Source organism: Balaenoptera acutorostrata, chromosome 19, assembly GCF_949987535.1.
Source record: "Balaenoptera acutorostrata chromosome 19, mBalAcu1.1, whole genome shotgun sequence".
Taxonomy (NCBI): domain Eukaryota; kingdom Metazoa; phylum Chordata; class Mammalia; order Artiodactyla; family Balaenopteridae; genus Balaenoptera; species Balaenoptera acutorostrata.
The window spans coordinates 55,854,458-55,922,985 of NC_080082.1; the positions used below are offsets into that span (position 1 = coordinate 55,854,458).

The 68,528-nt window shown below is 40.5% G+C and overlaps 1 protein-coding gene across 5 annotated transcripts; it reads right to left on the minus strand.

Annotated features, from left to right (window-relative positions):
* Positions 1-11,393: 11,393 nt before the first annotated feature.
* ZNF235 (zinc finger protein 235) lies at positions 11,394-60,045 on the minus strand. 5 transcript variants are annotated; one of them, XM_057534588.1, is made up of 6 exons: positions 59,937-60,045; positions 59,523-59,598; positions 43,422-43,484; positions 39,744-39,870; positions 38,839-38,934; positions 11,394-15,725 (listed from the first exon to the last, which is right to left on the minus strand). In XM_057534588.1, the coding sequence occupies exons 3-6, from the start codon at positions 43,434-43,436 to the stop codon at positions 13,756-13,758; spliced, it is 2,208 nt and encodes a 735-aa protein (XP_057390571.1). In that variant the 5' UTR covers positions 43,437-43,484; positions 59,523-59,598; positions 59,937-60,045; the 3' UTR covers positions 11,394-13,755. The 5 variants fall into 5 exon arrangements, with proteins under 5 accessions (XP_057390571.1, XP_057390572.1, XP_057390570.1 ...); XM_057534589.1 differs by having other exon boundaries at positions 59,559-59,598; positions 59,937-60,027; XM_057534587.1 differs by lacking the exons at positions 59,523-59,598; positions 59,937-60,045 and adding an exon at positions 59,465-59,491.
* Positions 60,046-68,528: the final 8,483 nt, after the last annotated feature.

Genomic DNA, 68,528 nt, shown 5'->3' on the forward strand with positions numbered 1-68,528 from the left:
GCAGGGGACACGGGTTTGAGCCCTGGTCCGGGAAGATCCTACATGCCGTGGAACAACTAAGCCCATGCACCACAACTATTGAGCCTGTGGTCTAGAGCCCGTGAGCCACAGCTGCTGAGCCCACGTGCCGCAACTACTGAAGCCCGCACGCCTAGAGCCCGTGCTCCACAAACAAGAGAAGCCACCGCAATGAGAAGCCCGCGCACTGCAACAAAGAGTAGCTCCTGCTTGCCACAACTAGAGAAAGCCCGTGCGCAGCAACGAAGACCCAACACAGCCAAAAATAAATAAATAAATAAATAAATTTATTTTTAAAAAAAGATAAAGTGTTTTCTTCCTGAGACCAATATTGGAAAACTTTTTCTGAAAAGGATCAGATAGAAAACATTTTAGGCTTTGTGGGCCAAGAGGCAAAATTTAAGATATTATGTATGCACTTAAAAAACAAAATTCTTGCCCTAACACTATTTGCCTAGGTGAACTTCCCAGGGGGTGGGCACACTTTGTGTCTAGTTGTTGGAGATATTCTTAGGATATAGAGCATCTGGCCTGAGGAGGAGGGGCTGGACGGGCTGAGTCTTTTTGACATAAACAGTTTCACAGAAAATCAACATTGGACAAGGCCACTTTGTTACCATGATACATCAAGGCAAAAACAAGACCATTCTGCAATCATGTTTCAACAGGGACAATACACGATTATCCAAACAAAAATGACCAACCCTCCCCCTCTCCTGGCTGATCTGAGTGACTGCTGCTTTTTTTTTTTTTAACCAATAATACCTTTAGCCTTGGTCTTGTTTTCTCTCCTATTGGTACATAAGATTTATTAATTATACCCAAACATAGACCCACTCAAAGGACATAATTCTATGTACATAGACCCACTCAAAGGACATAATTCTATGTCCAAATTTTTTTCTACATCTAAACTTTCTTCCCTCTTCTTGAAGAGAGAACATTATTAGCCTTTTACAGTATAATTGCATAATTGTCTGAAGTTGGATCCCTTTTTTTTTTCCTGTTCCACTTCCTTTTTATCCACCCCACCCCTCGTGAAGCTTTTGAGATTTATTATAAAAAAAATAAGTTGTTTTTTTGGGGGGGCTGTGCCACACTGCATGCAGGATCTTAGTTCCCCGACCAGGAATCGAACCCGTGTCCCCTGCAGTGGGAGCACAGAATCCTAACCATTGGACCACCAGCGAAGTCCCAAAAATCATTCAGTTGTTATTCACACGCTTCAGTCAAGATAAACTGTCAAAATGATTTAAAAGAAAGAAATGTTATTAAACTGCAAGTTATTACACATTTATCAAAGGAATATGATTTGGGTCTTCTTATATGAAGTGACTAAGTTAATTCATGCCCAGATTAATATAGGTTCCTTTTCTGTCACCAAATTATTCTCTTAAACTCTCAGTTAACAGTCAACAGTATTCTGCTGTTCTTCAACAGTATTCTGCTGTTCTTGGGTGAAGGGTTCTGTAAATATCAATTAGATCAAGGTGGTTGATATTGTTAATATCTGTCTTCACTGATTTTGTGTAGTTGTACTAACAGTTTCTGGGAGAGAGGCTAAAAATCTTTACCTCTGGTGGGTTTTCCTATTTTTTTCCCTTTAGTTTTATAAGTTTTGCTTCATGTGTTTTAAAACTTTGTGATTTGTCCCATAAACATTTAAAAATGATGTTACTGGGACTTCCCTGGTGGTCCAGTGGTAAAGAGTTCACCTTCCAATGCAGGGGGTGCAGTTTCATTCCCTGGTCCGGAGCTAAAATCCACATGCCTCCTGGCCAAAAAAGCCAAAACATAAAAGAGAAGCAATATTGTAACAAATTCAATAAAGACTTTAAAAATGGTCCACATAATTTTTTTAAAGATTTTTTTTATGTTACTGATGTATTGACCTTTTTATCACTGAAAATAATTCCCTGTTTTAGCTCTGTAGGAGTCTTTGTAAAGAAATCTACTTTATCTAATATTAATATAACTGCTCCAGCCTTCTCATGCTTATGGGAAAAGTCATATGGACTCTTCCATCTGTGTACTTTCAACCCATCTGGCTCTTGATGTTTAAGGTACATTTCTCGAAGAGAGCACATAGTTACTTTTTAATCCATTCAATCCTTGCCTTTGTATAGTTAAGATTTAATGTAATTATTTATGTGGTTATATTTAGGGCTACTGTTTTACTATTTACATTTTACCCTCCTGTTTTTTGTTCCTCTGTCTTCCCCTTCCTTCTCTCTTTGGGACTAATTAAGTATCTTTTTTTTTAATTAATTAATTTATTTATTTATTTTTGGCTGCATTGGGTCTTCGTTGCTGCGTGCGGGCTTTCTCTAGTTGTGGAGAGCGGGGGCTACTCTTCGTTGTGGTGCATGGGCTTCTCATTGCAGTGGCTTCTCTTGTTGCAGAGCATAGGCTCTAGGCGTGTGGGCTTCAGTAGTTGTGGCACACGGGCTCAGTAGTTGTGGCTCACGGGCTCTAGAGCACAGGCTCAGTAGTTGTGGCACACGGGCCTAGTTGCTCTGTGGCATGTGGGATCTTCCCAGACCAGGGCTCGAACCCATGTCCCCTGCATTGGCAGGAAGATTCTTAACCACTGTGCCACCAGGGAAATCCTAATTAAGTATCTTTACGCATTCCATTTTAATTATCTATTGGCTTTTTGGCTGTACCGCTGCATCATTTAACTAACAGTTGTTTTAGTGATTACAATGTTCTTCATAATTTTTCACAGTTAATAGTGTCATTTCATGTAAAGTGAATAATGTATTTGTATATGTATTGCATCAACATACATTATATATTTTGCATCATCAGTCATATGTATATTAGTAAGTGTAGAAAAAACACAGTATATTATGTTTACATATTTACCATTTCTGTCTTTCTCCCTTACTTCCTGGAGATCCATGTTTCCAGTGTCATTTCTGATCATACTGAGAAACTCCTCGAGCATTTATTATGGTGCAGTTCTGCTGGCAGTGAATTCTCTGGTTGCCTTTATTTGAAGATATCTTTACTTTGCCTTTATTTTGAAAGACGTTTTCTTTGAAAATAGGATTGGTTTGATTTTTTTTTTTTCTTGCAACACTTTAAAGACATTGCTCCTCTTTTTTCTGCCCTAGATTTTTTTCTGGTGCAGCATTTTTTCTTTTTCAAATATCAGCTGTCATTTGAATCATTGTTTCCCTCTGCAATATCATTTTTCTTTAGCTGCTTTCATGATTTGACTTTTATCCTTGATTTTCATCAGTTTGACTATAGTTGTATATAGGTCTGTTTTTCCTATTTGGAGTACACTGAGCTTTTTTTAAAATTTATTTTATTGAAGTATAGTTGATTTACAATGTTGTGTTAATTTCTGCTTTACAGCAAAGTGATTCAGTTATACATATATATACATTCTTTTTCATATTCTTTTCCATTATGGTTTATCATAGGATATTGAATATACTTCCCTGTGCTATACAGTTAAGACCTTGTTGTTTATCCATTCTATATATGAGTTTGTATCTGCTAATCCCAAACTCCCAATCCATCCCTTCCCCCAACCTTTGGTAACCACAAGTCTGTCCTCTCTCTGTTTCTGTTTTGTAGATAAGTTTATTTTACACTGAGCTTCTTGAATCTGTAAAGTTATGTCTTTCACCAAATTGGGCAAATTTTTGGTCTTTATTTTTTCAAATTCTTTTCTGCCTCACTCCCCTCACCCCTCCTTCTGGGACTCTAAATACACACACATTATACCTTTTTATTATCCTTCAGATTTCAGAGGTTCTCTCCAATTTTTTTGTGATTTTTTTCTCTGTGTTCTTCAGATTTGATAATTACTATTAATGTATCTTCAAGGCCACTGGCAATTTTGTTTTTTTCCATTCTGCTATTTTAGTAATCTAGTGAACTTCAGTTATTGTATTTTTTTTAATTAACTTATACAACCATAGATTGTATATCCATTCGCTTGTTGAAGGAACATCTTAGTTGCTTCCAGTTTTTGGCAATTACGATGAAAGTTGCTATAAATATTTGTGCAGGTTTTGAGTATATGTAAGTTTTCCACCCAGTTGGGTAGGATCCTAGAAGCATGATTGCAGGACATATGGAAAGACTCTGTCTAGCTTCATAAGAAACTGCCAAACTGTCTTTCCACATGGCTGTACCATTTTGCTTTCCCCCCAGAAATGAAAAAATCGTCCCTGTTGCCAACATGTTCTTAACAGCATTTGGTGTTGTCGGGGTTTTTTTTGTTTTTTAAATTTAATTAATTAATTTATTTTTGGCTGTGTTGGGTCTTCGTTGCTGTGTGTGGGCTTCCTCTAGTTGTGGTGAGCGGGGGCTACTCTGCTCTGCGGTGCACAGGCTTCTTATTGCTGTGGAGCACGGGCTCTAGGCACGCAGGATTCAGTAGCTGTGGCTCCTGGGCTCTAGAGTGCAGGCTCAGTAGTTGTGGTGCACGGGCTTAGTTGTTCTGCGGCATGTGGGATCTTCCCGGACCAGGGCTTGAACCTGTGTCCCCTGCCTTGGCAGGCGGATTCTTAACCACTGCGCCACCACGAAAGTCCCGTGTTGTCAGATTTTTGATAGCCATTCTGATAGGTAGTATGTCATTTTAATTTGCAATTCCCTGATGACATGATGTAGAACGTATATTTATATGCTTATTTTCCATCTGTATATCTTCTTTGGTGAGGTGTCTATTGAGATCCTTTGCCCATTTTTAAGTTGGTTTGTTTGTTCTTGTTGACTTTTAAGAGTTCTTTGTATATTTTGGATACATCCTTTATTAGATGTTTTGTAAGAATTTTCTTAGTCTGTGGTTTGTCTTTTTTTCAATAGTGTCTTATGCAGAATGTAAGTTTTTAATTTTATAGAAGTCTAACATTAACTTTTTTCTTTCATGGACATATGGTAAGTGCTCTATCTATCTAGAACTTATTGCCAACCCCAAGGTCATCTAGATTTTCTCTTACGTTATCTTCTAGAAGTCTTACAGTTTTGCATTTTATGTTGAAGTTCGTGATCTGTGAAGTGTGTAAAGCCTGTTTCTAGATTCCTTTTTTAATTTGTTTTTTCATGTGGATGTCCAGTTGTTCCGTGTCATTTGTTGAAAAGACTCTGCTCCTTCGTCAAAGATCAGTTGACTAGTATTTGTGTGGGGGGGGTCTATTTCTGGGCTCTCTATTCTGTTCCACTGATCTACTTGTATATTCTTTTGCCAGTACCACACCATCTTGATTACATCTTTATAGTAAGTCTATACCTTTATATACAGTCAGGTCTTTTGACTTTTTGTTGGCTATTCTGGATCTTTTGCCTCTTCATATACAGTTTAGAATCCATTTGTCAATATTAACAAAATAACATGCTGGGATTTTGGCTGGGACTGCATTAAGTCTATAGATCAAATTAGGAGAACTGACATCTTGACAGTATTGAGTCTTCCTGTCCATAAACATGGAATATCTCTCCATTTATTTAGATATTTCTTTCATCAAGGTTTTAGTTTCCCTCATACGGATCATTTGCATATTTTGTTAGATTTGTACCTAAATATTTCTCATTTTTGGAGCTAATGTCAATGGTATTTTGTTTTTTATTCAAATTCCAGTTGTTCATTGCTGGTATATAGGGAAGCAGTTGAATTTTGTATATTGTATTCTATACCTAGCTATAATCACTTTGACTTGCAGGAGTTATTATTTTCTCATCAATGCTTTGGGATTTTCTACATAGACTATTACATCATCTGTGAACAAAGTTCCATTTCTTTCTTCCCAAGCTTTCCTTATTTTATTACATTAGCTAGGACTTCCAGTACAATGTTGACTAGGAATGGTGTGAGTGAACATTCTTGCCTTGTCTTTGATCTTTGGGGAAAAGCATCCAGTTTCCCACCATTAAGTATTATGTTGCTGCAGGTTTTTTGGTAGATGTTCTTTATCAAGTTTGGAAAGTTCTATTCCTAGTTTACTGAGTTTTTGTTACAAATGTGAGTTAGGTTTTGTCAAATGCTTTTTCTGCATCTATTGATATGATCACGTGATTTTTAAATTTAGCCTATTGGTGTGATGGATTACTTTAATATTCAAATATTAAACCAGCCTTGTATACCTGAAATAAATCCCACTTGATTGTGGTATAAATTCTTTTCATACATTGTTGGATTTGATTTGCTAATATTTTGTTGAGGATTTTTACACCTTTGTCCATGAGAGATATTTGTCTGTAGTTTTCTTGCTTCTAATATCTTTATCTGTTTTTCATTATTAGGGTAATACTGGCCTCATAGAATATTCCTTCTGCTTCTGTTTTCTGGAAGAAATAATACCAATTTTCTACAATTTCTTCCTTAAATGTTTGGGAATTTCACCAATGAAACTCTCTGGGCCTGGTGTATTCTTTTTTGTAATTACTCACTGGTTCAATTTCCTTAATAGATATAGGCCTATTCAGATTATCTATTTTTTTCTTGATTGTGTCTTTTGAAGAATAGGTCCATTTCATCTAAGTTATTTTAAAGTTCACTGAAACACTTTTCTCTGTCATTTTCACTTTTGTTACAGTGATCTAGTAAATTTGTTAACTTAGGATATATTTTAGTTCTAGAATTCTTTTTAAACTTATTTATTTTTGGCTGCATTGGGTCTTCATTGCTGCGCGTGGGGTTACTCTTTGCAGTGCACAGGCTTCTCATTGGGTGTCTTCTCTTGTTGTGGAGCACAGGCTCCAGGCGTGTCGGTTTCAGTAGTTGTGGCACACGGACTCAGTAGTTGTGGCTCACAGGCTTAGTTGCTCTGCAGCATGTGGGATCTTCCTGGACCAGGGCTCGAACCTGTGACCCTGCACTGGCAGGTGGATTCTTAACCACTGCATCACCAGGGAAGCCCCTAGAATTTTTATTTTGTTCTTTTTTGAGTTCCACTTTCTCAGCGGAGAATTCTTATCTTTTCCTTCACAGTGAGTATACATTCCTTTACATTTTAAGCATAGTTATAATAGCTTTTTTAAAAAATAGAATGGTTCTTTTTAAATTTTATTTATTTTTTGGCTGTGTTGGGTCTTCGTTGTGGCATGTGGGCTTTCTCTAGTTGCAGCAAGTGGGGGCTACTCTTTGTTGTGGTGTGAGGGCTTCTCATTGTGGTGGCTTCTCTTGTGGAGCACAGGCTCTAGGCGCATGGGTTTCAGTAGTTGTGGTGCACAGGCTCAGTAGTTGTGGCACATGGGCTTAGTTGCTCCATAGCATGTGGGATCTTCCCAGACCAGGGATCAAACCTGTGTACCCTGCATTGGCAGGAGGATTCTTAAATACTGTGCCATCAGGTAAGTCCTTATAATAGCTTTTAAAAATCATTATTGGGCTTCCCTGGTGGCGCAGTGGTTAAGCATCTGTCTGCCAATGCAGGGGACACAGGTTCGAGCCCTGGCCCGGGAAGATCCCACATGCCACGGAGCAACTAAGCCTGTGCGCCACAACTACTGAGCCTGCACTCTAGAGTCTGTGCACCACAACTACTGAAGCCCGTGTGCCTAGAGCCCGTGCTCCGCAACAAGAGAAGCCACTGCAATGAGAAACCTGCGCACCACAATGAAGAGTAGCCCCCACTCGCTGCAACCAGAGAAAGCCTGCGCACAGCAATGAAGACCCAACACAGCCAAAAATTTTAAAAAGAAAAATCATTATCTAATTGCAACATCTGAATCATCTCAGGGTTGATTTCCATTGATCTCTTGTCTCTTGAGAATGGGTCATGTTTTCCTGTTTCTTTCATCTGTCTAGTAACTTTGGATTATATCCTGGACATTGTCATTAATATACTGAGGAAACTGGATTCCATTATGTTCCTCCAAAGGGTACTTTCTTTTTTTAAAAGGTATTTTTATTAGTCACTTAATTTAGCTGGATTCAGACTGAAAATTGTTTCTTTCCTGTGGGTGACAGCTCAAATTTCAATTCAGTTCTATTGGCTTGGTAGCTTTAAGTCTCCTCTGCCTTATATAGTTAAAAGAATCAGCCAGACTTTGGGGAAATGCTTATACACAGAATTTGGGGCTTTCCCTCTCTGGCTTGCTTCTTTCCAAGGCTATCCTACACACCTCATCTTCCAGCAGCAGTTGTATAGGCCTTGAACTCTTTTGTGGTTTTCCAGATGGTACTACCCAAGATACAATCCAAAATTTTAGCTGCCCTAAACAGAGTTGACTGGGACTTGCTCTCAGGATAAAAGCCATAAAAAGCAGAAAACTGACCCTGTCATTTCCTTCTTCTAAGCGTTGACCTATCTCCAGGATCTGCCCACTTGTTCATTCACCAATGCTTTTGGATAGTGTGTTATTTTTATTTTTTAAAATTTGGCTGCACTGGGTCTTTAGCTGTGGCTCGCAGGATCTTCGTTGCGGTATACGGGATCTTCTTCTTAGTTGTGGCATGCAGGATCTTTTTAGGTGCTGCATGTGGGATCTTTACTTGCGGCATGCAGGCTCTTAGTTGCAGCATGCGGGATCTAGTTCCCTGATCAGGGATCAAACCCGGGCCCCCTGCATTGGGAGTGCGGAGTCTTAACCGCTGGATCACCAGGGAAGTCGCCGGTTTTGGATAGTTTTTAAATTAAAATTTTTTAAAAAAATATTTGGTGTAGAATTATTACTTGCTATGTGTTGGAGTTCTGGTACAGTAGGAACTTACTTGGTCAACACATTTAAAATACAGAAATGAACAGACTGGTAGGTGACTGTATGGAGAAGGAATGGTGGGTAGTTTGATGACATGAAAATTAATGCTGGGGGGGTGGGGGCTGGAATTTAGGGAGAAGAGGGAGATAATAGTTTGGAAGGGGAAATTAACAAGACACCCACCCTATGTCCAAGCCTAGTGGTACAAGGAGTGTGAGAGAGAACACAGGAGACCATTTGAAAGACAGTCCTTGAGGGGGGAAGCACCTTTCTTCATTGAAATTTCAGAGTATTTATTAAGAATGCCTCACTTACAGGCAGGAATATATAATATATAGTATGAATAACATATAAGTACATACTAACTATTAATATATACTAACATAAGTAAATATATTTATAAATATGTATATTAGTAAATTGTCCAAGTCTCAAAGCAAGCACATCAACTACAGAGCTCTGCTGTAAATTTTCTGACCCTAAATGTCTATACTCACTAGCTCTTTCTCTTTTTATTTTATATATTTAAAATTCCTGGCATATTTCAAATATAAAGAAATATATAAGAATAAAACAAAAATCCTTTTATAAGCCATCCAGCTTTTGTAAATCCACCCAGTTTCCACCATGCATTATAATCTCTCCATTCCTGTGGTCTATCTACTCAAAGGAATATAATGCAGTCATTAAAGATTAATTTCATGAAGGATGTGGAACAGTGAAAGGCACTTACTGTGTATTTCCAAGGAGGTAAGTAGAATACTTTAAATATCTAAGGAATCAATGCAAATGAAATATATCAGGGAATTCTAGTTTCACTTTAATTTAATCCACTTCCCAATTTTTGTAAATCAAAAGATGGGAGGGATGGGAACCTGAAGGAGACTATAAACATAAAAAAAGAATCTAACTTTATTTCAAATGAATCATGTAATTGGGTTGAATGGGGATAAAAAGAACTAGGTGACGTAACTTTTAAACAGAGTACTTTATCTCTACATATGATCTAAAAAGACCTGTAAAAAAAAAAATTCCTGAACACAACTAGGTGTGTGTTTTGCAGTGACATTATTTAGCAACTCTAAAGCTACTTGCTGCGTATTGGAGGACTGAACAAATGAGTAAGCAGATTGATGACTGGGAGCCTACTTCCAACTACTGAAGACCTAAATATGGAATAGGGAAAGACCAGAAAGCAATAGTTACTTGAAATGGAAGCTATCAGTATTTTACACACACACATATACATGAAGGATTGCTATCCCAGTAACAAGGAGAACATACAGCCCCTAGATCTTGGTTTTCCCAAAGGATTACGGGCTCTATAGAATCTGTGGTTGCAGCAGACTATATACAAGATAAACCCAATATCTTATTGTACCAGAAAACAAGAGTTCATACTGATGATAGAGAAAGAGACGTGGGGGAGAAGGCAAAGCTCTTCTAACAGTAGAAAGCCAATTGCTAAATATAGAAGGGATGATGGAGCAAGAAAGTCATCCTTTTGCAATCATGACAGTAATAACTGATTCACAGAAGAATATTCATGAATGCTAAGACTAGTAGGGTGAAGGTTATAATGAGGCAGTTATTACATAGTCTCCAAGATTTCCCCACGAATTAGTTATTAATTTCAAAGGCAAACAGCAATTTTACTGTGGAGAAATCTAGTAATCATCAGTGTATCCAAGTGATCAAAGCCACCATCACCAATGAAACAAATACATCTTTCCTGTTCTAATGCACTGAGAAGTATGCATCATTCATGGAACACTCATGCCACAAACAGTTAACTTGAATCTAATCATGATGAGTCAAACCTCCCATTTAGGGACACCCTACACAATAATTAGCTTGTGTTCTTCAGAATTACCAGTTTCACGGAAGACAAAGAAAGGCTGTGGAACTGATCCAGAATTTAAAGAAACATGACAATCAAATGCAGATTATGACACACCTTAAGAGTAGATCCTGATATAGGAAAAAAAATGCTACAAATATATATATTGGGACAACTGTAGAATTTGAATAAACTGTAGATTAGAAAATATCATAGCAGTGTATGACAGTCTTAAAATATGTTTGCAAATTCTGACACTCCTCTAATGAAGTAGGGTCCACGTCCCCTCCCCTTGCTCCTGGATAGGCCTTTGTGACTGTCTCAATAGACTGACTGGCAGATTGACTGTTACTTCCAAGGTTAGATTAGCAAAGGCCACAGCACTTCCGCTGGTTTTTCTTGGCAGACTTTTGAGCCACCATGTAGTGTCCAGTTAGTATGAAGTTGTCATGCTGGAGGCCACACAGATTTGTAAAGACAGGCCAAGGCTGTCTGGGTTCTCAGTTCAGGTACTAGATAAACAGGTCTGCTTGTAATCACATTAGATACCCAAAGGATATAAAGGAATTCTATTATTCTTACATCTTTTCTGAGTGTTTAGAATGAACTAAAACACTCTAATAAAAGCATTTCAAAAAATTTAAAATTTACTGTAATGGGGAATTCCCTGGTGATCCAGTGGTTAGGACTCCACACTTTTACTGCCACTGGCCCAGGTTCCATCCCTGGTCAGTGAACTAAGATCCTGCAAGCCACAAGGTGCAGCCAAAAAAAAAAAAAAAAAAAATACTATAATGCCCTTAGGTATCTGATACCTATATATCTGATATATATACATATATATATATATAATGACATACATGTATGATATTATATGTATGGCTATGATCTGGTTATTTTTAAAGGGAGGGCATCACAGTAAATTTATATACCATTTCAAAAAAAATTCTATGTCTCTGCCCACTTTCCTCAGCATATTCTGGATATCTACTAATATCGGTAACTATGAACTTATCTTTTCTCATTTGATTCTGCATAGTATTCCATGAATGGCTAGGCCACAAATTTTTTTTGTCAGATCCAACTGATGAATGCAAAGTGTGCTATCACCAATAATGCAATGGTGAACATGCTTTATGTACATCCGTAACACAAGTTTACAGGTCATGAGATAAGGCAGTTAAGATTTAGCTGTAAGGGATTTTCATTCAGTTAATTTTATTGTCCCAGTTTTACTGCTTTGGTAAAATGGATAATGGCCACTGTAAATAAGTTTTCAAAAAGGTAAAGAAAAATCATCCCAACCCTCTCTGCCAGAGTAAACCAGGTAGCATATTAATCAATATCTTTCCACCTGGGACTTCCCATCTGGCACAGTGATTGAGAATCCGCCTGCCAATGCACGGGACATGGGTTCGATCCCTGGTCCGGGAAGATCCCACATGCCGCAGAGCAACTAAGCCCGTGTGCCACAGCGACTGAGCCTGCACTCTAGAGCCTGAGAGCCACAACTACTGAACCTGTGTGCCACAACTACTGAGCCTGCGTGCCTAGAGCCCATGCTCTGCAACAACAAAAGGCACCACGATGAGAAGCCCATGCACTGCAACAAAGAGTAGCCCCCGCTCACCACAACTAGAGAAAGCCCACACACAGCAACGAAGACCCAATGCAGACAAAAAAATAAATATATATATCTTTCCACCTATTAGTGCTATGCACATAATCGCATATTCAGGTACACATCCCCTTATTACTTGAATTATACCAGGAAGGCTCTAACCTAGTTTTCTCGTGGATGACAATTTTTTTCCTGTCATTATACATCTATATCGTATTTTTTCATGGCTATATATTAGAATACATTTACGTAAATATTTTGCTGATACTCATTTCCTTTTTTAAAAATTCAGTATAAACATCTTTGTGTACAGTTTTCCTTACTGTTGCTATAATCTCCTAAGCAAAACCTCTAATGCTAGGATTTGCCAGGGCAGACTATTTTGATACATATTGACCAACAAATGTTCACTCCTACTAATAGGTGTTGAACACAGAATGCTGTGTATATGACAATTAATCTAAACTGATAACTTTAATGAAATCTCAATCAAAATCCAACAGGTTTTTTGTCTACCCCACCCCATTTTTAGAGGGGGAACAATGGGGGTGGAATGTGACAAAATTAATATCCTTGGTTTCTGCCAAAGCTCCTGCCTAAAGAGGTCTGGATGAAGGACCATGCATAGAAAAGGCAATGTGACCTGAGCCTGAATGGAAATAATGCAAAGAAACCGATTATTAACAATTCAAGTTTACTAAGAAACTTTCTGTTACTAGTAACTACTTTTAACACTGTCAGAGTTACAGTAAAACCCTACCTTAAGGAATTAATTAGGGTTCAAAATTTCCAATCCTATAAGTTGCAGTATGTTATTAGATTAATAAAAGTCTTTCAGTCTATAAAATACAAACTAATGATGCTAAATATTACACTGCACACAATGGGTGATTCTGTACATATAACTGGAGCTGGATGGAGGGTGGCAGCCATTCATAAGCCTTGTCCAAATCTGTACTATTGTGGATGGCGATATTACATGATTCTGATTTTAGGAAATATTAATTGAAGTACAATCTCATTAAGGCGACTTGCAGGATTCCTCTTGAGCATGTTATGAATTTAGGATAGGAAGCCTACCAGAAATTTCAAATATTTGTCCTAATTAGAGGGATTTTTCTCCCCTTGGTTCAGTAATTGCCAGGCACCTATTAGGAGCCAAGCACAGTTCTACACGGTAGAGATAGAATGGTGAAAAACAGCCCTCCCTATGTGGAGGGGTACACTGCAGTTGACATCAATTGTTTGTCCATCATTATACTTTTGTTCAAGCCCTGCCCATAACCTTCATGTATAAGCCTTCTCTCCTGAATAGATGCCAATGATTCTTCTCTTGTGTCACATCCTGAGAATCGGGGCATTCAGAGCTCTGGTATAACCACTGACCATATTTATAGAATACGTTTTCTCTCCTCTGTGAAACCTCTGATGTTAGTAAAGAGTTCACCTCCCAACTGGATCTTTAAAAACACAGCATTTTAGAGAACTTCTTTCCCATGAAGATTCCTTGATGTTTCCAAGTTCTGCAGGAACTTCCCACAACTACCAGCACAGACTTTCCAATAGAGATGAAGACGTGGATTATCTGGAGGCCATTCCTCACCTTCCAGTTCTACAGGTTCCCTCCAGTGTGGACCCTCTGATGGTAAACAAGATGTGACCTCTGGCTGAAGCCCTTGCAACATATATCACATATGTAAGGCCTCTCTCCAGTGTGGACCCTCTGATGGGTGTGGAAATGTGAGGCCTGGCTGAAGCCCTTGCCGCACTGCTGACACGTATAGGGTTTCTCTCCTGTGTGGACCCTCTGATGAGCACTGAGCCCGGCACTCCAGCTGAATTCTTTCCCACATTCCTCGCATTTGAATGGTTTCTCTCCAGTGTGAATTATCTGATGGACTTGGAGATTCGACCTCTGGCTGAAGGCCTTACCACACGTATCACATTTATATGGTTTCTCTCCCGTGTGGACTCTCTGATGGGCTTGAAGATGGGAGGCCTGACTGAATCGCTTTTGACACGCATCACATTTGAAGGGCTTTTCCCCCGTGTGGACGCTCTGATGAGCTTGAAGATTCGAGGCCTGACTGAAACCCTTCCCGCACTCCTCGCATTTATAGGGTTTCTCTCCCGTGTGGACCCTCTGATGGTTGTGAAGATTCAGGCTCCAATTGAAGCGCTTCCCACACACCTCACACTTGTAGGGTTTTTCTCCAGTGTGGACTCTCTGATGGGCTTGGAAATAGGAACTCTGGCTGAAGCCCTTCCCACACACACTGCATCGAAATGGCTTCTCTCCTGTGTGAACCCTCTGGTGGCTCTGGAAGCTTGAGGCCGAACTAAAACCCTTCCCACACTCTTCACATTTGTAGGGTTTCTCTCCCGTGTGGACGCGCTGGTGACTGTGAAGGTTGAAGCTCAGGCTGAAGCACTTGCCGCACTCCTCACATCTGTAGGGTTTCTCCTCAGTGTGGACACGCTGGTGCGTGTGAAGATTTGAGCTACAGCTGAAGCGTTTCCCACAATCTGCACACTTGTATGGTTTCTCTCCAGTGTGGATTCTTTCGTGGGCCTGAAGGTGGGACCTCTGGGTGAAGCCTTTCCCGCACACCTCACACTTATACGGTTTCTCTCCCGTGTGGACTCTGCAGTGGATGTTGAGGTCTGTGCTACGACTGAAGCCCTTCCCACAGCTCTCACATCTGTAGGGCTTCTCTCCAGTGTGAATGGGCAGGTGGGCGTACAGGTGTGAGGTCTGATTAAAGCTCTTCCCACACTCATGGCATGAATAGGGCTTCTCCCCCGTGTGGACTCTCTGGTGAGTTTGCAGGTTTGAGCTCTGACTGAAGCCCTTCCCGCACTCGTGACACCAATAGCGTTTCTTCCCTGGGAGGACACCCTGTTGAATGGGACTAGCAGAGCTATAACCGTTGTCCTTCTCATGTGTCCTGTATGTAGGGGACTTCCTGCCCAAGTGTACCTGCTGATGAAGTTCAAGGCTGGTGTGGTCACTGAATCCTTTCTCACGTTCGTTACACTGGTAGGTTTTCGGTCCAGTTTGAATGATACTGCACGGGGCCAGAGGTGATGCCTTTAAGAGATCTTTACCACACTCTCTGTTGCCGTGAGCTTTCTCTCTTTTGTGCACCGTGTCATCATCGAGGTGGGGGGAGATACAACTGAAAATATCAGCACATGGAACAAACATACAGAACTTGTTTTTCACTGGAGTCAGCTTACAACTTCTCTGATAATTCTGAGTCCCATTCAGATAGAGTTTATTCCAGGAATTCTGAGCTCTCCCAGTTGAAAATTCTTGATTTTCAATAACATTAGAATGATCCTCTAGAAGTGTCATTAAACAGCTGTCTTCCACAGAAGCCTGAATAGACACTCCTGCAGGGGAATTATGTTGTTTGGTGGACTGAGAATTCTTTCCGTGAATATTTATCACAGAGTCCTGTCTTTTGGTTAATTTGCTCACAATGTGTCTCTTGATGTGCCAGCACGAAAGCTCGCCCAATGAAAGGAATCTTACTCCTGTTTCATGAAGAGTCTCCATCTCATTGTGATTCCTGGCTCCTGAAAGGGAAACAGTAAGGAATTAAGGGCGGAGAGAGTGACAGCACCAAGATGTTGGACTAGGAAGCTCCAAGCCTTTACTCCTGCCACGAAAACATTAAATAAACAACTAGAGAGTAGTGAAAATGACTTCATAGGAATTCTGAAAAACAAAGGTCTACAGCAACCAAGAGAATGTCCAATCAAGAAAAAGCCAAATTTGAAAAGGTGGGATATTCGGGATCAGTCCAGAGTGAGGTTGCCCATATCCCTGGCAGATCTCTTAAGGATACAGACACGGGAAAGACCAAGGGCCTGGACTGAAAAGTAGCAGCTAAAAGCCAGCAGAGGCATGGAAGTGTAATACCAAAACATATATGATCTACCCAAAAGAACGCAGAAAAGGACAGAGATGAACAAAATAGATGAGACCTCCCCCAACAAAAGTAACTGCAAATATACCCATTTCAATAAGTATATATGTGGAAGTGGACTCCCCTAAAATCAAAAGGCAGATATTGGCAGAGAATATAAAAAGCAAGATTCAACTACATGCTGTCAACAAGGGATGTATTTTAAATACAAGTAAGTAAAAGAAAAAGGGTAGGAAAAGACGTATCATACAAATATATCGTGCAAAGCCTAAGAAAGCTGGAATGGCTAAACGAATATCAGACAAAAAGACTTTACAAAATAGAACACTATTAGATACAAAGGCATTTTATGACAAAAGGATTAGCAGATGTAACAATTACAAATGTGTATGTATCTGATAAAGGCTCCAAAATACATGAAACAAAAAGAGGGAACTAAAATGAGAAATGGACAAATCTACAGACTTGAAGATTTTTTACACACTTATTAGACCATTAAAAATAAATCAGCAAAGCCATACAAGATCTGAACCACTATGACCAAAACGAAACTTATAGGTCACTGCACCTAACTGCAGTACATACATTTTTTTTTCCAAGTACATATGCAACATCCATCAAGATAAACCATACCCAGGGCTATAAAACAAATTTCGAAAGACTGCAAAAGATTGGAAAATTAAAGACCACAGTAGAATTAAATTAAAAATCCCAGAATTAAATTCAACACCCAGAAAACTCCTATAAGAAATCACAAGGGAAATTAGAAAATATTTTGAAATAATAATGAAAGAAAATACTATCAAAATTTCTGGCATGCAGTTAAACAACTATCAATTTCTGGCATGCAGTTAAACAGCACTCAGATTATTTATAACTTTAGGCCTTTCTTGCTTTCTAATATAAATAGTTAAAGTCAATAACCTAAAGTTCCATTTTAAGAAGCCATAAAAAGAAGAGGAAATTAAGAAGGAAGGAAATAGTGAAAAGCAATTAAACAAACAAGGGGGGAAAAATCAAGGAAAACAAAAACTGAATCAAGGAAAAAAATAGAAAAGACAAAACACACCACTGCAAAGCAATTATACTCCAATAAAGATGTTAAAAAAAAGACAAAAACTACCAACATCAGGCATAAAAGATGGGATATTACTAAAGATCGTAAGAGGCATTAGAATAAGGGGATATGTTCAACAACTTAGATAAAATATACCAATTCCCTGAAACATACAAATCTGTTACAAGAAAAGCAAAAAATGTAAGTAGTTCATGAACTGAAATCATAAATAAAAACATTCTCACAAAAGGACCAGACAACTTCACTGGTGAATTCCATTTAGCACATAGGAAAGGAATAATACCAGTCTTACACAAACCCTTGCAGAAGGCCGAAGAGGAGGGTATACTTTCTGAGGTATTGTGTATAATAAGGCCAGTATTACCTTGATATCAAAATAGACAAAGACATTAAATACAAAGAAAATTACAGATCAAAATCCCTACTTAATGTAGGTGCAAAAATCCTAAACAAAGAGAAAATCTTGTTTTTTATAGTACACAATAAAAGGGTACTACGTAATAAATAAGTGGGGTTAATCCCAGGAATGCGAGGTAGTTTTAACATGTGAAATCATCAGTCCTTCATGCTCCTTTAATAGCATAAAGGAGAAGGAGGACAAGACGGCAGAGCAGAAGGACTTGAGCTCACCTCCTCTCATGAAAACACCAAAAATCAATTACTTCTCAACAACCATTAACAAAAAAGACTGGGACCTATCAAAAAAAGATATTCTACATCCAGAGACAAAGAAGAAGCCACAACGAGATGGTAGGAGGGGCGATTTTGTGATATAACCAAATCCATACCTGCCAGTTGGGTGACCCACAAACTGGAAACTAATTATATCACAGAGGTTCTCCCACAGGAGTGAGTTCTGATCCCCATGGCAGGCTCCTCAGCCTGGGGGTCGGGCATCAAGAGGAAGAGCCCCCAGAGCATTTGGCTTTGAAGGCCAGTGGGGCTTGATTTCAGGAGCTCCACAGGACTGGGGGAAACAGAGACTCCACTCTTGGTTGCATGTGCACTGGGACCCAGGGCAAAACAGTGACTCCGTAGGAGCCTGGGCAAGACCTACCTGTGGGTCTTGGAGGGTCTCCTGGGGAGGCAGGGGTCAGCTGTGATCTACTGCAGGGGCAAGGACACTGGTGGGGGAGCCCCCAGGGAATATTCCTCAGCATGAGCTCTCCTGGAGGTCATCATTTTGGCACCAAGACCTGGCCCCACCCAACAGCCTTCAGGCTCCAGTGCTGGGATGCCTCAGGCTAAACAACCAACAGGGTGGGAACACAGCCCCACCCATCGACAGACAGGCTGCCTGAAGTCATCCAGAGCCCACAGTCACCTTTTGACATGTCCCTGCCCACCAGAAAGCCTGCACAAGCCCCTGCACCAACCCCACCCACCAGGGGGCAGAAACCAGATGCAAGAAGAACTACAATCTGCAGCCTGTGGAATGGAGACCACAAACACAGAAAGTTAGACAAAATGAGATGGAAGAGAAATATGTTGCAGATGAAGGAACAAGATAAAACTCCAGAAGAACAACTTAAGTGAAGTGGAGATAGACAATCTGCCTGAAAAAGAATTCAGAATAATGATAGTAAAGATGATCCAAGATCTTGGAAAAAGAATGGAGGCACAGACCAAGAAGATACAAGAAATTTTAAAGAACAAACAGATGAACAATAACTGAAATGAAAAATATACTATCAGGAATCAACAGCAGAATAATAGAGGCAGAAGAACCAATAAGTGAGCTGGAAGACAGAATGCTGGAAATCACTGCTGTGGAACAGAATAAAGAAAAAAGAATGAAAAGAAATGAGGACAGTCTGAGACCTCTGGGACAACATTAAATGCACCAACATTTGCATTATAGGAGTCCCAGAAGTAGAAGACAGAGAGCAAGGGCCTGAGAAAATATTTGAAGAGATAAGAGACTTCTCTGGAGGCGCAGTGGTTAAGAATCCGCCTGCCAATGCAGGGGACACAGGTTTGAGCCCTGGTCCGGGAAGATCCCACATGCTGTGGAGCAACTAAGCCCATGCACAACTACTGAGCCCACATGCCACAACTACTGAAGCCCACATGCCTAGAGCCCATGCTCTGCAACAAGAGAAGCCACTGTGATGAGAAGCCCGTGCACCGCGACGAAGAGTAGCCCTCGCTTGCCACAACTAGAGAAAGCCCAGGCTCAGCAACGAAGACCCAATGCAGCCAAAAATAAATTAAATAAATTAAAAAAAAAGAGAGAATAGCCAAAAACTTCCCTAAAATGGGAAAGGAAACACTCAAGCCCAGGAAGTGCAGAGAGTGTCCCATACTGGATAAACACAAGGAGGAACAAGCCGAGACACATATTAATCAAACTGACAAAAATTAAAGACAAAGACAAAATATTAAAAGCAACAAGAGAAAAGCAACAAATAACATACAAGGGAATTCCCATAAGGTTATCAGTTCATTTTTCAGCAGAAACTCTGCAGGCCAGAAGGGAGTGCCAGGGTATATTTAAAGTGATGAAAGGAAAAAACTTACAACCAAGAATACTCTACCTGGCAAGGCTCTTGTTCATTCGATGGAGAAATCAAAAGCTTTACAGACAAGCAAAAGCTGAGATAATTCAGCACCACCAAACCAGCTTTACAACAAATGTTAAAGGAACTTGTCTAGGTGAAAAAGAAAAGCCCACAACTAGAAACAAGAAAACTACGAATGGAAAAGCTCACTGGTAAAGGCAAACATACAGTAAAGGTAGGATATCATCCACACACAAATATGATATCAAAACCAGCAATTGTGAAAAGACGAGAGTACAAATGGAGAATATTGGAAAAGCATTTGAAATTAATAGACCAGCGACTTATAGCAGTCTGTGTATATATACAAGATTGTTTTATCAAAGCCTCATGGTAACCGCAAACCAAAAGTCTACAATAGATACACAAAAAAAAGAAAAAGAAATCCAAAAACAACACTAAAGATAGTCATCAAATCACGAGAAAAGAGAACAAAAGAGGAAGGGAAGCAAAAAGAACATTTTTACATTTTGCATTTTAACAAAATGGCAATAAGAACATACATATCAGTAATTACCTTAAACCTAAATGGATTGAATACTCCAACCAAAAGACACAGACTGGCTGAATGGATACAAAAACAAGACCTGGATATCAATGTATGTTGTCTCCAAGAGACCCAATTCACATCTAGGGACACATAAAGACTGAAAGTGAGGGGATGGAAAAAGATACTCCATGCAAATGGAGATCAAAAGAAAGCTGGAGCAGCAATACTCATATCAGACAAAATAGACTTTAAAATAAAGACTGTTACAAGAGGTAAGGAAGGACACTACATAATGATTCAAGGGATCAATCCAAGAAGAAGATATAACAATTGTAAATATATATGTGCACCCAACATAGAAGCACCTCAATATATAAGGCAAATGCTAACAGCCATAAAAGGAGAAATTAACAGTAACATAATAATAGTGAGGGACTTTAACACCCCACTTACATCAATGGACAGATCATTCAGCCAGAAAATCAATAAGGAAACACAGGCCTTAAATGACACATTAGACCAGATGGACTTAACTGATATTTTTAGGGCATTCCATCCCAAAGCAACAGAATACATATTCTTCTCAAGTGCACATGAAACATTCTCTGGGATAGATCACATGCTGGGCCACAAAGCAAGTCTCAGTAAATTTAAGAAAATTGAAATCTTATCAAGTATCTTTTCTGACAACAATGCTATGAGATTAGAAATCAACTACAAGAAAAAAAACTATAAAAAACACAAACACATAGAGGCTAAACAGTACGTTACTAAACAACCAATGGATCACTGAACAAATCAAAGAAGAAATTTTTAAAAAACCCTTAGAGACAAATGAAAGTGAAAGCACAATGATCCAAAACCTATGGGACACAGCAAAAGCAGTTCTACGAGGAAGTTTATAGCAATACAATCTTACCTCAGGAAACAAGAAGAATCTCAAACAACCCAACTTTGCACCTAAAGCAACTACAGAAAGAACAAACAAAACCCAAAGTTTGTAAAAGGAAAGAAATCATGAAGATCAGAGCAGAAATAAATGAAAAAGAGACGAAGAAAACAAAAGATCAATTAAACTAAAATCTGGTTCTTTGAAAAGATAAACAAAATTGATAAGCCTTTAGCCCGACTCATCAAGAAAAAAAGAGGGCTCAAATCAATAAAAATATTTACACAGAAAAAAAACAGCACAAAGGAGAAACTCTTACGATTGTCTGAAAAAATGAGACTAAGCATTTGACAAATTACCATACCCATTCATGATCAAAATGTGCATTAAATTAGGAAGAGAAAGGAACTCAGTCCATTAAGGACACTAAAAAATCACCTCCAGTTAACACCATGCTCAGTGAGGAAAGACTGAATGCTGTCTACCTGCATTCAGGCAGAAGGAAACAAGAGGCATACAGATTGGGAAGGAAAGTAAAATAATGTACTTGCAGAAGTTATGAATCTATATACAGAAAAATCTTTAGGAATGTACAAAAACGCTTCTAGAACAAGTGAACATACTTGAAGATTGCAGGCTACAAGACTGATGTACAAAAATCAACTGTATTCCGACACAGAAGCAAATTACTGAAAAACAAAATTAATTCCATTTATATAGCATCAAAAAAATAAAACACTTCTGAAAAATTAGAGATACAATTCCTATAGGCTACATGCTATAAAAGGTGACATTGTGATTTATAATAAATGTTTTGTCTTCTTCCATGGTTCCTGGCTCACAGCTCCCAAAACCCTTGGAATTTCCTGAGATAAGAGAAATCGGAGCATCTTTTGTTCTAATATTTAGTCTTTTATCCTCTGTTCCTGAAACGGCTTCAGAGCCCTAAGGGTGAAATGGGTGTCTTCTTATTCATGATGAGCCCCGGGATGCTGAACCTATGAATAAGGCCAACCAGATCTTCAAATTTACTCAGTTGAATTTTGTTTTTTTTATCAGATTGGTGGCAGTGACAAGATCTCAAGTGGAACTTCTGAGCGCATTCAGAAGAAATACAGGCACGGCGCCCTGGAGAACCATTCTGAGTTCAGTCTTTCTTGCTGTTTCTGAGGGCTGCTGGTACGTGTTATAAGTGTTTCAGAAATTGTGTGATATCTCCTGGCATAAAATGTTGTCTGTCACCAAAATTGAGGCTCATACCAAAAGGACTGAACCCTAGCATCAGGGAACTGCCCTCGCTCTCAGGCAAAGGCAGTGGCAGTAGAATCTACAGATTGTGGGGCATGTGGATGAAGTCCATTCTGCTTCTGCAAAGAAAGACCCCTCAATGCCAAACTTTTGCCACACCGATGTCCTTGTTACCTGGCAACAGTCTGCTCCTGTATCAGATAAACTGAGACGGGTAAACAATGGCTGTAAATGCAACGAACAGTCGGGGCTCTGGGAAAACCAAGATATATGGCCACTTGGTTTCTCCCAGCTCCCCGGCAAACCCCATTTTTTGGTGTTTGCATTCCTTCACCCACCACAGTGCATTTAAGAAAAACTTCTTTTTATTTTTAAAGTCAAAACTCTCTGTACAGCATGGGAACTATAGTTAATAATACTGTATTGCATATTTGAAAACTGCTAAGAGTAGCTATTAAAAGTTCTCATTACGAGAAAAGAAATTATAACTATGTGTGGCGACGGATGTTAACGACTCATCGTGGTGATCGTTTTGTGACATACACAAATGTTGATTCATTATGTTGGACATCTGAAATTAACGTTATATGTTAATTATATCTCAATTTTAAAAATTAAAAGAAAAAAAGAAAAAAACTATCTTTGTCCCTGGAGGCGTCCTCTTTCTGGACCCTTTGAACACTTTGCAGCTGGACTTCATTCAAGTGCCACTCACTATGGGTCATCAGTCTGGATGTTTTCCAGATGATAAAGCCTTTCCCTGCTGCAAGACCAATGCCCTCATGGTGGCAAAGAAGCTATTAAAGAAGGTGTTTCCTGCTTGGGGTACACCTTGCACAATCTCCAGTGATCGAGGTACCTGCTTCACCGGGTATATCACACGGAAACCTTGTAAACTTCTGGGAATGATCACTGCCCTATTGGCTTCAATCATCAGGCAAGGTCGAGAGAACTAATGGAAAAAAACAGATTCAAGCAAAATGAGTGTTAATTATGTGGGACAATATGAACTGGAGAGGATGCTCTGATATTTTCATTTTCCAGTTTTAAGGAGACCTTTTCTCTTAAGTTATATATGACTTACAGAAATCTGGTAAAATATACCTTTGTGAGCAAAGATGAAACATCTACTTTTTCTCCCTACCACCTGATCCTTCCAGAATTCAGAAAGTCTCAGTGAGTACCCTTATTTTCCTGACAGTATATTTGTTCACATAAGTTCAGTAAGAATCTGCTCTCCTTGCGACAGGACACAATTAGAAACACTGGCTGTATTACCAAGGCTTTGACTGAAATCTCATATTTGAGATATGCGTAGACTCATATATGACCACACAGCTTCAAGGAACTGCTTGGAAAAATCGAACTGGTACCCTGCTTACACGGTTCCAGGAAACCAATCTTAAAAAAGAGTTTAAATAATCAGGCCAACTTTAATACAAACCTTTGTTTTAAAAAAAAAAAAAAAGGAGGTGGAGTAATTGTAGAGAAAAAAAATTATGTTTCCACCTTTGTAGATATTAGATTCTAGTCCTGCTAATTGTCTTGGAGGTTCTGTTATCTGTAAACTGGACTGGATCCTGAATTTTTTCTAGTTTCCTCAAATATCTGGCTCTGACTCACCAAACTAACACTTCCAATTTTCTCCTACCCTTCTGATTTGGAATCAGGAAGAAGGCAGGCAGCCCTCGAGCTCCATCAGAAGGGACCTCACCAAGTGCTCCTGCCCAGACACTGCAGGGAAACTAGAAGGTACTGAACCCTGGATGTATGTCCCACAGCTAAAAAGACACCCCACCTGACACCTGGTCCTATACAGACACTGGGGACCTCCAAATCAAGGTGACAGGGGTGAGAAGTAGCTGACACGAAGGTAGACTGCTTCTGCCCAAGAAGCCAGATCCAGACTTTACCTAAACGTGAAACCCTTTCTTTCCTTTACTCTGGCATGGGCCTGGAGAGATTATGCCCTCATCTGCATCCCCCAGGCCACTGCTAAGGGGATTAACCTCTGGAATTTAGAATAGATTTTCTCCCAGCCTGAAATATAAGTTGACTGACCCCTGGCTTGAATAGGCACAGGCAACAATTCTTACAAATGAATCCATTAACAGTGCCACCTTCATGGAAGTAGTTTGTGCCCTGACAAGACTTATCTTTGTCTGTGGTGGTTATGTTTCTCCTTGGGCCTATGGATGCCTAGATGGCTGGTGCACAGCTGGGCAATGCCTCTTGGTTATCTAACTGTGCCCCTACCCGTTCTAGAAAGGACCTACCAGGAGGCTTTTCCTGATTCAGGGTTCGCTTCCTTTGGTAGGGCCCTACTTCCCCGATTAGGAGTAGATATAAACGAGACTGTCATCAGAAACCGCTCCTTAACTCTTGAAGAGACTGCAGATTCCATTGCTAAGACATTAGCTGCCCAGCAGAAATATGTGGACCCTCTGGCCAAGGCCATTCCTGATAACAGGACAGCCCCTGATTATCTTTTAGCTGAAGGAGGAGGTGCCTGTGCTGTGGCCAACACCACCTGTTGTACCTGGGTTAACACTTCTGGGGAAGCTGAAACTCAGGTACAGAAGTTCATTGAGGAGGCCGCTTGGCTTAAGAAGATGACTCTTTTGATACTATACACAGAAAACCCTAAAGATGCTACCAGAAAACTACTAGAGTGCATCAATGAATTCGGTAAAGTTGCAGGATACAAAATTAATACACAGAAATCTCTTGCATTCCTATACACAAACAACGAAAGATCAGAAAGAGAAATTAAGGAAATAATCCAATTTACCATCACATCAAAAAGAATAAAATACCAAGGAATAAACCTACCTAAGGAGGCAAAGACCTGTACTCTGAAAACTATATTTCAGGCACTAATGAAAGAAATCGAAGATGACACACACAGGTGGAAAGATATACCATGTTCTTGGATTGGAAGAATCAATATTGTCAAAATGACTGTACTACCCAAGGCAAGCCACAGATTCAATGCAATCCCTATCAAATTACCAATGGCATTTTTCACAGAACTAGAACAAAAAAATTTTTAATTTGTATGGAAACACAAAAGACCCTGAATAGCCAAAGCAATCCTGACAAAGAAAAATGGAGGACTTCCCTGGTGTACAGTGGTTAAGAATCTGCCTGCCAATGCAGGGGACACAGGTTTGAGCCCTGGTCCAGGAAGATCCCACATGCTGCAGAGCAGCTAAGCCTGTGCACCACAACTACTGAGCCTGCGCTCTAGAGCCTGTGAGCCACAACTACTGAGCCCGTGTGCCACAACTACTGAAGCCCGTGCTCCACAACAAGAGAAGCCACTGCAATGAGAAGCCCGCACACCGCAACGAAGAGTAGCCCCCGCTCGCCACAACTAGAGAAAGCCTGAGCACAGCAATGAAGACCCAATGCAGCCTAAAATAAATAAATAAAATAAATTAAAATCCAACAAACCTATGGTTACCAAAGGGGAAACGTGGTGGGTAAGAGGGATAAAGTAGGAGCTTGGGATTAACATACACATACTACTATATATAAAATAGATAACCAACAAGGACCTACTGTATAGCACAGGGAACTCTACTCAGTATTCTGTAATAACCTATATGGGTAAAGAATCTGAAAAAGAATGAATATATGTATATGTATAACTGAATCACTTTGCTGTACACCTGAAGCTAACAACATTGTAAATCAACAATACTCCAATAAAATTTTTTTAAAAGGGGGGGGAGCTTCAAGATGGTGGAGGAGTAAGACGTGGAGATCACCTTCCTCCCCACAAATACATCAGAAATACATCTACATGTGGAACAACTCCTACAGAACACCTACTGAACGCTGCCAGGAGACCTCAGACTTCCCAAAAGGGTCTTGGTGCTCCGGCCAGGTGTCAGGCCTGTGCCTCTGAGGTGGGAGAGCTGAGTTCAGGACATTGGTCCAACAGAGACCTCCCGGCTCCACATAATATCAAACGGCAAAAGCTCTCCCAGAGATCTCCATCTCAACACTAAGACCCAGCTCCACTCAACAACCAGCAAGCTACAGTGCTGGACACGCTATGCCAAACAACTAGCAAGACAGAAACACAACCCCACCCATTAGCAGAGAGGCTGCCTAAAATCATAATAAGTTCACAGACACCCCAAAACACACCACTGGATGCAGTCCTGCCCACCAGAAAGACAAGATTCAGCCTCATCCACCAGAACACAGGAACTAGTCCTCTCCACCAGGAAGACTACACAACCCACTGAACCAACCTTACCCACTGGGGGCAGACACCAAAAACAACCAAAACTACGAATCTGCAGCCTACAAAAAGGAGACCCCAAACACAGTAAGTTAAGCAAAATGAGAAGACAGAGAAACACAGCAGATGAAGGAGAAAGGTAAAAACCCCCTAGACCAAACAAATGAAGAGGAAATAGGCAGTCTACCTGAAAAAGAATTCAGAGTAATGACAGTAAAGATGATCCAAAATCTTGGAAATAGAATGGAGAAAATACAAGAAATGTTTAACAAGGACCTAGAAGAACTAAAGAGCAAACAATGATGAACAACACAATAAATGAAATTAAAAATTCTCTAGAAGGAATCAATAGCAGAATAACTGAGGCAGAAGAACAGATAAGTGACCTGGAAGATAAAATAGTGGAAATAACTACTGCAGAGCAGAATAAAGAAAAAAGAATGAAAAGAATTGAGGACAGTCTTAGAGACCTCTGGGGCAACATTAAATGCACCAACATTCGAATTACAGAGGTCCCAGAAGAAGAAGAGAAAAAGAAAGGGACTGAGAAAATATTTGAAGAGATTATAGTTGAAAACTTCCCTAATATGGGAAAGGAAATAGTCAATCAAGTCCAGGAAGTGCAGAGTCCCATACAGGATAAATCCAAGGAGAACCTCACTAAGACACATATTAATCAAACTATCAAAAATTAAATACAAAGAAATAATATTAAAAGCAGCAAGGGAAAAACAACAAATAACATACAAGGGAATCCCCATAAGGTTAACAGCTGATCTTTCAGCAGAAACTCTGCAAGCCAGAAGGAAGTGGCAAGACGTATTTAAAGTGATGAAAGGGAAAAACCTACGGCCAAGATTACGCTACCCAGCAAGGATCTCATTCAGATTCGACAGAGAAATTAAAACCTTTACAGACAAGCAAAAGCTAAGAGAATTCAGCACCACCAAACCAACTTTACAACGAATGCTAAAGGAACTTCTCTAGGCAGGAAACACAAGAGAAGGAAAAGACCTACAATAATAAACCCAACTCAATTAAGAAAATGGTAATAGGAACATACATATCAATAATTACCTTAAATGTAAATGGATTAAATGCTCCCACCAAAAGACATAGACTGGCTGAATGGATACAAAAACAAGACCCATATATATGCTGTCTACAAGAAACCCACTTCAGACCTAGGGACACATACAGACTGAAAGAGGAGATGGAAAAAGATATTCCATGCAAATGGAAATCAAAAGAAAGGCGGAGTACCAATTCTCATATCAGACAAAACAGACTTTAAAGACTATTACAAGAGACAAAGAAGGACACTATGAAATGATCAAGGGATCAATCCAAGAAGATATAACAATTGTAAATATTTATGCACCCAACATAGGAGCACCTCAATACATAAGGCAAATGCTAACAGCCATAAAAGGGGAAATCGACAGTATCACAATCATAGTAGGGGACTTTAACACCCAACTTTCACCAATGGACAGATCATCCAAAATGAAAATAAATAAGGAAACACAAGCTTTAAATGATACATTAAACAAGATGCACTTAATTGATATTTATAGGACATTCGATCCAAAAACAACAGAATACACTTTCTTCTCAAGTGCTCATGGAATATTCTCCAGGATGGATCATATCTTGGGTCATAAATCAAGCCTTGGTAAATTTAAGAAACTTGAAATCATATCAAGTATCTTTTCCGACCACAATGCTATGAGACTAGATATCAATTACAGGAAAAAAATCTGTAAAAAATACGAACACATGAGGCTAAAATAATACACTACTAAATAACTGAGAGATCACTGAAGAAATCAAAGAGGAAATCAGAAAATACCTAGAAACAAATGACAATGAAAACATGACGACCCAAAACCGATGGGATGCAGCACAAGCAGTTCTAAGAGGGAAGTTTATAGCAATACAGTCCTATCTCAAGAAACAAACAGCTCAAACAACCTAACCTTACACCTGAAGCAATCAGAGAAAGAAGAACAAAAAAACTCCAAAGTTAGCAGAAGGAAAGAAATCATAAAGATCAGATCAGAAATAAATGAAGAAGAAATGAAGGAAACAATAGCAAAGATCAAGAAATCTAAAAGCTGGTTCTTTGAGAAGATAAACAAAATTGATAAACCATTAGCCAGACTCATCAAGAAAAAAAGGGAGATGACTCAAATCAATAGAATTAGAAATGAAAAGGGAGAAGTAACAACTGACACTGCAGAAATACAAAGGATCATGAAAGACTACTACAAGCAACTGTATGTCAATAAAATGGACAACCTGGAAAAAAATGAATACATTCTTAGAAAAGCACAACCTTCTGAGACTGAACCCAGAAGAAACAGAAAATATAAACATACCAATCACAAGCACTGAAATTGAGACTGTGATTAAAAATCTTCCAACAGGGGGCTTCCCTGGTGGCGCAGTGGTTGAGAATCTGCCTGCTAATGCAGGGGACACGGGTTCGAGCCCTGGTCTGGGAAGATCCCACATGCCGCGGAGCAGCTGGGCCCGTGAGCCACAATTGCTGAGCCTGCGCGTCTGGAGCCTGTGCCCCGTGACGGGAGGGGCCGCGATAGAGAGGGGCCCGCGCACCGCGATGAAGAGTGGCCCCCGCTTGCCGCAACTGGAGAAAGCCCTCGCACGAACCGAAGACCCAACACAGCCAAAAATAAATAAATAAATAAATAAAGAAATAAGAAAATCCTTTAAAAAAAAAAAAAAATCTTCCAACAAACAAAAGCCCAGGACCAGATGGCTTCACAGGTGAATTCTATCAAACATTTAGAGAAAAGCTAACACCTATCCTTCTCAAACTCTTCCAAAATATAGTGGAGAGAGGAATGCTCCCAAACTCATTCTACGAGGCCACCATCACCCTGATACCAAAACCAGACGAAGATGTCTCAAAGAAAGAAAAGTACAGGCCAATATCACTGATGGACATAGATGCAAAAATCCTCAACAAACTACTAGCAAACAGAATCCAAAAGCACATTAAAAGGATCATACACCATGATCAAGTGGGGTTTATCCCAGGAATGCAAGGATTCTTCAATATACACAAATCAATCAATGTGATAAACCATATTAACAAATTGAAGGAGAAAGACCATATGATCATCTCAATAGATGCAGAAAAAGCTTTTGACAAAATTCAACTCCCACTATTTATGATAAAAAACCCTCCAGAAAGTAGGCATAGAGGGAACTTACCTCAACATAATAAAGGCCATATATGACAAACCCACAGCCAACATCGTTCTCAATGGTGAAAAACTGAAACCATTTCCTCTAAGATCAAGAACAAGACAAGGCTGTCCCCTCTCACCACTATTATTCAACATAGTTTTGGAAGTTTTAGCTACAGCAATCAGAGAATAAAAAGAAATAAAAAGAATCCAAATCGGAAAAGAAGTAAAGCTGTCACTGTTTGCAGATGACATGATACTATACATAGAGAATCCTAAAGATGCTACCAGAAAACTACTAGAGCTAATCAATGAATCTGGTAAAGTAGCAGGATACAAAATTAATGCACAGAAATCTCTTGCATTCCTATACACTAACAAGGAAAGATCAGAAAGAGAAATTAAGGAAACACTCCCATTTACCATTACAACAAAAAGAATAAAATACCTAGGAATATATCTACCTAAGGAGACAAAAGACCTGTATGCAGAAAACTATAAGACACTGGTGAAAGAAATTAAAGATGATACACACAGATGGAGAGATATAGCATGTTCTTGGATTGGAAGAATCAACATTGTGAAAATGACTATACTACCCAAAGCAATCTACAGATCAATGCAATCCCTATCAAACTACTGATGGCATTTTTCACAGAACTAGAACAAAAAATTTCACAATTTGTATGGAAACACAAAAGACCCCGAATAGCCAAAGCAATCTTGAGAAAGAAAAACGGAGCTGGAGGAATCAGGCTCCCAGACCTCAGACTATACTACACAGCTACAGTAATCAAGACAGTATGGTACTGGCACAAAAACAGAAAAATAGATCAATGGAACAGGATAGAAAGCCCAGAGATAAGCGCACGCTCATATGGTCACCTTATTTTTGATAACGGAGGGAAGAATATACAATGGAGAAAAGACAGCCTCTTCAATAAGTGGTGCTGGGAAAACTAGACAGCTACATGTAAAAGAATGAAATTAGCGGCTTCCCTGGTAGCACAGGGAAGTTAAGAATCTGCCTGCCAATGCAGGGGACATGGGTTTGAGCCCTGGTCTTGGAAGATACCACATGCCGCAGAGCAACTAAGCCCGTGCGCCATAACTACTGAGCCTGTGCTCTAGAAGCCACGAGCCACAACTACTGAAGCCTGTGCACCTACAGCCTGTGCTCCGCAAAAAGAGAAGCCACCGCAATGAGAAGCCTGTGCACCGCAACGAACGGTAGCCCCTGCTCACCGTAACTAGAGAAAGCCCGTGCACAGTAATAAAGACCCAACGCAGCCAAAAATAAAATAATTTAAAAAAAGAATTAAATTAGAACACTCTCTAACACCATACACACAAATAAACTCAAAATGGATCAAAAACCTAAATGTAAGGCCAGACACTATAAAACTCCTAGAGGAAAACATAGGCAGAACACTCAATGACATAAATCACAGCAAGATCCTTTTTGACCCACCTCTTAGAGAAATGGAAATAAAAACAAAAATAAACAAGTGGGACCTAATGAAACTTAAAAGCTTTTGCACAGCAAAGGAAACCATAAACAAGACGAAAAGACAGCCCTCAGAATGGGAGAAAATATTTGCAAATGAAGCAACTGACAAAGGATTAATCTCCAAAATTTACAAACAGCTCATGCAGCTCAAGATCAAAAAAGCAAACAACCTAATCCAAAAATGGGCTGAAGACCTGAATAGCCAGTTCTCCAAGGAAGATATACAGATTGCCAACAAATACATGAAAGGATGCTCAACATCACTAATCATTAGAGAAATGCAAATCAAAACTACAATGAGGTATCATCTCACACCAGTCAGAATGGCCATCATCAAAAAGTCTACAAACAATTAATGCTGGAGATGGTGTGGAGAAAAGGGAACCCTCTTGCACTGTTGGTGGGAATGTAAACTGATACACCCACTATGGAGAACAGTATGGAGGTTCCTTAAAAAACTAAAAATAGAACTACCATACGACCCAGCAATCCCACTACTGGGCATATACCCTGAGAAAACCGTAATTCAAAAAGAGTCATGTACCACAATGTTCATTGCAGCTCTATTTTCAATAGCCAGGACATGGAAGCAACCTAAGTGCCCATCGACAGATGAATGGATAAAGAAGATGTGGCACATATATACAATGGAATATTACTCAGCCATAAAAAGAAACGAAATTGAGTTATTTGTAGTGAGGTGGATGGACCTAGAGACTGTCATACAGAGTGAAGTAAGTCAGAAAGAGAAAAATAAATACCGTATGCTGACACATATATATGGAATCTAAAAAAAAAAAAAAAAAAAGGTTCTGAACAACCTAGGGGCAGGACAGCAATAAAGACGCAGACATAGAGAATGGACTTGAGGACACGGGGAGGGGGAAGGGTAAGCTGGGATGAAGTGAGAGAGTGGCATGGACTTATATATACTACCAAATGTAAAACAGATAGCTAGTGGGAAGCAGCTGCATAGCACAGGGAGATCAGCTCAGTGCTTTGTGACCACCTAGAGGGGTGGGATTGGGGGGTGGGAGGGAGATGCAAGAGAGAGGAGATATGGGGATATATGTATATGTATAGCTGATTCACTTTGTTATAAAGCAGAAACTAACACACCATTGTAAAGCAATTATACTCCAATAAAGATGTTAAAAAAAAATAATTTTTAAAAATTTTTTAAAAAGAAGACCCTTTCAATGGCGTTTCTTTGACTTACTTGATTTTGACTGGTTTGAGTCTTGGGGACCATGGTTCCAAGCATATCCAAACAGAGGGAATTATCCTGCATATAGCTATAAAAAAAAAAATCACTCTGGCTCATGGGATTCTCTCAAAAGCTTTAAATGCGTGTTCACAGCTGCTGACTGCCAAGCAAATGATTTCCCTAAGATAAGAACATCAGAAAAGGAAGAAGAGGGGCTTCCCTGGTGATGCAGTGGTTAAGAATCCGCCTGCCAATGCAGGGGACACGGGTTCAAGCCCTGGTCCGGGAAGATCCCACATGCCGCGGAGCAACTAAGTCCGTGCGCCACAACTACTGAGCCTGCACTCTAGAGCCCGTGAGCCACAACTACTGAGCCTGCATGCTAAAACTACGGAAGCCCACACGCCTAGAGCCTGTGCTCCGCAATGAGAAGCCACCACAATAAGAAGCCCACGCACCACAACGAAGACCCAATGCAGCCAAAAATAAAATAAATACATTTTTAAAAAAATTTAAAAGGAAAAGGAAGAAGAGTGACTGACTTAAGGATTATGTACCTGGAACCCATGACCTGTGAATGTCGCGGGGATTAAATAAAACCATGACCTATGGACCCCACGTCAGGGATCAACAAAGTTGCAAGAATCACAGGGCAGTAGCAGAGAATGGCATTAATGCCTTACATTTTGATGACATCTCTCAGATAAGTTGAGACTTTGATTAAAAGGGGGAAAGGTTAAGAAATAACAAGCCCCAAATGGAGTCATCTGCCCCCATGACAGCAAACCAAGACATACCTGCAGTTTCAACCCCTCTCAGGAAGGTGACCTTTATACAGACACTCTGAAATCTCCGCATCAGCACCAGTGAGGTAACCTGCATAAGAAGATGCATGCCTCCCTAAAAAGATGAGCTGGCCTAACACATTTCTTTTCTTTTGCTAACAACTTCCTTCTCCCACCCCCTTTCTGCCTATAAAAAACCTTCCATTTTGTACAGCTCCTTGGGGTGTCCTTCTAATTGCTAGGTAGAATGCTGCTCTATTCAAGAACTGCTGCAAACTATTATACATAGGATGGATAAACAACAAGGTCCTACTGTATAGCACAGGGAACTATATTCAGTATCCTGTGATAGACCATAATGAAAAAGAATGTATACATATAACTGAATCACTTTGCTATACAGCAGAAATGAACATAACATTGTAAATCAACTCTACTTCAATAAATTTAAAAAATTAAAAAAGAATTGCTTGATAGGGCCAATTAGATTTTAAAAAGTACTATACCAACGTGAAATTTGTAGTTTTGACAAATTTACCATGGTCAGGTAAGGTTAACAATGGGCAAACCGGGTGAGGCATTTGCGGGAACTTTCTACACTATCTATGTACCATTTCTGTAACTCTCAAATTATAAATTTTCAAAAAGGGCGAATTTTACTTTATGTAAGTTGTTTCTCAAATAAGGTTGATTAAGAAGCATTTTGACTAAAAAGCATTTTGATTAGTGCACAAATATCATACCATTCTCCACTAAAAGGAACCAGGAGTCCTTGGGCAGATGGCTGATTCCAAGGCTGGGTAAGAAAAATACAAGATGACAGGGAGGACTTTGTAGAGCCAGAAGGAAAGGAAATGCTCCAAAGACAAAAGGATGGGGTGAGGCACAGGGGTATTAGGAGCCAACCTGAAAGAGCTCCCAATGGTCAAAACAGGAACAATTTGACAGCAAAATAAACAATGCCATGTTGGGTATAACCCAAAGTAAAAATAAATATACCCGCATCCATACTGATCATAGGATAGGCATGAGGTGAGTTCTTGCTGTGGACAGACATTGATGTATCTGTGGGTGATGTGACAGACTCCAGCAAAAACAGGAGTGGGAGGATACATCAGACGGGAATAGCAGAAAGTGACGACCGTGGAGACGGTATGAATATACAGACTACGCTATACTATTTTCATTACTTTTGCATTTTAATATTTCCAAAATAAAATGTTTAAAGCCATGGAGAGGAGAAAAACCAGATCATCCAGATGGTGTGTGTATGTGGGGAGGGCGGAGAAGCAGAGAATTAACTTTTTAAATCGTCAGTTCAATTTTCAATAAAAGACATGATGATGAATGTTAAAACTGAACTCAACTGTGGGGTTACACATGGGATCCCATTAGATCATTTTTTTGTTTTATCACGTATGCCCCCAGGTTGGTGGTTTATTACATGATTATCTTAATGAAGCACATACACAGTTTTAGGATTAACTAACTTTCTACGTTTTCGAAATTCTTCCACTTCTATAGTAGATGCTGCACTTGCAGGAAAATGGCAAATTGGCAGTTTGGGGGTCCACAAAAACGTTAACAGGTTTAAATCAGCGCCTCTACTAAGAGCAAACAGGCTTTAAGGCCTGACTCACCCACTTACAAGCTCTATGACATTTTCAAAGGCCTAAGTTTCATCCCATAAAAAACAGATAATCACCCAGGTGGTCAGGACTATTGAGAGGATTAAATGTATAAGGTGCTTCGTCTTTTTTTTTTTTTTTTTTTTTGGCTGTGCTGGGCAGCTCGCAGGATCTTAGTTCCCCAACCAGGGATTGAACCCGGGCCCTCAGCAGTGAAAGTGCAGAGTCCTAACCCTGGACCGCCAGGGAATTCCCAAGGTGTTTCTTCTAATACTTATGATAAATGAGTTAAGAGTAATACCAAATTACACAAATTATACTTAAACTTACTCAGAATTGCAAAAGGTTCATTTCAGTAATTTCTTCTCTTTTCCTACACAGATTCTCCTTGTCTACACAGCCGCATCTGTGACGTCTATAAATATCACATTTGAAATGTCTACCAGAAAACTTCACCTAGGTCACGTGATTGTTTAAGTATTAGGGGAGAGGGGCAGAGAGGATAAGATAAATGGCAGAGAAGACGACTGCCTGGCTGGGAATACGGATTCCACACACAAAAAACTGTTAAAACCAGTAAATGAATTAAAATTATCAAGATACAATGTCAACATACAAAAATTAGTTGCATTTCTAGCCACTGTGGAAAACAGTATGGAATTTCCTCAGAAAACTAAAAACAGAGTTGCCATATGATCCAGCAATCCCACTCCTGCACATATATCCAGACAAAACTACAATTCAAAAAGATGCATGCACCCCTATGTTCACAGCAGCACTATTCACAATAGCCAAGACATGGAAACAACCTAAATGTCCATCAACAGATGACTGGATAAAGAAGATGTGGTATATGTATACAATGGAACAGTACTCAGCCATAAAAAAGAACGAAATAGGGGCTTCTCTGGTGGCACAGTGGTTGAGAATCTGCCTGTCAATGCAGGGGACATGGGTTCGAGCCCTGGTCTGGGAAGATCCCACATGTCACGGAGCAACTAGGCCCGTGAGCCACAATTACTGAGCCTGCGCGTCTGCAGCCTGTGCTCCGCAACAAGAGAGGCCACGATAGTGAGAGGCCCACGCACCGCGATGAAGAGTGGCCCCCACTTGCCGCAACTAGAGAAAGCCCTCGCACAGAAACGAAGACCCAACACAGCCATAAATACATAAATAAATAAAAATTAAAAAAAAAAACGAAATAATGCCATTTGCAGCAACGTGGATGGAACTAGAGATTATCATACTAAGTAAGTCAGAAAGAGAAAGACAAATACCATATGATATCACTCATATGTGGAATCTAAAAAATGACACAAATGAACCTATAAAAAAAAAAAGAACCTATCTATGAAACAGAATGACAGACACGGAGAACAGACTGGTGGTTGCCAAGGTGGAGGGGTGGGGAAGGGATGGAGTGGGAGGTTGGGATTAGCAGATGCAAACTATTATATATAGAATTGTAAACAGCAAGGTCCTACTATATAGCACAGAGAACTATTGATATATTCAGTACCCTGTGATAAACCATAATGGAAAAGAATATTTTCAAAAAAGAATGTATATACATGTATAACTGAATCACTTTGCTCTACAGCAGTAAATTAACACTGTAAACAACTATACTTCAATTAAAAAAAATTAATTGCATTTCTATACACAATGAACAATTTGAAAACGAAATAAAACAATTCCATTTACAATAGCGTCAAAAAGAATAAAATACTTAGGAATGAACCAAGGAGGTGAAAGGCTTGTACACTGAAAGCTACAAAACACTGGTAAAAGAAATTAAAGACATTTAAAAAAATGGAGTGACATCTCATGTTCACAGACAGGGAGATCTAATATTACTTTGCCAATGCTACCCAAAGGGATCTACAGATTCAACTCAATCCCTGTCAAAATCCCAACACAGAAATAGGAAAACTCATCCTCAAGTTCATATGGAATCTCGAGGGAACCCAAATAGCCAAAACAATCTTGAAAAATTAGAAAAAAGTTGGTGGACTCACACCCTGATTTTAAAACTTATAAAGCTAATCAAAACAGTGTGGTACTGGCATCAAGACATACAAACAGACCAAGGGAACAGACCAGAGCGCCCAGAAATAAACCACTGAATAGACAGTCAAATGATTTTGACAAGGGGGCCAAGACCATTCAATGGGGAAAGGACCATCTTTTCAACAAATGGTTCTGGGAAAGCTGGATATTCACAGGCAGAAGAATGAGGTTGGACCCCTCCTTACACCATATACAAAAATCAACTCAAAATGCATCAGACCTAAACATAAGAGCTAAAACTATAAAACCCCTAGAAGAAAACAGTAAAAGCTGCATGACGTTGGAGTTGGCAATGGTTTCTTATATATGACACCAAAGGCACAGGCGACAACAAAAATAATTGACAAATTTCACGTCATGAAAATTAAAAACTTTTGTGCATTAAAAGACCTTCTCCATAAAGTAAAAAGGCCACACACAGAATGAGAGAAAATACTTGTAAATCATATACGTGATGAGGGATATTCAAAATACACAAAGAACTCCTAAAAACAACAAACACCCTGATTCAAAAATGAGCAAAAGACTTGCATAGACATTTCTCCAAAGAAGATAAACACGTGGCCAATAAGAATATAAAAAGATGCTAAACATCACGAATCATTAGAAAAATGCAAATCAAAAACAATGGGATACCACTTCATACCCATTAGGATGGCTACTATAAAAAACAAACAAAAAATAACAAGTATTGGTGAGGATGCTACAAATTGGAACCCTTCTGCATTCCTGGTGGGAATGTAAAATGCTGCAGCTACTATGGAAAAAAGTATGGCAGTGTCTCAAAAAATTAGAGAATTACCACATGATCCAGCATTTCTACCCAGGGTATATACACGAAAGAATGAAAAGCAGAGACTTAGATATCTGTACACCCACATTCACAGCAGCATTATTCACAATAACCAAAAGGTTGTGAACAACCCAAATGTCCATCGGCAGATGAAGAAAATGTGCTATATACATACAATGCGGTATTATTCAGCCTTAAAAAAGGAAATTCTGACACACATTGTAACATGGACGAACCTCGAAGATACCATGCTAAGTGAAATAAGCCAGACACAAAAGGCCAAATACTGTATGACAGAGACAGAAGGTAGAACAGCGGTTACTAGGGCCTGGGGGTAAGGAGAGAACAAGGACTTGTTTAATGGGGACAGTTTCTGTTTGGGAAGATGAAAAAGTTCTGGAGATGAATAGTGTTGATGGTTGCACAACAATGTGAATGTACTTAACGCCATTGAACTGTATACTGAAAAATGATTAAAATGATAAATTTTATGTTATGCATGTTTTTCCACAATTAAAAAATATATATATGCTAGGAAGTCTGGAGGTGTAGTACTTAGACACAAATGAAGGTGATGGAGTGAAGATGGTATTTTAAAAGGAGTGGTCAAGGAAGGCCGACGGTGAGATGAACTCCCGAGCAGAGACATGAATGAATAAGAGAGAGGGGTTGGCGGTTTGTGGGGTAGCAGCCTCCCAGCGAGAGAAAAGAGAGGAAAAGGTCCTCACGCAGAAGCGTAATCCTCATATTTGAGGAACCGGTGAGGCTGGCAGAGGGCAAGGCAGGGGGAAATGACAGGAGAAAAATGCGGACCGTTAAGGCTGGGTGAACGGACACCACTACAGGCCCTCAGGGCCCCCTTAAATACATTGGATTTTATTCCGAGTGAAATGGGGAGCCAGCGGAGGGCCTGAAGTAGAGGAGTGTGACATGACTGAGGTTTTCAAAGGGCCTCTTTGCCTGCTGTACAGAGAAGAGACATTATCCAGAACAGAGGCAGGATAATGGGACTCTGGCGGCAAGGTCCTCACCTGAATGCCCACCTCTCTGGGTCTGGACCTCCATCATCCAAAGCTTTTCCTCTCTCTCCAACTGGGATATCATATCTGGCTTGGAGGACTGGTGTCCTAAGAAAACATTAAAGGGGAAAAAAGTACTGAACAATTTTGGTTCCAATCCCATGATGGAAGGCTCCACCCCTCCCCCAAAGTTTATTGAACATTTTTGATCAGACCTGTTGTGAGAAATACATTCTCATTAGAAACACGTGACTACCCCCACGAATCACTGAAACAAAAGACTAAAAGACCTGTGTCATCACCTCCTTTGCAGAGTCTCACTATATTTACTGCAAGCGCTGCAGTTATTGCTACGATGTGCGCCGTTCTTGCTAAGGAGCTCTGACACTGCTACTTTATTCTACATTATTACAAGACTTATTACTAAATTAATTTCATGCCCCACCAATGGATCATGACCCACCAATTTAAAAAAGACATAATATGTAAAGCAACTATACTCCAATAAACACTAATTTAAAAAAATAAAAAAAGATATGAAAGTGGGGGAGAGAGGGATAAATTAGGAGATTGGGATGAAAAAAAAAGATATAATATGAAATAAGGAGCCAGGTGCAGCCAAGCTCAACTGTTCACTTATAGTGCAGTTACAAAAGACAAACGTTTGCCTTGGAACAAAGACTAGAAACATCTTGTCTCTATACTCCAAAGGGATTTTGGAAAACTCTGGTCTCTAAGGAGTCCCAAAGCCTGGAAGTCGCGGGCAGAGGCCAGGGATGTTACTGAACATCCTATAATGCACAGGAGAGTCCCCATGACAAAGAAACCATCTGGCCCCAAAAGGTAGTAGTACCGAGGTTGGGAAACCCTGCCCGTGGGGGATGAGGCCAAGTCACAGGGAGGGCGTCCGTCCTCACCCACTGAGAGCAGGTTCCGGAAGTTCTCCAGCATCACCTCTCGGTACAGCTTCCTCTGGGCGGAGTCCAGCAGCCCCAGCTCCTCCTCCGTGAAGGTCACGGCCACGTCCTTAAAGGTCACCGCCTCCTACGACACCAAACACATGTAGCCTCAATCTTACGACCAACCTCCCCTGGGAGAAGGGCAGCACTGGGAAGGTGGAGGAGGCACGTGGGAGGCTGTTCCAGATTCTAAGCGACCTGAACCACTCTTTTCAGGACACCGTCTCCTCTTCCCCTTCCACAATCACACCAAAGATGCTGGAGTGGTGGGGGACGGTGGAGGAAGGAACGACAGGAAAAAATTTTAAAACCTTATATATGTGCAACATGGTGCCCTTTATATAGCTGTGTCTCTAGAACTGTCACGGTTACACCAAGGCATACACGCATTTTACAATTTCACTGAAAGTGCCAAATCTTGTAAGAAATGTTGAGTTAATTTAGTCCCAATGGTATTTACAATAATAGTGCCTATCTCCTTCTCTCACTGGGCAGTACCACTATTTTGTCAATGACTGCCAATCTAACCAGCCTTCAGTACCTCCGTGGGGGCAGGTAGGTAGTTCATTCTGTCTCAGGTACATGCTGTACCCGTCAACTGCGGCAGCAGTCAGTGTCAAGGTTAAGAGCACAGGCTTTGGATACTGACTGCCTCAGTTCACACTCTAAGGCTCTGTCCATTACTACCTTTGTGACCTTGGACAAGTCACCTAACTTCTCAATACCTCAATTTCCCCATCTGTACAAGGGCACAACATCATAGGGTACTTGATGGGATTAAATGAGAATATGCGAAGGGTTTAGGATATATCTGACACTTTTTTTTTTCCCCCACCTCGCTGCACAGCATGCAGGATCTTAGTTCCCCAACCAGGGATCGAACCAGTGCCCCATTCAGTGGAAGCGTGGAGTCTTAACCACTGGACCTCCAAGGAGTATCATGTTAGATACTCAAAAAATGTCAGCCATCACTATTACTATTATCATCATTATTCACGGCTGCATGGTATTTCATAAAAGTGAAAAAAATATACATTTTACCATTCCAAATAATTAAACAATACAATAATTTAAGATTTTAAACTTACTAATAATGCTGCAAAAAACGCATTTTCACATAGATCTTAGCCAACTTGTCTGGTTATTTCCTTAGGCTAAGTTCCAAGAAGTGGCAACTGCACTGTCAAAAAAAATATGCACCTTTGCTAGTAAAATGGCAATTTTCCCAATTAACTCTTCCTGTCACAGATCAAAAGTGTTCCTGATTCTCCATACTCTGGCCCAAACTGGACATTAGCTTACTTCTTAAATCTTGGGTAATTTGGTAAGTGATAAAAACAGCTCTTTTTAAAAATTTCCATTTATTTAACTTCATCAAAACATCTCTTTCAATATTTTCCCCCCACATATCACTTGTTCATTTGCCTTGCTTGTAATCCTATTGAGGTAGCTGATGCATCAGTAAGATTCCTATGAAGAATATTAAGCCTTTTCTAGCATGTACAAATTCCCACCTTCACCACTCACTCCTGTTTCCTGTGTCTCATGCCTTAGCATATGGTGTTTTCCTTTATGACAATTAAAATTATTTCTCTAGGGAATTCCCTGGCGGGCCAGTGGTTAGGACTCGGTGCTTCCACTGCCAGGGTGCCGGGTTCGATCCCTGGTCAAGGAACTAAGATCTCACAAGCTGGGCTTCCCTGGTGGCGCAGTGGTTGAGAATCTGCCTGCCAATGCAGGGGACACGGGTTCGAGCCCTGGTCTGGGAAGATCCCACATGCCGCGGAGCAACTAGGTCCGTGAGCCACAACTACTGAGCCTGTGCGTCTGGAGCCTGTGCTCTGCAACAAGAGAGGCCACGATAGTGAGAGGCCCGCGCACCACGATGAAGAGTGGCCCCCGCTTGCCGCAACTGGAGAAAGCCCTCGCACAGAAACGAAGACCCAACACAGCCATAAATAAATAAATAAATAAATAAAAATTAAAAAAAAAATCCCACAAGCTGCTCAGCCCAAAAAAAAAAAAAAAGTTATTTCTCTAAAGACTTAGCCCATCTGTACATTTGTTCTGACTGGAGTCCTGAGCATGTGTATTAAACAACCAGTTGACACATCTGGCAAAGAAGAGACAGGCACTAAGAAAAGGAACAAACTGAGGGCAGTGTCATTTTTGGAGTCCTCCAGCCACGCCAGGCACACACACAACGTGGCCGCAGGGCCCCAAGTGGAGCAGTCTCTTCTTCTGGGTCTTTTCACTCATCCTCACTGGACACCTGAAAGTCCTGGCTCGGGCAATGGAAACTTTAGTGTCAGCTGAGGACTGAGTGGATTTTCACAGGTATCTGAAAGTTCACAAATCTGTTTCTGTTAAAATGCAGATAAGACCATCTATATCCTTACACAGCTGCTCTATGGAGTAAATGCCTGGCAAGTCCCTGCTGCTACTAGACTTTTCAAAATCAGTGTGTACCTCTTTAAAATACACTAACATGGCAGTGAACAAAACAGATACTTTTATAATACATACGTGGTGTAACTTAGAATTAAAGAATCTAGTTCTTGTTTAAAAACAAAATATTTTCTCTTAGTTCAGTATCAGCTGGACATTGTGGCCCGAAACTATGCTTTAGACATTCCAGCCACAAAACGTGAGGCTCCCCATGAGAAAACAATTGAGTTCCCAAACTTTTAGGAAGAAAATGGCAGAGCTCTCAGAATTCCTGTTTGGGAAGAAAGGTTATATGTAGGAAAACGGTCACTGCAAACATCTTAAAATGGGAAAATTCATAAACCACATAAATATGGACAATAGAAAAAAATACTAGGTAAACTATGGAAAATGATGTGACCATTTAAGTTGTGGGAGCTATACAATTTTAAAAATCCAAAATGTGGGGCTTCCCTGGTGGCACAGTGGTTAAGAATCCGCCTGCCAAGGCAGGGGACATGGGTTCGAGCCCTGGTCCAGGAAGATCCCACAAGCCGCGGAGCAACTAAGCCCGTGTACACAACTACTGAGCCTGCACTCTAGAGCCCGTGAGCCACAACTACTGAGCCCGTGCACCACAACTACTGAGCCTGCACGCCTAGAGCCCGTGCTTCACAACAAGAGAAGCCACCGCAATGAGAAGCCCGCACACCACCATGAAGAGTAGCCCCTGCTCGCCACAACTAGAGAAAGCTCACGCACAGCAATGAAGACCCAATGCAGCTAAAAAGCAAAATTAAATAAATTAAAAAAATAAAAATCCAAAATGGTATTGAAAACTGTGATTACAAATCAACACACGTAAACACTAATGAACAGGAATGTGAGAAAATGAAAACTGATTTGTAAACATGTTTATAATGTGGGAACTTTTTTTTTTTGGGTAATGAATTCATTTTTTATTTTATTTTTTTTAACTTTTTGTTTTATATTGGAGTATAATTGATTATGGGAACATTTTTAGTTTTAAAAATTATCTATTAATTTTCACATCATTATGTGGAAATAAACAAAAAGCAAGGGGCCGCCATACAACAATTCCTCAAGTGCCTTTGGCTCCCTTTACCCTTCCCGAGCAGGAGAAAAATATGTCCAGTCTTTGTGGAATGAGATGTCATTTTAAGAAACAGAAAAGCAAACCTGACTTACCTGGAATTTGGTCATTTTTTTCCTCTTCCTGCTGGGGAAAGGGCGAGTTCTGGGAAGGCAAAACTGGGGAAGGGAAAGAAAGCCATCATGAGACGCTGGGAACAGCGCTAGCCCATGTGGTACTTCATGTGATCTGGAAGAGGGGCCCCCTTCTCTAGGCAAATGCAGTGACAACATAACCCAGTGAGAACAGGGGCTGGATTCCAGCTTCCCCTGGGCCTCCTCGGCCAGCTGCCTTAGTTCATGAACAATCCATAAACAGCTCTCACCCACATGTTTCTTGTAGCTCCCAGAGTATTCCTGAGGCTGGCTATTAGAGGAAATGAGAGGCAGGCAGGAAGTACCAACAACTTAATGGGGCTGATACCGAGCAGGGCCCTGTGGGGCTCCTGGGCACAAAGCCTTTCTGTGTCCCCCATTTCTTTGACTACAAGAAACTGCCTTCATTCAGCCTCCATGACCCTGAGTTCCAACAGGCAGATTCAAGCAGCTGTTCATTAGGGAAGGGAGGGGATGCGAGAAAAGGGAGAAACAAACAGTCGAGAGAAACAATAATGCAGCCTTGGGGCAAGGTCCTGGTTCCCCACCAATGGATACACACAACAATATCTTTGAGCTGTTTTGCAGATACTGAAACCCCCTCCAGGTGGGAGAAGTTAACGATGGTATGGTGCCCACAAGCATGTAGACCCCAGTCCAGTTGAAACCTGAAGGTTGATGATGCCGACTCCTACTTACCTCACCACCAACCCATCAGGAGAATGTCCACGAGCTGATCACGCCCTTCTTGAACAATTACTATAAAACTTCCCACTATCCTCTCCAAGTGGGGACACAGTTTTTCGAGGCAGGAGCCCACCGTGTCCCCCTTTGCCTGGCAAAGTAATAAAGCTATCCTTTTCTACTTCACCCAAAATTCTGTCTCCAAGATTCAATTCCACACCCGTGTACAGAGAAGCTGAGCTTTTGACATCAGGGCCAAAATGCCTGGGTTCAAATTCTGGTGTTTCTACTTATCACGTTCTACTTACTAGTCACATAAACCTTGAGCAAGTTATTAATCTCTCTGTGCCTCAATCCAGTCTACCTGTAAATGGGTATAAAAATGCCAGAATTCCCTCCTGCAGCTTCAGACAAGCAGGTGCTCTTAAGATTCATAAAACTGCCTTTGCGAATCTGCTTTACAGAAGATGAATCTTAAGAAACACAGAATTCAGAGATGATGACTGTCCCTTTACTTACCCTTACTCTCCAAAAAAAGCCTAATTCTAACTGGTGGGCTCACAGATGATTTGTGCTGTTGTTAATGAACGTTAAATTACCATGGATTTTTTTTCCCTTAATAGGTGTAACTACTTGCACGTGTTACTAAGCTGAAAGAACAAAGTTTCTTCTCGCATATGCATGAAGGTAAACAATGATTAATAAAAACCTAAGACTAAGAAATCGTGTTGCATTTCAATTAACAATACGGGGTTGTTACACAATACTGAACATTTTTAACTTAAGCCTGGCTACATCGCAGGCACTGTGCAAAGCCGTGACCACAATCATTTCTCTGTCTGGGATAAACCACAGAGGACTTTTCCCAGGATCCAGCTGAAGATAACTCTCCTTCCTAAACAAGCGTCCAGAAAGAATCCAGGAATCCAAGAACAAACCCACGTCAGTGATCAGGGAAGGGACAATGGGTCTGCAGCTGGAGCTCCGACCCCATCCCGGGCTCTTAGGAGCTTCCCAACAACAGGGCGCCTGAGTATTATCATTGAATTTATGGTAACATCCAACATTTTACCATGCACTAGGCACTGTTTTTAAGCTTTTAAAATATAATCTCATTTAATCCTCAAAAGAACATCATTGGGAAGGAACTAACTGCAGGAAACTGAGGCAGAGAGAGATTAAGCAACCCGCTCAATAATTTACCGCAAGAAACAGACACAGCTGGCACGTAGTTGCGGTAGGAGGGCTGGGGAAGCAGAGAGCGCGGGAGACCGTCAAACTCAATGTAGGACGCGAGCCCGCCCCCGACGCGGGAGGTTCGCCGAGGGGATGCACACCGCCGCCGCTGCGAACCCCCCCCCCCCCCCGCCCTCCGCCGCTCGCCGCGGCTTCCCTGCCCCAGGAGCGAGGACCGGGTGGCCCCACGCAGAGGCCGAGAAAGCTCGGAGGGATCACAGGGACGCTGGGTTAACTCACCGCCCTGGGAGTAATCTCGGCCCCGACCTCGCCTTCCCGGAGCGGAAGTGCCTCGGGCTACACACAGTTCCCGGACTACACTTCCCAGAATCCCCAGGGGGAAGCGCCTCAGATTTCACGAACCTCCTGGACTACATTTCCCAGAACGAAGTTCGCAGAGCCGCTCTTCCCACCAGCTGTCTCGGATTTTGACTGTGGAGCGGGCTCGGATTTAGTCACTGTTGGTGGAACTGTCAGATTCCTTTTGTTTTACTCATTTCTTAAAGCTCATGAGAAAATAACGTAAGCAGATAGTTTTTCGGGTACCAATAATTGCGAATTTAAAAAAAATGCGGCCGTGTAAGAGAGATAAGGGAAGCTTGTATTACGAAAGTAAGTTAAAACCTAACATTTTTAGCGGAGGCAAAGGGTAGACTAAAAAGTGGGAAACGTAAAAGTGACCTAGGCTGAACTGCCTAACACAGAACTTAAGGAACACTGGATTTCAAACTTGTTTCCAATGCTGACTCGCCAAATATCAGCAATAAACCTTGTAATGAGACAAAAACGTAGTTTATTGCTACGTGGTGACACCATCTCCACAGAGCTTCCGCACCTTGACACTGTCCGCGGAGCCAGGAAGACAAGGCTGGAAGTCACTGAGAATTGGAAGTTTGGTTTAAGGCGGGGTCTTTCAGTGCAAAAGACGAATGGGATTGCACGACGGTCATGATGCTGCAGTCCAGGATTGGTGGGAAGAGCAAGGATTTTTGTAGGCGAGGAACCTACAGGTGCAAACTGTTGATGTTCTTTAAAGAGATGGAAGAGTTAATGGGTGCTTGTGGAAGTTCCTTTAATGAACAATCAAGCAATTTGGGCAGGAATCTTCTGGAATAGTAAAGGCATGCTAGTAAAACTGACTAGTTATGCTAATGTACATACTAAATTGTGGGAGGGAAGGTAGGTAGGTAGGAAGTCTCAGTCTTCAGTTTCCAAGCTGTCTGTCTTGGGGGGAGGGGAGAGGTTGGAATAAAGTGTTTTGACTCCTTTGCTTCCTTTATTCAGCAAGGCACCTAAGGGCTCTTGAGAGGGTTCTGTGGAATGAGCGGTTCATTCCAATATGCTAAGAATTTGCAAAAAGTCTATACCCACATCGATTAGGCTGTAAAAGCGAAATATCTTGAACTTCATTTTAAAAAAACATAGTGGTTGTTATGGCAAACAAAAGCCGTTCCATTGCAGGGAATTTAAGAAAATATTGTGATGTGTGCATATTTAAAATCCTGAATTGTTTTCTAATTCATTTGGCTTAAGACATTTCAGTACATATTTCTATTCTGCTCCTGATATAAATAAAGTGTCTGGTGACTGAATAAGCCAAGTGAACCAGGAAACGATGGTTTTTCTCCTAGGCAGGGAATATATTTTGTAGCTTTTTATTATGAAAGTTTTCAAAAATTGACAAAAGTAGGGGGGGATGGGGATGACAGAAAGGCATTTGTGCCCAGGAGGACCCCAGGGGGTCCTGCTCAGTTTCACTCCATTGTTTATTTTTTGTGTCATTAAATAATTTCTTCTTCTAGCCTATGTGTTTCCTATCAAGTAAAATTTAAATCTAAAGGCCTGATTAGACTTTTTTTTTGCAGTTCACATTTTGAAAAATATTTATTAAATGGCCTGATAAGAAATGTCCTAATTTTTTTTAAACATCTTTACTGGAGTATAATTGCTTTACAATGGTGTGTTCGTTTCTGCTGTATAACAAAGTGAATCAGCTATACATATACATAAATTCCCATATCTCCTCCCTCTTGCGTCTCCCTCCCACTTTCCCTATCCCACCCCTCTAGGTGGACACAAAGCACCGAGCTGATCTCCCTGTGCTATGCGGCTGCTTCCCACTAGCTATCTATTTTACATTTGGTAGTGTATGTATGTCCATGCCACTCTCTCACTTCATCCCAGCTTACTGATTAGATTTAAGTTCATCTCTTTTGACAAAGAGACCACTTCATAGGTAGAACTGGAAACATCTGAACAAAGACCAAATGAAGCCAATACAAATCCTGGGCAAAACACCTTTGAATAGGAAAAAAAAAAAATAACAGCAAATATGTGAAAAACAGTGGTCTTATTTTATTTTTTTGGCCACGCGGCTTGCAGGATCTTAGTGACCGGCAGTGAAAGTGCCGAGTCCTAACCACTGGACGGCCAGGGAATTCCCTAAATTGGGACATTTTTGAAAGTGAAAACGGGTACAGTTCCTAATTACACTAAGGCAACAGATATAATTTGGCACTATTATACAGACAACTGGGAGATAGGGTCACCGCACTAATGGGGATTGATATAATTCTATTTTCTAGTACCTAGATGTCCGCTGTCACCTAGGATGTCCCAATAACCAAGCCAGAAGACTAACTGGAACAAAAAACACACACCTGCAGAAACTGAGCTGCAAGAGGAGAGGGATGAAACTTGAATTTTAAAAAAATGATAATAGGATTATTTAAGGAAACTGAAGTTCAGCATGTATGTGTGCATAAGTGCATGAGCAAGGGCCCACACACTCATCTAAGTCCCATCTCCAATTTACCAATTAAAGTCTCAGTAGATGAATTTAAGGGGAGGATTACCAATGATGAGGGCAAAGATAGTAATCTCAAAGACTAAGTGAAAGAAATTTCTCAAAATACAGCACAGAAATACCATCAGTTGGAAATCAGTGATGGGAAGAGAGGAGATGTGAAACGTATATCCTGGAAATCTATCATGTGAGTAAAAGGAATTCTGAAAATTGGAGAAGGAAACAACAGAGGCAAGAAAATAATGAACTAGATAATGAACGAACATTTTCTTGATCTGAAGGAACAACGCTGCAGACTGATAAGGCTACCAAAGGTCATGCCTGGATTGACCAGAAAAGAAAAAATTCCCATCTTGGCAGAATTCTGGAATTCTAAGATTAAAGTGAAAATCTTAGAACCCTCCAAGCAGAAAGAACAAGCTACTCATAAAAGCAAAAGAATCCATTGATATTGAACTTTTCCTCTACAAAACAGGAACACAGAAGTAGAAGCACTTTCTACTTAGAATAGCAAGCCAACAGTTCTGTACTGAAGCTAGACATCACTTACTTGTCAGGGCAAAAGGAAAGATGAGCATGAATTCAGACAGTATTGCCCCACAGGAGGAAAATACTCAAAATGCAACAGAACTGCTAAGCAGCAAATGCTGTCGCTCCTAAGAGCTATAAGCCTAAAAAGAATGAGCAGCCTCATGACCTCGGTGGAACCAAGGTGCCCTCTGGTTCTGTGCTGGTTCCAGTTATTTCCATATCATCAGGAAGCAGCAACTCCAGAACATCGTTTTATCAACCAGGAGAGGCTGGCAAATAAGACCAGTGCAGTATCCTGCTCATCCAGCAGAGGTCGCACTCCATGAGAAGTGGGTCACTGTCCCAGCCCCCGAATCTAGGCAGTGGTGAGATTCTCCCCAGGAGGAGAGGCAGCCAGAAGAACACAGCTCTGTAGCTCTAAGGGGGATGACCTCACTTGAAAGTTTACTTGATAATTTCATAGATCCCATTTTACATAGATTTATTGCTTGAGTAAACTGACATTCACTGCAAAATCTAAAAGAACAAATATTCCATAAAATCCTCCTTATCAGAACAAGTTGTTTATACAAGGTGTCCTTCACATGCTATCTGATGCACATATACACACGTACATATGTTCATATGTTTTTGATATTAATCTGTAGACAGAACCTATTTTCCGTAAATCCGATTATGTCCCGTCATGTTTGCGCCATCATTTTAACAGCTCCATGTTATTAAAAGCATATCTAAGTATATCAAATCTTACTCAAATTCTTCTTGAGGAACACTCGTTATATCCATTTGTTGAAAACTTAGTGACATCATTCATGGTACTTATCTTTTCTATGCTTTAAATTTCCTAATTTAAATTTAAATTCCTGTTCTAAGATTTGCAGATCGAAGAGAGATACATATTAAACATTTCAAAATATACTGACTCCTCTCTGAAATTTACACATTTTTTTACAGCTACCCATAGAGAAAACTGTGTAAGAATGTCAAGCCTACACCAATAATGAAAACATCTAAAAATAAAATGACCACATGCAACAATTAAAAAAAATTTTCTCTTTCTTGAGGATTAGGAGGGGGAACGTTGGATAGGGAACTTGACAAAATTAATATTCTTCAAATCCAACACAGCCCTACCTAACAAATGTTGATGGGAGAAATACTATAGCACTCTGAATATAATCACATCAACACCTCAATGAAAAGATGAAGAATAAAAAAACTAATTATCAGTTTAAAGTTTACTGTGACAACTTTTGTCATTAGCAACTACTTTTGACACTTTCTAAGTGTTACAGTAAAATTCTACTTTAACACTCTAGTGGGGTCAAAAGATTTAAGTGTTATGGAGTATCCAGTTAGTGAAAGATTAACAAAAGTAATTTTTTAGCCACGCTATACCATCACAAAAATCATAAAGGATAGCTGAATTCAGATTGTTTACAAGAGATGGAATATGAAACAGAGTCCCAAATACTAAGAACCCAATTTGAGAACTGTTTTGTAAATTAGCCAACGATAGCCCTTGTTTATTGGCCCTATGTTGTTTACTTTTTTTAAAATTGAAGTATAGTTGATTTACAATGTTGTGTTAATTTCTGCTGTACAGCAAAGTGACTCAGTTATACATGTGTATGTGTGTGTGTGTGTGTGTGTATATATATATATATATATATATATATATATATATATATATATATCTTCTTTTTCATATTCTTTTCCATTATGGTTTATCACAGGATATTGAATACAGTTCCCTGTGTTATACAGTAGGACCTTGTTGTTCTATGTTATTTACTTCTTTATAGCCGCCTGGGACCATGAGCTCAAAAGCCTGCTGGTGCCAAACTGAAATCCTCATGTAATCAATTATTTTAATGCAGCCCAAATGAGCATATTTTAAGTCATTTGGAGCCTGCTTATTTTGTACACTCTGCCAAATTGCATCCAACATCTGCTAGCCAGAGATTAAGACAAACCCTGGAGCTGTAACAGACCCTAAGCAGCTGCTGCCTTTCGGAGTTCTCTGACCCCAAGGCTCCACCTTGTACTGCCAAGTGACATCACTTAGACCTGTAAGCCCACCCCACCCCCGCTCCCATCCCCACCTCCCCCGGAAGTTCCCTTTGCCCTCTTTCTCTTCTCAGTGGTGGTGGTGGCCACCCACCGTTGTCTCTGGAAGGTCTCATGCTCTGAGACTTCCCTTCACACATGCGATCTTATCAAAGCACCATCCCAATGAACCTGATTGGGTACCACTGCCACTTCCTGGTCCTATCTTTTTCCTTGATCAGCCCCGAAATCTTCCCACTCACTGTAAGAACAAAGGCTGGGGAAAGAACAGGAGCCAATCACACACCAGTGTAAGACCAAATTAGATGATGAATTGTAGTACTATTGGTCTTCTGCATTTTGACTATCTACTTGAATTAGTTTTATTAAGACCATTGGATTCTTCTGAATATATTTTATATGAAAATTTTCAGATGAACTTAATATAATTTTTTCCCTTTTATATACATTTTCTCTCTTTAATCATAAAACAAACAAGTTCTGAGCACACCTACAAAGCACTAAGCAATGCTTAGTAAGGCTGTGTGGCTTCAGCAGTGAACAAAAGCTCTGCCCTCATGGAGCTTACATCCTAGTGGAAATCAATCTTGGCATGTCTATGATCACACTTTTAAGGACCTGATCATAGTTATCCTTTCTAAGGCCTCCCTCCTGAGTAATGTGTGATAAATGCCACCGTTCTGACTGACGCCCTTAGTGTACCACTTACGAGGGTTCTCTGCTGTGTGGGCTCTTAACCACTGGGATGTGTCAAGCTACTCCTGAAACACAGACTTTATTTTTTTTTTGGCCACGCAGCATGCGGGATCTTAGTTCCCCGTCCAGGGACTGAACCCGTGTCCCCTGCAGTGGAAGCACAGAGTCTTAACCACTGGACCGCCAGGGAAGCCCCTGAAACACAGACTTTAATGAAAATATTTTCTCTTCTATTTGACCAGAGGATTAGATGAATTTAGACCTCACTGAAGTCTTTGACAGACACCATTTCATAGAACTGTTTCCCTACGTGGATCCTCGGATAAAGTTCCTCCCACTCTCATCACTTCTTCAAAATTCATCTTGGATAAATGTGATGATTTACAAAATGTGATCTCCAACTGAAGCGCTGACCGCATAGCTCATAATGGTAAGGTTTCTCTCCTGTGTGAACAGTTTGATGATTCTGAAGTCACAAGAACCATCTGAAAACCATACTGTATACACTTTCATATTTGTATGGTTTCTCTCCAGAGCGGAGACTATGATGAAGTTGAAGTCTTGAGGTGTAACCGAAGCACCTAGTACACATCTCCTATTTATAGGGTTTCTCTTCCACGTGGATCCTCCAATTAATCCAGAGAAGACTTTCCCACACGCCTCACAATTTTATGGTTTTCTCCCCACACCCCCAACCCCGAGTATGGGCTCTCTGGCAGGCTTGAGGCTATAGATTCTGACATAGTCTTTACCCTTTACTTCTCACATCTGAATGTTTTCTCTTCACTGCTGTCTCTCTGATGGACCAGAATGGCCTGACCGAAGCCCTTTCCGCAGTCCTTGCAATTACAGGGCTTCTGTCCTGTGTGGATCCTACAATGAATTTTAAGATCTTCGCTATGACTGAAGTCTTTTCCACACTCCTCACATTTGTATGGTTTCTCACCAGTAGAAAACTGAACCTGACATCGCAAACTCCAACTTCAAGCCCTGCCCATACTCCTCACGCTTATAAGGTTTCCTTCAATTGGGTGCCTTCTGATGAACTTTAAAATATGAATTGATAGAAGCAGCTCTTTTTTGAAAAATAGGGATTGTCTCCTGTATGGACTACCAGATGAATTTCAGAATGGGAGTTTCTCCTGAAGTTCTTCCCACATGCCCATATTTATCTTGTTTCTCTCCAGTGTGGACTCCTTGACGGGCCTGAAGACTTGAAGACTGAAGCCCTCATCACGTACTTAGCATACACACGGTTGCTCTCCAGTGTGGATTTTATGATAGGCCTAGGAGTGTTAGAGCTGGCTGAGCCCTTACCAGATTCCTCACATTTACAGGGTTTCTATCCCGTGGGGAATCCCCTGATGAATGTAAAGATTTGAGCTACAGATGAAGCCCTTCCTGCTTTCCTCACATTTGGACAGTTTCTCTCCCACGTGAACTTTCCAGTAAGCATTCTGTGCGGGTGTACGATGGAAGCTCCCACATACATCAGGGTTGATGGGTTTCTCCTCAGTGTGGATTCTCTAATGGCCCTGAGGATGCAAGGTGTGAATAAAGGCCCTACCGCACTCCTGACAGTTAATAGCGTTTCTCTCCTGTCTGGATTTTGCAATGAACACTAAGCGCTGATCTACAGCTGAAGCCTTTCCCATATTTGTGAGCTCTGAAAGAAGCCCTTACCACACCTAAAGCATTTTCCTCCCATGTGAAGCCTCCAAAGAATACAATGAGCTGAGCTGTAACAGAAGCCTCTCCCACATTTGTTACATGTGTAAAGCGTCTTTCTGAAATAGACTCGCTGATGAAGATCAAAGTCGGAGACATTACTGAAGGCTTTTGCACATGCAGCACACTGGCAGCTTTTCTTTGCTGTATGCATTATTCTACGCTGATCACTGGTTAATAGCTTCATTCTGGCTTTTCCATAATTACTGGAGTTATGAGATTTCTCTCTTTTGCAAACTCTCTGAATGTCATAGTGGTCTAAGATACAACCAAGCTGCCAACACACCAATCATGCTTCGTGGTTCTTTTTTCATGGGAACTTGCTGACATCTACTCTGATTATCCTGTGCTTTGGTCAGATATGTTTTCCACAAAGTTTCTAAACTTAGACAGACATCTAAACGTTTGAGATTTTTTTTTTCAGTTTTTCAATTCACTGTTACATGACTTCAGAGGAATTGTTTTGAGAACTTCACTTCCCTCCCTGTAAGAACAGTCAATTAAAAGTTGTCTCTCCTGGGGACTTTCCCAGTGGCGCAGTGGATAAGAATCCACCTGCCAATGCAGGGGACACGGGTTCGAGCCCTGGTCCAGGAAGATCCCACATGCCGCGGAGCAACTAAGCCCATGTGCCACAACTACTGAGCCTGCGCTCTAGAGCCCGCGAGCCACAACTAATGAGCCCTTGTGCCACAACTACTGAAGCCCACGCACCTAGAGCCCGTGCTCCGCAACAAGAGAAGCCACTGCAAGGAGAAGCCCATGCACCGCAACGAAGAGTAGCCCCCGCTCGCCACGACTAGAGAAAGCCCGTGTGCAGCAACGAAGACCCAATGCAGCCAAAAATAAATAAAATTAAATCTTTAAAAGAATAAGTTGTCTCTTCTGGAACAGACTGGTGGTTGCCAAGGGGGAGGGGGTTGAGGGAGGGACGGAGTGAGAGGCTGGGGTTAGTAGATGTAAGTTTTTATATATAGAATGGATAAATGAGATCCTACTGTATAGCACAGAGAACTATATTCAATATCCTATGATAAACCATAAAGGAAAAGAATATTTTAAAAAAGAATGTATATATATGTACTACTGCACAGCAGTAATTAACGCAACATTGTAAATCAACTATACTTCAAAAAAAAAAAAGTTGTCTCTTCTGTTGTCGTGGCAGGGGCTTGATGAACAGGCTCTACATAACTCTGCAGAGCTGAATGTTTCAGAATCAGGGCCACGCCGCCCAACCTACACACCTGGACATCAGGGCCCTACTCGAAATCGTTAACAAAATGTTCACAGATGGGATTAGCAGGGGATTTTTCAGACAGAGTTTAAAGTCATTTTTGCCTCAGAACATCACATTGGAAAGTTATGCTAATGTCTAAGGGGCTGTGAGGCCTTGGAATGGTTGGAATAACTCGCAAGCTTGGGAGAAAAGTATCTTTATCACCCACTGCCTGGAATGCAGTGTGAAAGCAGAGAGTGGTCTTTCAGCTCTTGCTGGGATATTTCATCCATGAGAATTAAGGGGAAAGAAAGCTGATGTGGTAACACATGTGGTTTTAAAACCTAGCAGTGATTCAGAGCTCCATAAATTCCGGGAAAAAAAGAGTAAAAACCTGGAAGCTAATCTTTTACAACAGAGACAGAGCCTGGGAGAATGAAGAGAACAGGGCAAAACGCAAACTCTGAAAGCCAACCCTGGAAATGGATTTACAATGTGTCTGGAACCCTCATATGGATGACCCTTCCCTTCCTTCAAGTTCCCCACTCAAATGTCAGCCCATCAATATAAAATTGGTTACTTTACATTGGATGGCCATATTCACCATTCAATGTAAAATAAGAAATCCTCCCCATACCCAACGGACTCCTGGTGGTCTCCATCCCATAATGAAATGTAGGCATTAACAAAATTCTGCCATTAATAATTACAGCAGCTGACATCTATTGAGGACTTATGCATATTAAGGCAGTAATTTAAGCGCTTTACATGTAATATCTGATTTAATCTTCACAACAGTTAAGACAGAGATAGGGACAATAAGGAAATTAAGACACAGAGTTAAGTAGCTTCTTCCTGATAATCCAGTAGCCAACAGAAAAACCAGGATTTTCACTCCAAGCCTTAACTTCCCAGATAGTAGCTCTCGACCCTGGCAGCATGTTAACATTGCAGGAGAGCTTAAAAAAATGCTTAGGCCCTGCTAAAACTAAATTAGAATCTGTCAAGGCATCCGTAATTTTGGAAAGCTCCCCAGGTGATTTCAGGATGCAGTCAGGGCTGAGAACCACTGCACTAGGTGATGAACCCAGATGGTTTGTGGCCTGAGTCCTTGCTCCCAGCCCCTACACAACCTGCCTCACTAGGAGTAAGGGAACTAACTTCCCAAGGGCTCCCAGTGAGCCAGGAAGGGAGCTGAGCCCAGCATCCAGGCCTCCTGACTTCCACCTTCCCTCTTCTCTCCATTATAGATACCAGTGGGGCAATCTCTAAGAAGAAAGAGAAGCATCATGGTTTCTTAGTGCCACTGGAGGCAAATACCCAGAGTGGAAAGGCAGACCTGATTTTAGATCTACCAGACCAACTTTAAAAAAAAAATAGAGGCAATTCTTATAAGCCCCTCCCTGTGCCAAAACATTCTGAATTCAAAGGATAAAGGAATCATGTTAAGCAGATTTTTTTTTTTTTGGCCGTGCTCTGCAGCTTGCTGGATCTTAGTTCCCCAACCAGGGATTAAACCCGGGCCCTCAGCAGTGAAAGCGCAGAGTCCTAACCACTGGACCGCCAGGGAATTCCCAAGCAGATATTTAAAAAGTAGTCTTCAATAGGCAAGACATGGAAACAACCTAAATGTCCATCAACAGATGAACGGATAAAGAAGATGTGGTACATATATATACAGTGGAATATTACTCAGCCATAAAAAAGAATGAAATAATGCCATTCACAGCAACACGAATGGACTTAGAGATTAACATACTAAGTGAAGTAAGTCAGACAGAGAAGACAAATACCATATGATATCACTTATATGTGAAATCTAAAATATGACACACATGATCTACAGAGACAGACTCACAGAGAGAACAGACTTGTGGTTGCCAATGGGGAGGGATGGATTGGGAGTTTGGGATTAGCACTTGCAAACTATTATATATAGAATGGATAAACAACAAGGTCCTACTGTATAGCACAGGGAACTATATTCAATATCCTGTGATAAACCATAATAGAAAAGAATATGAAAAAGAATGTATATATGTATGTATAACTGAATCACTTTGCTGTACAGCAGAAACTAACGCAACATTGCAAATCAACTATACTTCAATTAAAAAAATAAAAGAAGCCTTCGTATAGAATATTGATGTTTGTTCAAAGGTAAGATAGCATTGAAGTTTCAAAGTGAAGGGGGTGAGAGAGAAGAGGATACCTTGAAATATCTCTATGTGCTCTACATATTCCTTCTGAAAACTTCTTGCTTTTGTCATGCTTGATATTACAAAATAAAATGTCTTACATATATTTAGTTTTTGCCACACTCTAGCACTTATATATAATCCAACCGATGATATATAGTCTCTTTTAACCCATACAATAACCTCATGAAATATGTAATGATATTGTCTGTATTTTACATCTTTGACCCTGAGGCACAGAGAGATTAAGTAACTTGCCCAAGGTCACTGAGTAAGTGTTAGAGCTCAAAACGAGCAGGTCTGAGCCTTAAGCGCTCAGAATATTATCCCTAATCAATTAGCTCTCCTTCTCACTGTCAGGGTTCTGCCTAAGATGGAAATGTGGTTATGTTCTTGCATGACATACCTCCATGGCTCCCCTGCGCCTTTAAAATAAACACACAATTCACAGAAACTTTCCAGGTCAGACCTTTTCTCTCCCTCTCACCACACGAAATGTCTGGCCTTAGTATTCCACTTGCTTTCCCACAAAAGCCTCCAGGCCTCTCCTTGGGCTGTTCCTCTTCTACCATGGCCCCTTCCTGCTCATCTAGCTTTTAGACTTTAATTATTCTCAGTTTAAACATCCTCTGCTTCAATATGTTTTCTCCTGGTTTTGACCTCATCCTCAAAAACTCCTAAGCCTACTTGACATCCTAATGAAAGCAGAATGTGCTGGCCAAGAGCCCAGGCAATGGAACCAGCCTGCTGGGACTTAACTCTGGCTCTGCCATTTCCTGGCTGTGTGACCCTCAGCATAAGCCATTGTTCAAGGAACCTCTCTGTGCCTCTGTTCCCTCATCTGTAAAACAATAGGGTCTTATGAGGAATACGCAAATTGATACGTGCAAAGCATTGGAGTCTCTGCCTATTAATAAGTGCCCAATAGATGCTAATAATTATCATCATTATGATTAAAGTTACCATATGATACATATAGGAGCCGCACATTAGTGCCGGTTTGTTTCTAAAGACATGTGTCTTAGACCATGAAAATATTATCAATAATTATATGTCAGCTTTTGAATATTCTGAAAAAGTTGGCAGATGCTCCAAGAAATAAAGCAGCAGTTCTCAAGGGATAGCCTGTGGACTCCTGGGGGTCCCAGAGACCCCTTCAGAGAGTCCGTAGGGTCAAAACTATTTTCCTAATAATACCAAGGCACTGGTTGTCTTTTTCGCTGTCTGTAATCACAACGATGGTGCAAAAGAATGTTGTTGAAAATCGCTAGCACCTTGGCATAAATCAAAGCAGTGACACCAAAAATGTAAGCAGTCACTGTATTCTTTATTGCTTTTCACTCATAGTAAAAACAGTGATAGTTTCACTTAAGAAAGTTCTTGATGAAACAGTAAAAGTTATTAATTAAAAAAAAAAGTTATTAATTTTACTGCATCTCAGTCCTGGGGTATACGTCCTTGTGATAGTCTGCAGTAAAATTTATGCTTACTTACTGCATATGCTTATGCTTACTGCATATGCTTACCGACAACAATGGTTGTCCCAAGAAAAGGCAGCTGTGGCCATTCTTGGAGCTACCAGGAATACTAGGCATTTCTTTCTGGAGAACATCCCTTTTCTTGAAAGAACAACTAACAAACTATGATTGCTCAGATCTAGGTATCTGGCAGAACTTTTGGAAATGAGCAAAACAAGCCTGTCACTTCAAAGAAAATTACTGGCAGCAAAGTATCAGAATTTTGGAAAACTTGTATCACTGAGAGCTTGACAGACTTAAGGTCTTTAGAGACAGGACTTTTCTGATGAGACCGGTGATGGTATTGACAAATATGATTTTTTAAAATCTTGTAAAATCAAGTGTGTCAATATTTGAAATATCTGTAAAACTCGGCCATTAATATTTTCCAAATGAGCGATGCATAATTTCATAAAACCATTAATGGATAAAAGACTCAAAGTACACAAAATACAAAACGGACCAAAGGGTTGTAATGTAATGTAGTACAAAAAGTACTCTGGGGGCTTCCCTGGTGGCGCAGTGGTTGAGAGTCTGCCTGCCAATGCAGGGGACACGGGTTCGAGCCCTGGTCTGGGAGGATCCCACATGCCGCGGAGCAACTAGGCCCGTGAGCCACAACTATTTAGCCTGCGCGTCTGGAGCCTGTGCGCCGCGACAGTGAGAGGCCCGCGCACCGCGATGAAGAGTGGCCCTCGCTCGCCGCAACTAGAGAAAGCCCTCGCACAGAAACGAAGACCCAACACAGCCATAAATAAATTAATTAATTAATTAATTAATTTTTTAAAAGTACTCTGATATGGTTTCAGATTCCACATTGCAATAACCTTAAGAAACTACCACTTGTGGATCTTGGGTGCAGTATCAAAGGAGAATATTATCTGTAAAGTCTATTAAAATAATCCTTTCTTTCCTAACTATAACTGTGGGAGGCTGGATTTTCTTCATTACTTCAACCAAAACAATATCTCACAACAGATAGCACAGAAGAGGCTAAGAAAATCCAGCTATTTTTCTTATAAAAAGTCAAGAATCAAAGAGATTTGCAAAAATGTAAAACATCGCTACTCTTCTCATTAAATATGTATATGGAAATACAGTTTTCTCATAAAAGCTAGTTCTGCTATACGTTTATTTTAAAAAATAGATTAATAAAAAATTTTTAAGTAATTTTTTAAAAGTATTACTATTCCTGAACAGTAAATACACTTTTCATAGGGCCACTCTAAATGTAATTTGTATAAAGCCCCTAGACTGGAACTTAACGACTAAGGCTTAATTACTGGCATCGCTCACAACCAAATAAATACACAACCTACCTTTTCTCCCATTTATGTGAATATCTTTTACAGAAGAAGAATGCCAAGTCCTACTCACGTGGGGCCCTGGGCCAGGAGCCAAGGGGTTACTTACTCCCTGCACTTCGGTGCAAGTCCTTCTTGTGAAGTCAGGGCTGGGGAAGGAAAGGAGGCTGTGAAATATCACCATTGCCCAAATGAACCACAGAGGACATTCCAAAGCTATTAGGAAGGTACTGCTATCAACCCATTTAACAGATGAGCACACAGAGGCACAGAGAGATTAAATAACTTGCCCAATGTTATACTGCCAGAAAGTGGCTGACAGGTGTGGGAGGCGAATTGGGGTAGCTGAGCGCGGGAAAGACTGCAACCCGGGCCCGCGCCCAACTCCGGGACAGGAGAATCTCCCCAAACTCGAGACGACTTCGCCTAAGTGAACTAAAACTGTCGTCCTTACACCCCAAATATCCGCTTTCCCCCTTAAACTCACAACCGGGTTGCTGTTGCTCGAGAGCAACTCGAGGAAGTTCCGAAGGGTTGCGGGACGCGAAACTGACAATCATTACGAGAGAAAAGATGGTCATAACCTCGCCCACCTGGGCCGGAAGTGCCTGCAACTACCAGGAGCCCTAGATCAACATTTCCCAGAATTCCCCATCACGGCCCTTTGGGAACGGAAGTGCCTGGGACTACACGGAGTTCCTGGACTACACTTCCCAGAATGCCCGAGGAGGACAACATCCACAGCCCCGCCCACTGGGGGCGGAAGTGCCTGCGAGTACTCGCAGCGCCTGAGCAGTGTTTCCCAGAATGCCGAGGGGGAGCGCTGTCCACGGTCCTGCCTGCCTGGGGCAAAAGTGCTTGCGGTCATTGGGAGCGCCTGGACCACACTTCCTACAGTTCCCTAGGGCAACAATGACTACAGCCTCGGCTCCCTGGGCGGAAATGTGGATTACTACAATGAGTACATAGATTAAATTTCCCAGAGTCCTGGAGGGGAAAATATTCTATAGACATGTTGTTCTGGAGCCCAAATGTCTCCAAAAGAACCCAGAGCTTCAGTGGACTGAGCGCCACTGACCTGCTTGCCTGGACAGAAGTTTCTTTTTCTAGATCTGGATCTTCTACATTAGTTTCCAGAGTGGCTGCATGGTGGTGCTTCCTGCCATGCAGCCCTTTGGTGTTACAAATAATTGGGTTCAGTTTGGATGAATTCTGTGCCGCTGGTTGAGCCCAGTTTTCCCTTTTCTTTTTCTCACTTCCCCCCCCCACCCCTTTTCTCATATAACTATACTAATAAGCGGTTGTCAAGGAAATATGTTGTATAGGAGAGAAAAGTGAAGCTTGAAATATGGAAAGAAAATAAAAATCATCATAGAGTGGGAGCGACGTGTGGGTTAAAAACGGAGATCTTGAAAGAGGATTGGCCTGAACTGCACTGAACAAATTTAAGGAACACAAGATCTCAGTCTTACCTTGACTGGATTGCCTTCTTTGTTCCATGTGTACCTGGATGCATCTGGAACTCTTAACGGTGTCAGCTGGGGTGGGCTGTTGATTCCGAAGTAACAAGAAATCACAAAAAGGCAAATGTTCATCAGGTCATAATGCAGAAACATTAAAAACTTCCAGCATTTCCTTGGTTTTAATTTCTCACTTTAAAAGTGAATGAAAGCTGCACTGGCAGGGAACTGGAATAAACACTGCAATATTGAAAGGGGTAAATCCTATATAAAATCTTGAGAATATTTATTTTTTGAGTTTATCTTCAGATATTATATCACCTACTACCAACCTGCTCTTTGCACAGTAAATCCAATAAATTAATAACATGCTTTAGTATTCCACAAGCCGGTTGAAATCAGAGAGGCCATGAGTTATCCTGTGAGATATGGGCTCAAGTCCACAAAAACTGTAGAACAACAAAAACTACCACCACCAAAACCAAAACCAAACCAAAACAAACAAAAAACCCCACAAAACCCCAAACCCAGAAAGGTTGTCCTGTCTACTTTTCTCTTGGATAAGAATGAAATATTCTATTATGAAAACTTTAAAAAACACCAGTGGAGAAAAAAGTTAAATGTGCATAAACTTATCTTACAGATTAAACGTTATTGATGTGTTGCCCCACATGCTTCAACTCTTTTTTTCTTCCTTTTTTATTACTGAAATAAAGTACAAATCCATGACATCTTGTCATTTCTCCCTAAAATATTTTTATATATTTCTCAAAAACATAAGGACATTTATTTGCATAACCACAATACTATTATCACACTGAACAAAATTAATAATACCTCCTTAATATTAATTTATTCTATCCTTATTTGAAGTTCCAAGTTCTTTCAAAAGTCTTTCACACTTGGTTTTTTTGAATCAATATCAAAACACGTCCATTCATTGCATGATTGTTGCATAAGTCTCGTGACTCTCCTGCGTCCTCTTGACCTATTGAAGAAATTATATCATTTGTCATGTAGGATTCCCATATAGTGGATCTGACAGCTTCCTGGATCTGTCATTTAACTTTTTCCTCAATTGTTGTTTTATGTGGAAGACTCCAAAGCAATGCACACTGAGAGTAAGAGTGAAAAGGGAAGTAGACTTTCAGCCCAACTCTGAGTCATCTTTATCCCCTGAGAGTGTATTAAGGAAATCCTGGATTGCTGACGGCCTCACAGCTAACTGTCAGAAGAAAATGACATTTCTGTGGAAGAAAGACATTATCATCCTTGGCTACAAATTACCACTACGTTAAAAACTACAACATAGGGACTTCCCTGGTGGTCCAGTGGTTAGACTGTGCTTCCACTGCAGGGGGCGCTGGTTCGATACCTGGTGGGGAAACTAAGATCCTGCATGCCGCATGGCAAACAAAACAAAACAAAACAAAAAAACTACAACATAAATAATGGACAAAGTAAATTTTAACACCGAAAAACTATGCTGGAACTACTATAGGATACATTATAGTGATAAAAGATTAAATTATCCAAGAACATAACACAAATATATATCTACATATATGTAATAAATATCCTCAAATATATATTTTAAACTGGCAAAACTAAAAGAAATACTCTCTGATTACCTAATAAAATACACACACGTGCACGCACACACACACACACACACACAGTAAAAAACAGTAAGTATATGGAAAAATTAACCCTATTAGGAAATTTGATCTAACTATATGTAGAATACACGTCTGCTCAGGTACATATAGAATGTTTACAAAATTTGACCATATGCTGGACCATAAAGCATAAATAGCAAATTTCAAAACACTTTAATAATATAAAGTATATTTTCTGGATAAAGTGCAATAAAGCTAGAAATCAGTAATGAAATCCTTACTAGACAATTGTAGCATGTCTGTAAATTAAGAAAATCAATCTTAACCATGAAATCTTTTTTCTTTTTAATTTTTAATTTTTGGCTGTGTTGGGTCTTCGTTGCTGCCCACAGGCTTTCTCTAGTTGTGGAGAGCGGGGTCTACTCTTCGTTGCGGTGCATGGGCTTCTCATTGTGGTGGCTTCTCTTGTGGAGCACGGGCTCTAGGCATGCGGGCTTCAGTAGCTGTGGCACGCAAGCTCAGTGGTTGTGGCTTGCAGGCTCTAGAGCGCAGGCTCAGTAGTTGTGGCACACGGGATTAGTTGCTCTGCAGTGTGTGGCATCTTCGTGGACCAGGGCTCGAACCCATGTCCCCTGCATTGACAGTTGGATTCTTAACCACTGTGCCACCAGGGAAGTCCCAGGCTAAGCATATTCTACCCTATTCCCCCTCTATTTACAAGTAAAACCCCTACACAAAAAAAATAGGGAAACTAATAAAATTCTGAATGGTGGAAAGAAGATTCAGACTGGCTAGGGACATCAGGACTTGAGGAATAATCTGACGGTGAGTTCCCTGGTGTCTGTCGGTGTGCACATCCCTTGCAGGACAGAACCCTTTTGACTAAGTCCATTCTCCTTCAGGTAACCACAAAAAGCTGCACTACTTCCCCTCTTCACTCAGCCCTACTGTCCTGGAGACTGTGGGCAGAGCCTTGTTTTCCATTCCTGCCCTGCACTAATGAGGGGCTACGGTCCCCTTCCTACCAGGAATTTTGGAGACTGTGAGGTGGAGCCCTGTTGACTATCCTCCACATCATGCACATGCACTGAGTAAAAGTCAGCAAAGAGGCAGCACCTACCACATCCCAACTAGAAAGGGAGAAGGATTTCAGAGAGAATGGAGCTGGAAAAGGGGACTTAAAGTACCTCAGGAAAAAAAAAGCTAAAGATATAAAGAAAGAAAATTAAGGGAAAGAAGGGATAGATTAAGCAAATGTGCAAATGTGGCAAAAATCTTTATCGTGGTGGAATCTGATGGGAACAGGAGAGTCCACTTTACTACTCTTTTTGAGTGTTGGAAAATTTTACAGCAAAAACTCAAAAAGTAATCAGAGCCCAATTAGTTCAAATTCTTCTATTTTTGTGAAATAAAGCAGCCATCTTAATCTCCCTCAGCCTGGTTTTTTTCACTTCTGCAATCAGGATGTGTCCACTTCATGAGAATAGGAATACTGTATTCAGGAAAAATAAAGCAAATCCCAAGTTACCTGGAACTTGGTAACATATCCTATTTTTGAAGAAAAACATAGTTGAGGGAGAAGGAAAAACCCATGACATCACTGTTGCCTGCCCAACCCAGGTTAGTTAGGTAAGGTCTACACAGGTAGGATGAGAACAGTTAACTAGCTGGGCCTATTTGATCTCTCTCACCTGTATAATTTCTTCACACATCCTTCTTCCCAAGTTTCCCTTTCCTCTTTTCTCACCTTCCAGCCACCTCATGCCCCTATCCTGGACTCTTACATGACTCTCACTTGCTACTGAGGCTTTCGGGTCATGTTCTTTCCCTTTTCTTAATTTCCCGAATGCCATGACATCAGCTAGTCGTAAACAACTTGAACAGGAGGCTACAGAATTGTTTTCTTAGAGACATCTCAGGGAAAATTCCTGTTAACAAAGAGTGGTGTCTTTTCTTGCTTTCATTTTCTAGAACTCTACTATTGTTCTGCTAGTTCTGTAGCCTGAGGAGAAGCTTTAAATTAGCTGAAATCTTAAATCTTGGCTTTCAAAAATCTCCACCAAAAATTTGATACTCAGGTTGTCTAAACTTTTTTTTAGAAGAGTGACAAACATTCATCAGTAGGACATAAGTAATAATACATAAACATAGTAGAATACTATGTATGCAGCCCTTAAAAGGATGTAGCAGATGGGACTTCCCTGGTGGTCCAGTGGTTAAGACTCCACGCTTCAAATGCAGGGGACCTGGGTTTGATCCCTGGTCGGGGAACTAAGATCCCACATGCTGCACAGCGCAGCCAAAAAAAAAAACAAAGAAAAGAAAAGCAGAGGTTTTAAATTTTGATGAAGTCCAATTTATCAAATCTTCTTTTATGGATCATACTAAAAACTCTTTGCTTACTTAGGTGACAAAGAAAACTGTCCCATGTTTTCTTCAAGAACTTTTATTGTTTAGGATTGACTTTTAGGTTTAAGAACCATTTTGAGTTAATTTTTATATGGTGTGATGTACAGGTTGAGATTCATTCTTTTGCACATTGATGTTTAATTATTCCTGCACACTGTAATGAAATACTATTTCTCTCATTGAATTGCCTTGGCACGTTTTTCAAAAAACAATTGACCAGGGGCTTCCCTGGTGGCGCAGTGGTTGAGAATCTGCCTGCTAATGCAGGGGACACGGGTTCGAGCCCTGGTCTGGGAAGATCCCACATGCCACGGAGCAGCTGGGCCCGTGAGCCACAACTACTGAGCCTGCGCGTCTGGAGCCTGTGCCCCGCAACGGGAGGGGCCGCGATAGTGAAAGGCCCGCGCACCGCGATGAAGAGCGGTCCCCGCACCGCGATGAAGAGTGGCCCCCACTTGCCGCAACTAGAGAAAGCCCTCGCATGAACCGAAGACCCAACACAGCCAAAAATAAATAAATAAATAAATAAAGTAGCTATACAATTAAAAAAAAAAAATTAAAAAAAAAATGTATCTTTAAAAAAAAAAAAAAAAAAAAAACAATTGACCATACATGTGTGTCTATTTCTGGACTCTATCATGTTCTACTGTTCTATGTGTTTATCCTTTTAACAATAACACATTGTCCTGATTTATGGTAACTTTGTAGTAAGTCTTTTTTTTTAATCATATGTTCTCTTTTCTTTAATCTACATGTACAATATTTGATTCATGTTTGTTTATTTATTTATTTATGGCTGCATTGGGTCTTCGTTGCGGTGCGTGGACTTTCCCTAGTTGTGGTGAGCGGGGGCTACTCTTTGTTGCGGTGGGCGGGCTTCTCATTGCAGTGGCTTCTCTTGTTGTGGAGCACAGGTACTAGGCACGCATGCTTCAGCAGTTGTGGCACATGGGCTCAGTAGCTGTGGCCCACGGGCTTAGTTGCTCTGCAGCTTGTGGTATCTTCCTGAACCAGGGCTCAAACCCGTGTCCCCTGCATTGGCAGGCGGATTCTTATTCACTGCGCCACCAGGGAAGTCCCTGTAGTAAGTCTTGAGATCAGATATTATGAGTCTTCCAACATTGTTCTTCATTTTTTAATATTTTTAAAGCTACTCATTTCATTGCTTTTTGTATAGATTTTAGAAATAGCTTGTCAATTTCTGCAGTAACTCCTGCTGGGATATTGAGTGGGACTATGTTGCACTTATAGATCAACTTAGGATAAATGGCTTAACAATATTGAGTCTTCCATTCCATGGAACAGGTCACATCTCTTTGAGTAGTCTCTTAAATCTTTCATCAGTATTTCGTAGTATGCAGCATAGAGATCACACACACTCACCCCCACCCCACCTACCAACACACACACAAATTATATATTTGGGGCTACTGAACTGGTACTGCTTTTTTCTTTTGCAATCTCAGTTTCCAGTAGTTTAAGACTAACATAGTGATTTTGTATATTGACCTTGTTTCCTATGACTTTGCTAAACTCACCATTTCTACTAGCTTTTCTGTTGATTCTTTGGACTTTTCTACATAGAGAATTTTGTCTTCTGCAAATAGTTTTATTTCTTCCTTTCCTATCCGTATATCTTTTCTTTTTCTCACTTCAGTGCACTGGCTATTAGCTCCTGTATGATGTTGACATGATGGTGAGAATAGAAATCTTTGACTTGTTTCCAAACTTTGGGTGAAAGTATTCAATCTTTCACCATTAAAAATGATGTTATCAGTATTTTGTCAACATTCTTTATCAGCTCAAGGAAGGCTCCCTTTGATTCCTAGGTGTTTGTTTTTGGTTTTGTTTTAAGTCATAAATGGATGTTCAATTTTGTCAAATGCTTTTCCTTCATCTATTTCTTCTTTTTTTCTGTGGATACAGTGAACTAGGCAGTTTGATTTTCATATATTGAAACAATCTGCATTTCCAGAATCTATACCACTTTCATGATGCATTATCCTTTTTATAAGTTGCTGAATATGATAATATTTCATTGAGGATTTTTGTGACTTTGTTCATGAAGGATATTAGTCAACAGTTTTCTGTTCTTATAATGTCACTGTTGGATTTTGTTATCAGGGTAATGCTAGCTTTGTAAAATAAGTTAGAAAGGTTTCACTTCTATTTTTTTTTTTGAAACTTTTTTTGGTAGAATTAGAATCATTTTTTCCCTTATGTTTGGCTAGAATTTGCCAGTAAAACCATCTGTCCCTAAATTGTCTTTGTTGTTTTTTAATCTGTAAATTCAACTTCTTCAGGAGATACAGGACTATTCAGGTTGTCTACTTCATGTGTATGCATGGGTAATTTGTGTCTTTCAAGGAACTTGTACATTTTGCTTAAATTGTCAAATTTATAGGCACAAAGGTGTTCCTAATATTCACGGGGACCTCAACACCTAGAAACCATGCAGTGGGTGGACACTCTGGGACAGCTGCTCCAGGTGGGAGGCAACAGATATCACTTGCTCAATATAGTTTAATTACTTTTGGGTCAGAGAACATTGTATAGTTTTACTTCTTTTAAACTTGGCATGGCTTATTTTATGGCCCAGAATATGATTTATCTTGGTGAATATTCCAAATGCACTTGAAACGAATGTGTACTTGATTACTGTTGGATGAAGTGTTCTCTAACTGGCAAATAAGTCAAGTTGGGTAGTAGTGTTGTTCAAGCCTTCTCTGTCTTTACTGATGTTCTGTCATCTTGTTTTTATCAGTTACTAAGATAACTACTGAGGTCTCCAACTATAGACCTGTAGTTTTCTACCAGGTTTTTCTTCATGAATCTTGAAGCTCTATTAGATGCATACACATTTGGCATTGCATGTCTTCCTGGTATATCCTTGGTAATAGTCCTTGTATGAATTCTTTGTTGATATTAATATAGCTAGTCCAGCTTTCTTTTTCTTTTCCCTCCTTCCTTCCTTCCTTCCCTTCCTCCCTCCCTCCCTTTATTGCTGTGTTGGATCTTCGTTGCTGCGCGCAGGCTTTCTCTACTTGCAGCTAGCGGGGGCTACTCTGTTGCGGTGCGCAGGCTTCTCATTGAGGTGGCTTCTCTTGTTGCAGAGCACTGGCTCTAGGCACGTGGGCTTCAGTAGTTGTGGCACACGGGTTTAGTTGCTCTGCGGCATGTGGGATCTTCCCGGACCAGGGCTCGAACTCATGTCCCCTGCGTTGGCAGGCAGATTCTTAACCACTGTGCCACCAGGGAAGTCCCCTCCAGCTTTCTTTTAACTAATTTTAGCATGGCATGCCTTTTCCCATCCTAGTCTTTAAATCTACTTATCTCTTTATATTAAAAAAAGTTTTCTTTTAGAAAACATAAAGCATATAGTTGGGTCTTGCTTTTTAATCCAATCTGACAGTCTGTTTTAAGTGGTGTGTTTAGAACATTTACATTTAATGTAATTTTTGATATCACTGGATTTGAACCTACCATCATTCTAATTGTTTCCTATTTGTGCCATGTGTTATTTGTTTAATTTTCCTGTCTGCTTTTGGATTATCTTTTTGAATTCCAACTTATTTCCACTACTGGCTTATT

What these genes read in the sequence shown, in the direction of transcription:
- ZNF235 (XM_057534587.1), bottom strand. An exon ending in AAAAAATGACCAAATTCCAG is followed by an intron (nt 39,871 to 43,421) that starts GTAAGTCAGGTT and finishes TTGGTGTCGTAG; the next exon opens with GAGGCGGTGACCTTTAAGGA. An exon ending in CCGGAACCTGCTCTCAGTGG is followed by an intron (nt 38,935 to 39,743) that starts GTGAGGACGGAC and finishes ATGTTTTCTTAG; the next exon opens with GACACCAGTCCTCCAAGCCA.